Raw genomic sequence first — 60,948 nt, 5'->3', positions numbered from 1 at the left:
GGAAACACGTAACTGAATTATTGTTTGTAGATATGCAGCACTTCTGAAGTTAAATCAAAGTATCATGTTCGCTGTAGTTAAAGTAGTTAATATTTGCCAGATTAGCTTGAGGCGTTTGATGTAATGTGAAGATAACAGTGGCACAGCGTGCTTACACAGATAAAATGAGACATACTCACATCCAACCCTTTTCACAGAAACACACCATCAGCACAGTTCCTCTTCAACCTGCAAAACCTTATTTTACTAATACCTTCAACGGATTATGTTGTAACAGTGCAGGAAGTGATTCATTTTAGACATGAAAATGTAGTTATACTTCAAAGTACTTTATCACTTTTTTGTTTCAACTTTATGTACAGCAAGTGGGTAAAACTTCTAAAGCATTTAGCTGTATGAATTTGCCTCATGTACTCTACCCACCGTGGCAGGAGAACTATTTGTCAGCAGAATTTCTTCCCACAGCCTACTCTTATCAATAAGACACATGTGATTACTAAGCTAAAATGGTATGTGAAAACATATGGTGTTTTGGAGCTGCTTGGTTACTGTGGAGGATAAATAGCTCCTGACCCCAACCAGGATCTTTTCGTGAAAAAAGAGCGGGGTTCCCATGCCTTATAAAGGCATGGGCAGGCTTATTCCAGCGCTCAAGAAGGGGCGGTAGCGGGTTCGTGCTGCTGAGTTTTTTCCAGCAGCGGTCGCAGGCGAATGAAGAAGTTGAGCTGAAACTGCCAACACTTCATCCCGGCACAGCGGCAAAACTCAGTCAAGGGAGGAGGAAGCAGGTGAAATTTAAAAAAAAAAAAAACAAAACCGAAATCCACTTGGTCATGGGAAAATCAGGTGAGCAAATGCCTTCGTGCAGTTGGCTGTGTGTTCGCACGAAGTCCGTGCCTGGTTTTGTGCTTGGAAAGCATTGCTAAAGCGTTCAGTGGCTTTCCTCGGAGAAAGCTGCTTTCATTTGTGCATGGTACAGCCTGGGAGGAGCTTTCTCTCTGACAAAGGGTTAGACTGGAAAAAAAGAAAAGAAAAGCGACCTCCCTCCTCAGCCTGCACAGTTTAGAGGTAGTTGTATTTCATATACAGTTTATATTTTGTAGCGTAAAGTACTTTTGATTTGCTGTAAAAAATGACTATGAGCCCTGTAGCTTTAAAGTTATTTCGTGTCTTGCTGTCTGATGAAATTTACCAGCCTTGCAGATAAACAGCAGGATGCTTCGAGGGGGGTAAGCTTTATCACCCTTCCTGTCGGAAGGATTTAGGTTTAAGATTTGGTAACCATTTAACTGAGGACAGCCTTGCTCAGCTCCTAAGTCTCTCCCCAGCTGTGCAAATATTCTTCAAGACTTTTCCTGCTGCTGCTGCCTGTGCTGTTGGTTCTTTCCCCCCTGCTGGTGGCTGTCTGTGTGCCCTGCTCAGTTTGGGTTGGGAAAGACTTCTCTGAAGCTGCCAAGGAGTCAGAGACCTTAAGAAGGGAATGCTCATGCGCCGGGTATTCTCCACTTTTGTCCTGTTAAAGCCATGAGTGAAAATCTGCCCCCAGTTTCTGAAACAGCTGTGAAACTGAATGGAATTTTTTGTTCTTGTGCTTAGGGCATAGTTTCTGTGACAAATCAGAGCCTGGTGGCACGTTGTCTGTCTGTCTTGTGTGTAAACAGCACATATGGGGATGTGCTCAGCAACACCTAGTACTTGATTGACTCAAAACTATAGGCCTCTTCAGAGAAACTTAGGGAACATCTTTGTGTGAGTAACACTTTAAAGGGCCTCAGCATGGGTGTATTGGGATTTTTTTCCTTTTTCTTTATTTTTAAAGGTCAGCTTCCTAGATGAGATCAGAGCTGTTTGCAAATGTGACCGTAAAGGGCTTACTGGTGACTGTAAAGGGCTTACTGGTATGATGCCCAGTCCAGGCAAACCACCTGCTTTTTTTTTTGCAAAGTCCAGCTGCCAGTGGGTGGGTTTGGCCTCATATCCTGGCAGCTGGATTGGGATAAATAACCTTATAACAATTTAAGTAAGTGTAGTTGCTGTGAAGTATCAAGTTCAGCACTTCCCATGCTAACAGCATAAAAAGTACAAATACCAAGTAAGTGTAGTGCCTGTACATTACATTAACAAAGCACATTGGGCAAAAGCAGTAGAGATACTTTATTGTGCACCTCCCAATCCCCAAAGGAATAAAAATCTCCTTTTGTTTTAATACATGCAAATTGCTAAAACAGTCATGAGGCAAGAACCATTTTGGGTTTTTGCCCTGCATATTTATTGCTGTGCATTAGTTGATTTTTACAGACTTAGGAACAATGACAGATCAGAAACTCCCTATGCCAAGGTTTGGGTAATGTTTGCACCCCTGAGTGGTTATGCAAATAGAGCTTGAGATCTAGGTACCTGTTAAAAATGTTTTGTCACTTGTGCTGCACTTTTAAAATCAATGTTAAACTGGGTCCAGATTACTGTCTTTGAGCTGTGTGCAATATTTTTAGATGAATCATAAAACTGAGATCCTGTCCTGAAAATTGGTTTATTGACTAAATCCCATCTGCTCTTTCTAGTGCACTGAAGTCTTCAAATTCCTGTCTGAGATCATTCAGTGTGGTTTGCCTTTGAATGGGGAGAGCAGCTGTTTTACAGAGTACTGCTTCCTCTGTGTTTTGTGTGCAATACCTCGTGTTCCCTCTGTAGTACTCTTAAGGTGTGATGCAGGGAAGTTTCTCTGTACTAGGGTACATGAACATGTAACAGGTTGTGATCTGTCTGACCTCAGAACAAGCTCATTTCTCCTCTCCTCAGTCAGAAAGATTAAGGCAGAGATTACCTGAAGGTTTAATTTAAGGATGTTCTAATTCATGACAAGTGGGGACACTATAATATAAATGAGCAGTTTCTTTAACTTTTTGTTTTTGCTAAATCTATCTTGAGGTCTAAATATCCCCACGCAAAGAAAACTTGCTGTTGAAAACGTCGGTTCTTCAATAAAAACTCTCCAACAATGTTGTATTACTAGTCGTTAGATTATATTTGAAGCAATGTTCATTCCAAGTGTCAGAGCTGGAGACTTACCATTGCTTTGCTTCGTTGAATAGAGCTGAGTGTCAAAAGCATCGGCACCTCTGACTCAGCTTTTTTCCTTGGAAGCTGCAGGCTGCTGAAACCAAATTCATACTGCAACTTCCTTGTCAGGATTAGAAAAATGCCTCCCGTGGTCGTAACTCCTGCAAATACTTAAGCCAAACACAGAGACCCCACCTGCCCTCCCCCAGGCCTTCTCTTTTCAGACTCCATTTGGATAGTGGGGGCTGCAGGCAGCCATTCTCACAGGTCCCAGAGCGCCCTAACCAAGAAGCCAGGGATAAGTATTTCTGCAGGAAAGGAGGGCTGGTGAGCTGGCAGCTCTCCGTTGCCCTGTTGCTGCGAGAGCCGTGCTGGCAGGGCTCTGACCGCGCTGCAGCTGTGCGCGGCCGGAGGCCGGGGTCCTGCGGGCAGCCCGCGCCCCACAGGGGATATCCATCCCTGCGAGCAGCTGCCGGCGATGCTCAGGAAAGCAGCTGGCTGCAAGCTCCACTCCTCCGCTTTGGAGCACGGGGATTTCTGCTGAGCAGTGGGAGTCTCTGAAAAGGCTGGGATGGTGGTAGGAAAAGGCTGCTAAAGGCCTCATTTCTTCCACTTCCCCCCGGGTTCAGCCTCGTGGGGGAAGGGAGCTCGCCCTGCGGGGGAATAGCCCTCTTTATTCTGGCAAGTGGATGCAGACGGTGTCAAAGACAAGGTCACGCTCAGTAAATACTGCTATTCTTTTACAGAGTTTGGCTTTCTTTTTATAGTTTAGTCTTATTTTTCTGCTGTTTTTTTCTCATTTTTTCTCCCTTTTACAAATGTGGGTGGGACTCCAGAGAAAGGGCAGGGAGTTACCCACTGCTCTGCATGTTGACTCAGTACAAAAAATAGAGAGGCTGAGAAAGGGTTTTGACAAAAGGAAAAGAGACAGGAACCAGACTCAATGCAGTTTTCCATGCTGGTTTTAATCTCATCTAGAAGCATGTGCTGTTTATTAACTCTTAAGATGCATCTTCAGAGTACAGTAAAAAGGATTGTTGTGTTTTCTGCAGAGCGAGCTACATCTTCAGCTGAAGTTCTGACTTGTACTTCAGCATCCCAGTAAGAGGCAGCTGTGGCAGGTCATGACAAAAGTACAGGCATACTAGAGAATGCTTTCTGAGAAATTAGATACTCCTAAACTGTCAAAATGACAAAAAGTTGTGCTGGCTGGTTTTACAGGACCAGCGGGGATTGGGAAGATGGATTGTGCTGAAGTGCTAGCAACTGAGCTTTTGCATTTGATAACACTGGGACATTTGCAGAACTTGTCAACACAAGTTACTGTCTTTTTCTTTACACCAGAACTGAACTGGAGGTGTGGTGGGAAAATGACCTTTCAAAACCAAAGTTAATTCAATTCATAACCCCACACCTCCAGTTTTTGTACGCAGAAGCCACTGATTGCTGGGTTCAAGTTCAATAAGTGGAAAATAAATAAAAGTTCTTTATGATTCCAAGAATGCGTCAGGCTTTGGCAAACAGTATTCTGGGCCAAATTTTTGCCTATCTGTTGAACCATCAGAGTTTTGTGGGAGAGAAGAGGAGAATGTGGCAGCCATCCCGTGCAACAGTGGTGGCTCCTGTTGGCTGTTAGATTATACCCTTAGCTCCTCATGTTCAAGGCAGATAAATACCAAAACAAGTGGGAAGGGCTCAGGAAGAATAAGATAGAATGTGATGGTCTGTAGTAGCCAAGACACCCACCAAGGTTTCCCATGCTATTGCTTTTACATTAGAAAAAAAAAAAGTTGGGCATGAAGAAAGCTTTTATTACTGGAAACATTCAAATCCTGCATTTTTTATCAGTACAGTTGGTAGTGTCTATCTTACCCAGGTTTGAATTTACTTCTCTTGCTGTCGTATGTGCAGGAACAAAAAGTATGAGAAAACAAATATTTTAGCTGTTTTGTTGTTTATTACTCATCCCAACAGGCCAGAAGGCTATGTCTGATCTCTCTGTGTAGAGGCTGTGCTGTTCTCTGGAAGATAAGTTGGGACATATCTCTGTTCTGTTTTTATAGGCAGATGTAGGCAAGTTCTGCCCAGTCTGTGAAGGTCTGAACAGCAGCCAGAGCTGGGCTGGGTGGCCCTGCAGAGGGGGATGAGGTGAGGCTGTACAGGTGCCCAGTCTCCCTGGTGCAGAGCTGGCCCCTGTGCAAGTAGGTGTGAGGAGGTGGTAGGAGTCTGGGGTGTTGTGTAGGAAGACAATATGGGCCTGTTTAGGCCACTGCAAACATCATTTAGTGTATCCCTGGAAATGTTCAAGGTCAGGTCGGATGGGGCTCTGAGCAACCCGGTATAGTTGAAGGTGTCCCTGCTCATTGCAGGAGGGTTGGACTAGATGACCTTCAAAGGTCCCTTTCAACACAAACCATTCTCTTATTCTATGATTTTATGAAATAAATATTTTTTTTCCTAGATTTTGAGTTGTGAGAACTGGAGTTTAACCTGTTGAACAGTGAGATGAGAAAGAGATGATGTAATTGATAGTAAATGTGAGTAAAGAAAGATTTCTGTGTCTCCCTGCCTGACTTTGGCTACTGTATACGTGAGTTCACACACATCAGTGATCAGAAGAAATGTGCATGGCCATATTTCCATGCTTCAGGGAGGTGCATAAGTAAACATACTTCGAGCATTGCCACAGCTATCTTGGATGTCCTTGGCAGAAAAGCAAGGTGGGAGGATATTGGAGCTGACGAGATTAAAGCTGGTTCAGGTATGCCTACCCCAAGCCATGACAGAACATGAATGGTAGGGGTGTAAAATGAAGGTGCATATCCCAGGAGACATGAGATAATTCTTCTGTCTCTCTTTGGTTCTTGTTTGCAAAATTCTTCACTTTGCAAAGACATTGGTTGGCACCAGACAACTAGAAGTGCTATGTCAAATGAACTTGGCACTGGCTAAAAACAAGGTTCTGTCTATTGCTGCCCATCCCCAGAGCATAAGAACATGCAGCATCCAAAATATGAATAGGTGACCACAAAAAATTTACTTGATTTCAATTCAATTACTTGTTTTCAATTACTCAAAACAACTGATTTCTCTTGTTACTCATTAGTGAATACAATTGTGCCTTATTTTCCTCTTAAATGACTGTAATTACAAAATCTAAGCAGATACGATGCTGGGGAGAGAAGATTGCTTGAATTACTTCTCCTGCAAAGTGTGGTTCTAACACATGCAGGTCATTTGTGGCTTTGTATTTGGAAGTGCATGTGCCTTAGGAATTCTGTGGCAGTTAGATTTAAGAATAGAAGGCCTTTCTGATGGGAGAGTCTCCTTAGTCTTTTTGAAAGGGATAGCAGCATACACATTAGCTGCCTACAAAGGTTGTCTCTGTGGGGGTGGTGCATGAGTACAATATTCAGGTGTCTTTCCTGGCAGAACAGTAATAAAAGCAATACTTTTGATTGCCTTTCATGCAAAGCCAGGACTGGCTGCTCTGGAGATGATGAGCAATCAGTTCCAACCTTATGTAAGATGAACACTCTGTGGAAGTGACTGCTTGCTGTTCTGATTGTTGGTCAGTTTGGAGGAGACAGGGGCTACAAGCCAAGGACTTCTCCTCACACCCTTGCCTCCATTGAAAGTGAAAACTTGGTTCTGTCAGTTCTCGAGACTTCAAGATTGCTGATTAGTGCTGCTTGGTGTTTAAATGTGTGTATCACAGAAGGCTCTGCTGCTTCTCAGAGCCTTCTGTGCAGCCTCCAGTTTGCCAGGTGTTCCTTTTTAATCAGGGCAGTCAATTGCCTTACTGTTTATAAAAGGCCTTAAGTGAGGAAGTAATCAGCACTGTCTATTATAGCAAGAATGGGATTTGCAATCACTAGTGACGTGACTAATGTCATTGAAATATTATTGCATTGGCAGCTTCATATTCTCAGGCTACATTCCTCAAACTGTGTATTGTGGAAAAGACTGTTACATCATGTGGCACAGGTAATGCAAGGTTATTAATTTCGCAGTTTGCCATAGAACAAGACCAGATACTAAAATAAGTGGGGTCTTTGTCCATCAGGTCCAGTTAACTCTGACATCTCACTTTTGTCCTGAAGCTCACCCCAGTGATAAGCAGATGTGTGAGCAAAGTTCCAGCAAAACTGGATGCTGAGAATCATCACAGAAACTCCTCCCTGAAGAAGGATCTCCTGAGCTGAAGGGAAAGCTATTTTGAGCAGCAAACATAAGAACGTTCCAGGAAATTACTCTAATTCAAACTAGTATCTAATTATAACTCCCAATTCCTTTCACTTCCATAAGCAATACTTTCTCTTCTAACTTTTTGTAAGGTTATAACATAATCCAGGTTGGAAGGGAAATAATGACCAACAGTTATGGTATCTCTCATAAATGCCTATTGTATGGGATGGAGACCTTGCCCCTTTATTGAATCCTTGATTGTGTAAAAGGAGACAAGGAAACCCCACCCAGGATACAATACTTTCTAAACATAGTATGATTTTATCTTTCCTTTCCTCCAGGATGTATACATGGTTTCATTTCTTCTGTGTATTTCCAAGCAATCAGCCAGTTTTGTTACAGAAAAGGGAAGTTTAATACTGAGGGAGACCAGCTTTTACAGCTGGAAGTGATTAATGAATTGGAGTATCAGATCCATGCTCCCAAATGATGTATTTAGGAATAGCATTAAGGGCCAGTCTTGGAAGATGTTACAGTCCTAAATGGGGGGCAAGAATTTCTCCATGCAGTTAAATGCACGGAGAAAGAAACATGGAACATTCACTCCCTGTGTTGCTGCAGACACCAGCCAGCATGAGACCACCCTGAAGCATTTATGACTTCAAACCAAAGTGCTGAGTCAAAGTGCAGTAGAACATAAATGTCTTCTTAAAATGTCTCATATCAATTAGACCTTCATCATTTCTTCATAAGAAGGAATGCTAGTCTCACAGTGTGAAAGGCTCAGCTAGGGCTGGTTTCCAGAGAGTTACATTTCAAGTGAGGAAAAAGATTAATAAGAAATATCAGTTCTCTTAGAAGAGTCTAGGTGCAAATGTGGTCTTTGGAAGCTGGGATGTCTTTTACTCAAGAATTTTGTTTGTTTCCAGTCTGTAAATATACTTTGTGAAGTTTGTCACAGCACAAATATCAGTTAGCTGGGACAGTAACAAAGGACTTTTTGTTGTAATTACAGTTTACAGTTCCCTAAAGCTTCTAATAATTTTTTTCCGCAAACCTGTTGGGCATACTAAAAGCTGTATTTGCTGCATTCTTATTCCCCAACCCACTTCTGCTTTCAGAGTAGAGCAATTCTGCAGAATCAAGGCAGACTGAAGCTGTTTCAGTTTTAAAGCAAAGCTTTAAACTCAGTGTTTAAACAGTTACTTGATTACCTTTTATGTGTTTGCTATCTACTTTGCATGTGTCTTCTCCATGTATTCTGGCACTTGGCTTCTGTTGTGGTTTAGCCATGGTATTCTCCAATTTCGTGTTCCCACTGAAACCACCCCAAATGACGCACTGCTCTCTGACTCCCCTCTCTCCCTCCCTGTGGGTGGCTGGAGTGGAGAATTGGAGAAACAAAAAGTAAAGATATGTTGAGATAAGAACAATTTACTGGAAACAGCGATGAGAAACAATTTACTGGAAACAGGAGGAAAACAAAGAGTAACAGCAACAATACTAATAGAAAAATGTACAAGACAGGCAAGCGATTCATATGCAAATGTTCACCACCACTTGGAGCCTACGATACCTGATGGTGCCACACTACCTTGACATGGAAGACACCCCTTTTCCCTCCTGGAAAATGATGTGAGGTGGTACAGAATAATCTCCAGGTCCTAGCCATGCTTCCTTCTGGCTACTGCAAAAATTAACCTTGTCCTGGCTGAAAGGAGGACAGTTTCTTTCTGCCCGGGTTCTGGGCCCAAAAGAGTAACATGGAAGTAACGTGCAGTGCCCTGTTATTATTTGACCACACTTCTAGTGATTTATTTTTAGGGGAAGATTGAAAAGTGGGGTTATTATCTCAATTTACCTCTAACGCACACCTTGGGTAGAGAGCTTGAGGCCTCTGTCATGGTTCAAAGAGAGATTGAGACAGACATAATGGTACCCTTCTGTGTAGGATTCTGAATAAGGTTTGGTTCATAGAAATAGGGCAATTTGAGTTGGAAGGGACTGTTGAAGGTCCTCTGATACAACCTCCAGAGCAGGTGTATCTTCAACTGCATCAGGTTGCTCAGAGCCCATCCAACCTGACCTTGGATATTTCCAGGGATGGGTTATTCACCACCTCTCTGGGCAGCCTGTGCCAGAGTTTCACTGCCCTCATCATAAAAAAAATTCTTCCTTACATCTAGCCTGAATTGGCTTTCTTTTATTTTAAACCTGTTACCCCTTGTCCTGTCACTACAGCCCCTAATAAATTGTCTGCCTCTGTCTTTCTTATAAGCCCCCTTTAAGCAGAGGTCACAATAAAGTCTCCCCAAAGCTTTGTCTTCTCCAGACTGAACACTCCCAACTCTCTCTTGTTGATTGCATTATATATTAATTATCTGAAGGCTAAATAGGAAAACATAGACTTTATGGAAAGTAAAACATTGCCGGTGAAGATTAATCCATGAACAACAGGGCAAAAAGCACTGAGAAGAAATGATACCTCTAGAGATTGATACAGGGCTCTTTCTTGAGTCACCGGCGTGGATAGTTAACCATAGAAAGGTATGCCTGTTTTGCTAGTCGTGTGTGCCTGGTGTAATGTTGTGTGTCCTGAGTGCTGAGGTGAAGGCTTCCCACAGCATTTCTGTTGTGTCGGGATTTGGTGCTTTGTGGAACAATTCACTGTTGCTGTGTTGCCACTTCATCTTGTGGCTCTGCACGACCAGTGGAGTAGGTGCAGTTGACAGCTGCAAAGGTGCTGCAGGGCAGCTCGTGTTGTGGAACATGTGTTTGGGTAACTCGCCTCTCTTTTGATGTCCAAACTAAGGGAGAAGTGGCAGGAGTAGGCAGGGCTCTAAGTGATGCCATGAAGATTTTTTGCCTTTTGTTTTATACCCCTGTTATACCTTTTTTACAACTTCTGTACCCTTAGTGCTTTTTGCCTACATTCTTGGACTTGTTTGTCAAGCTGGGAGACTAAACATTTTAGAAGCTTCGTAGTTAGGGATCAGTGTGCCCCAGACCCCAAGGTCCTCTCCAGAACACATTCTGTAAACTCAGATAGAACCATCCAGGGGAAGGCTCCTTGTGGAGTGGGGCTCACTCGAGCCTCTCACTGGGGAATCTTTGATAGATATGCTAATTAGTAAAACCTATAATGTTATACCCGATATTTTGGGGGGGCATTTTTGCAGGGTGCATTTCGATGCATATGACCTGGACATGTGCACCTAAGGATCCTTAAAATAAATACCGAGGTAAAATCCCTTTTCCCCTTCTAACCGTGTATGACTCTTGATTTTAAGACCAGGAAAAGGCATCATAAGAAGAGGCAGTATGGATTCAGGCATGAAGAGCTCTTCACTCAAGAAAGACTGAGTAGATCAGCACTGTTTAGAGACAATAAAAGTAGAGAAATAGAATACTCTGAAAAACAAATGTGATGGGAAAAGGCAACCTAGATTCCTCTGCTTATTTTTCCCTAGTCACACAAAGTTGATCAATGGAAGTCCAAGAGCGTAACAGCTGTAAGGTGTGCTCTGTACCACATCATAGCCTAGAAATTAATTGTCACATGCTGCCATTATCTTAGCCAATGTTCCAGAAGAATACAAAATAGAGGTAAATAATTGATACTGAGGAGCAAGCAACTGTATCTAATACCTTTAGTTGTTTTACTTATTAAGCTGTGTAATGATTCATGACCAAACTTAACTTCCTGGCAGTAGAAAATAATTTTTTGTCTAGCAGCTTAAGCAGCTTACATGAAGGGAAAGAAGTACGTCTCCACAGCTGTTTGGGAAGCTGTTCCCATTTGGGTGGGAGCCTGAAAACTCCCATTAACTCTCACTTTTAATGTCTGGCTTCTCGGTGTATGGAACACTGGTAAAATGGAAAAACTTAACATGCCTTCTGAAACAAATCCGAAATATATCTGGCAGTTGGGCGTCCCTCTCCACACATCATCAGGCACGGGAGAAGCTGTACAGAGGGAGGTGGTTAGCACATGAGCTTGAGTCACAGGAGATAAGCATTTCTATAGCAGCCACCTTTGAGGGAAGGGGAGGATGGAGCTTCTCCAGAGACAGCATAGCAGTGCCTGCTGTAGCTAGAAGCAGTTCAGTTTTGTCCATGACTTGTTACTCTTTGTAAGTCAGAAGGTTGGTACAGAGCTGCATTATGCAGTATTTCTGTCAGTGGATGGACTGAGCACTGACAAAATCTGTATTTCAGTTGGCTCCTTTTTTTTTTCTATTAGAATTTCAATTTGCTGTTGTCATTGAGAGCAAATAATTTGAATGCAAACTTCCATTCTTGCAGGTCAGACTGATTATCTCCTATTCAGTGCTGAGCAGATGGGATATTAAGTCCAGGTGATAACAGCCACAAGTTTAGCATGGTCTCAAGCAAAAAACCCGTAGCCTGGAGTATGTGATGCAACTTTCAAAACCGTGTTTTTCAATGTCTTTAATTTGTAGGTTGTTTTAACATTTCCTTGCTGTAAGCTTGGATCCCTGCATCAGGGAAGGTGGTGAATTGGCTGCAGGCTTGCTTTCCTCAGTGGCTTGTGATAGATGCTGTAGAAATCAGGTACCCCTATGACACAGTAGGTCAGAGGTTTAGGACTCTGGCCTGGCAGGATCAGTGAGCTGTGAGCAATGGTAACAAGAGTGAGGGGACAGGTTCATTAGCAAAAAGGTGTTTGTGTGCTCGAATACCAGAATGAAGGTGCCTGTTTTGTTTGATGATGTGCAACTTGTGATACACAAAATTGAGGGTGAACTGAAGAGGAGGAAGATGGTGGGCAGATGTCACCTTGCTCAACAGGGTTGCTGTGTTATGCCAGCAAATTGATACCAAAAAAGAGAGCCTGAAAGCATGTTTTGGAGAATATATTAGATATATGTCCATAATGACACTGTAGTCAGGAAAGAGTCAACCCAACTTCAAACGGTGTTCAAAAGGTTTGAGGTACTGCATGAAACTGTAAGGGCTTTCTTATGTGCATTGGATACTGAGATTATTTTAGGCTGCTGTATTATCCCAGCACTGTTGAGGAAACTGGAGAGAAGTCCAAGAACACCTTAAAGCATGGGAGTGAGCTGGGTAATGACCTTAGGAAAAATTTCTGAGAGCAGCGCATGCAAACTGTCAGCTCTGTTGAGGGAAAAGTGCATCATTACAAACAGCAGAAGAGAATAATGCTAATACAGCAGAGAATGATTGATTTTAATTGTTAGGATTGAGTAGTGAGAGGAAGATGAGAAATCTAAGGTTAATAACAGGAAATACTTTCTAGTCATGAGACCTGTTTGGGTTTCCGAAGTGTCTTACAAGGAAAATTATGGTAGTCGTGCTAGTTGGGATATTCAGAAATGAAGCTGATGCATCATTAATAAATATAAAAACCTGTGTCACAGTAAAGGCAGAGTTAAATTCTTAAAGATTTCTCTTGCCCTGTTCAGATGCTTCAGGAAGATAAAGTGAAAATTGTCTTTCTGTTTTGAAGATGCTATTTATACCACTCTAACTGTCCCAATGCCCCGTTTCAGGTTCCAAATTTCTCATTAAGTAGCAAATTCCACAAGGTGACCAATGGAAAGACTTTTTCCCCTCTGTGAATCTTGGGGAAAATGAACAAAGTCATAAGAGGAGGTAACATGAAATTGCTGTCAAAGTGAACTGCACTGTGACTGATAGCTTGTCCTCTGTCTTGTGGTGCTTAAAGCCCCAAGTTCACCGGAGTACAAACATGAGCTCTTTTAAAGCTTTGCAGTAATTTTGCAACTCAGATGTTTACTGAATACACTCTAGCACAGGGGAAGAAGTCATCCCCAGTAGTCATTTCTTTCCTTACTACTTGCTGTTTGTGAACATTTATTTGTCTTGAGCCAAATAAAGGTGCATTTTGAGATGTCTATGAATTTGTACTATGAAATGAATAAGAAGAATGGTGCATGTTTCAAAGTACTTGCAGAGATCTAAACATTTTATTATATTCATTCTCTTTAGGTGGTGCCCTAACTAATACAGATAATTCTTGCATACATGGACAATCATTTGCATTTTTAATGCATCTCCTTGAAGGACTTACTTGTTGCTTACACTGAGATTGGAATGGTGATGCAGTGCAGTGATAGATTAAAACGAAAGTCAGTCAAACTGACTTCTGTTTTAAACTGACAAACTGATTCACTAACCTTAAATCACCTTGCTATTGAGGAAAGCAATCACAGTTTTCTTCAGAAAGGATCACAGTTTTCTTCAACCTTTGGTGAGTCTGTAGCTTCCCGATGGGAGTGTCTGTTAGATTTTGTTTCTGGATGGAAGTCATTAGTGGTTCATTTGATCCTGCTCCCAGGTAATGTGGGTGGTACTCTTGTGTTCTTCTGTCCAGCCTGCATCAGTGTCTTTAGGCACAGGGAATGCTTTTTCTCTCTTCACTAATGTCTGTATTTGACAGACCTTTCAATTTTTTTTAATGTGATTTCAGCTTCCAAACAATTTGCTGAAGAAGTCTTGAAAGCACACAATGACTACAGGAAGAAACATGGAGTCCCTCCTTTAAAACTCTGCAAGAAGTTAAACAGAGGAGCCCAACTGTGAGTTCAGTCCTTTCTTTTCTCTAATGAGATTTGTGACACTTTTGTCTGTTAGGTTTGACTGTGTTTACTGTAAAAATATTTGCCTTTTGACATGCTGTTAACCCAATGAAGACTTACTGAGTAGAAAGTGAGGGACTCCACTCTTTTGTCCCCTCTTTCTCCATCACATAGCATTAGCTGGTCACATGGACACTTCTGTGGTCACAACAGTATAAATCTTTCTTGGAGCCTTTTTCACATGTGGGCTACATCTGTCTGCACTGGTAGGTGTCCTCTGCAGAGGGTAGTTGTCTAAAACATGCTTCACCATGAAGTGCTAAAACAGCACTTCTGTCAGATAAGGGATTGTCATCTGCAGAATAGCCAGTGCTGCTGAAATAGTGAGAAAATAACTTTTTCATGTAAGAAGTGGTGACTGGTCTAAGATCAGTGGAATCAGGAGGAAGTAATTTCAGATCAAATTATCTATCTCCTGGCCCGAAAAGCAAAAGCATTAAATGTTCTCTATTCTGTCAGGAAGGAAACATCTTGTCTCTTCTCCAGTGTTGAAGACTGCACAACTTCTTCTCAGTCTAACATACAGTGAATCTATCTTCCTGCTCTCTAACTTGAGTCTTCTTTACAGAAATTTGAGTCCAATACTGCTTGTCATCTTTACTGTGCTTACAATGACCAGATTAACTTCCTTCCCTTTACAGCAACCTTTTTCAAAAAGTAGATTTAAAATTCTTCTCTTTTTTTTATGCTGATCCTCACAGTACAAAAGAGATAACTGAAGGAGTAAATGCTGATTAAACTCTTAAGAAGATAAATAATACTAAATGGTGGCCAGTTTGATCCCTACTCTAGTCATAAGATCTCCTGCCATTAGGCTTTCTACCATAACCATGCAGATTTCTCTGTACCAGGTAACTGGGAGACAGGGATCCTGTAGTCTTTCCAGAATGTGATTTACTGTCCCAGCATAATGGGACACAGATGTCACACAGATGTGCTGGCTCCTGACTCCTAGATCTCTTCCAGCTGTTGTGCTGTACAGCACACCATGTACATGGCACGTGGACATGACCTCTGGCAGCAAAAAAAAACTTGGTGTTGCTACTTTTTTTATTTTTCTTTTGAGACATCACTATAACTGGACACAGTATCTCTAGGAGATGGAATGCCAGTGACTCATTCACCAGCCTTTGTAATCTGCTGGGGCTTTCCTTCAGTTCTTCTAAGGGGATTTTTTGTTTCTGTTTTTCATGCTCACAGTGAGGAAGAGATTTCATTGACTTGTCAGTAGCACTTGTTGTGTCTCCAAAGTGCAACACTTGGTTTGAACAAGTTGGCTTTTATGAATAGTTTAGATTATTCTATCAAATATGCATTGCTCCACATTTATCTCTAAGTGTGCTGTTGCCCTTGCTGGGTATTTTTAGATCCTTCAGAAATTCCTCACAGCCATCTCTGGACTCAGCTGACGCCCTGCTATGATGAATAACAATAGGAAACCTTTATTTGGTTATGGTCTGTAACTTAACTTGTAAGAATTAAGAGACACATGTACAGAGACTGGTAAAACTGGTTGATAGCAAGAACCAGAAATGTTCTGATCTGAATAAAAGATATGAAATTAAAGAAATCTCATATTTGTCACAACAGGTTCTGTATATTCTTAAATTCAAAGAAGAACTTCACCTTTTCTTTGGGTATATCCTACATACATACCTTTGGTATGTATTTGGTGTACCTCTGGGTACTTTTCTGTGCTTTTCTATCTGTGTTGAAAAAGGTATATTTCCTACTATTTTCAGGTCCAATTATTGTGACAGGTGAACTGACTATTGGATCCCTGCTTTAACATGAGATGAGTCAGCCTCAGCAGGTGTCTGTTTATCTCTGACTGTAATGAAGCATAGGGTGATGATCTCAGATGAAAATCTCATGCTTTCAACTTCCTGAGCTGGAGTGGATAAATCACCCTTTGTCTGAAATCCCTGGCAGCTTCATCCATCTGCAATGTGTACTTTCTCCCAGTCTTGCCTCTAACTTGGGATACGAGGATCCTGAGAAAAATTACAGGACTGTAGTGATAGCATCTAAAGATCCTCTAGTCCAGGATCTAGCAAACTGACAACACACAAGTTTTCATTATTTCTAAATTAATGGATGTAGCTAAATACTCCCTTTTTTTGTTTTGGTGGGAAGATTAGGGCAGAAGGAAATTAGAACCTAATGACTGAAGTACTAGCTTGGGTCAAAATGTTCAGCTGGACAAAATTTGTGTCTCTGGAGATGCCAGTAGCTCATGATTAGGGAAGGAGTAAGAGAACAAAACAAATGTGATCCTTCCCCCTTTATCTTCTCCTGGAAATTACAGATTTATCCTGGAAATTATGGTTTTCCTAAGAAGTAAGTTGTATCCTCATTTATTTGTTGCTCTTGTTTAATATGCCGTGAAGATTCCTCCCCACATCCATCCAGTGTGAATTTGCCTCTCTCTTTTTCAACCCAACATGTGCTTTGGTGTCTGCATTGTCCTGTGGCGCTGACTTCTGCTGCACAGTGTGGAATAAGTGCTTTGTCTCACTTGAGTTGTAAATCTACAACCTGATGACTCTCTGTGATGTCACTGTAAGAAATAACAAATGGTCTTTGCAATTTCCCTGTCTCTGCACTGAAGCCTTTCCAGTGTTGAATAAAGGGAGTAATTGTTTTACCCATTATGTTCTTCTTAACCCTATTGTTCTAAGAAAATAAAATACATCCCACACTCACACACGTCAACTTCTATAGAAACAGTGCTGCTTATGCCTGTGTTGGTTTACACAGTTGTTGCCTCAGAGTGTCCATGTGGTCCCCTTCTCTTCCATCCTGTTGCCTGGTACATTGCTCTTTTTTTGCATTTGACTTTTTTTTTCATTTGTAAACGTAGGGGGTTTATGCTTGCTTTAACTGAATCCCCACTTCTGGTTTTTTCCAGTCTCACTGAGAACATTTAATTTACTCCTGTGAGGGACCTAGAAATGCCAGGAGGTGACACCTGTAACAATTGCTGTAGGTGCTTCCCTTTCCACCACCAGCTGTGGCTAAGGATGGCCAGCGGATTTCCAGGTGCTAGTCACAATGTGGTGGAAGGGGATCTACCCTTTGATTTCTTCTAGGCTCTTCTCAGAAGTGATACAGATGCTCATGAAAAATAGAGAAAATATATTTTCCCTTTGCCTAACTTGTAGATCTATGTAAGCTTAAAGCATCTCTGGCTTCAGGGCTTTGCAACTTGACTTAAACCCATCATCTTCCAGCACAATTCCTTGTTTGCATATCCTTCTCTTCCTCTCTGCTCATTGCAACTGTGGTCCCTGACCCAGTGTGTGGATTCCTTTGCTAGGTATGCAGAAGAACTGGCTACCACAAGGGTCCTCAAGCACAGCTCCGAGTCTGCTAATGGGAAATGTGGAGAAAACCTAGCATGGGCATCCTATGACCAATCAGGTGAGCTCTCTTCTCTTGTTGTCTCACGGACACCTGATAAATGCCTTTGGGCTCAGAGCATTTGGTTGCAAGAGTGCTGGAGTTTCCTCTACTTCAGAAATGTATCCACCATAGCCCAGCCCATGCTCCCTGGAGACAGGATGGTGGTTTGCAGTCACCTGTGTGTCCTGAGAGCAAGAAGCATATGTAGGTACAGAGGGAGTAGGGTTTGTGGTGGTGTGTTCTGTCCCTTTGGAGGCAGGGCTTGGCAGCTAGGCTGCTCCGTATGTCCCTGCTGTGGGGCTGTCTTTAGCGTGCATCCATGGCAGGAGAGAAGGAAGCTGTCAATGCCCCGTACTTCACCTTTATCCTTAGTTTGTCCCAGCCAAGGAGAGGTCTGCCCACAGCCCAGCTGTGGTGAGGGAAGTGGAAAAATGTGTCTTGCACACTGCACAGCAGTTCCTGTTTGTGGGGGCTAAAGCGGAGGACAGGACACCAAAGTGGCAGTGGCTGATGTCCTTCCACAAGTATCTTCCACTCTGTCAGCAAAGAGGCTTTAAGCCCTTTTCTGTGCTTTCATTTCTGAAGACAAATTACTCCATGTATTTTCTGACTGTAAATGTAACTGGAAGCCTCTGGTTTGGGTGCCCCAGGAACTGCATTTTGGTCAGGCTGATGGCCTGTACTGAGCCCTCAGCTGGAGAGAGATTCAGCAGGCTCTTCCCTCCTGCCTCCTCCAGTGAGCAGGGCTCATGCCTCAGCCTGCTGGGACAGCAGGTGGGATGTATTAAAAGCAGCCACTTGCTTTCTTTATTCCAATCTACCCCTGGAATTTGCAGCACAGCCCCAAGGAAACAGAAGCTCATTTCTACAGGCTGGAGGCTCTATTTGAAGGACCTGCAAATTTTAGTGAGTTTTAGTCTCAGGGACGCTGTTTGATTCAAGTGCCAGCTCTAGTCCCAAGTTGGGTATATTTTCATGTTGAAAAAGAAACCTATGGTGGAAAAACACAATTTGATTTGCTCATATTTGGCATTCTGTCCTTTGCAAGGGTGTGAGGAAGGGATTTGGAGCAGTATGGGAAAACACAGATGTACAGCAGAGTTTGCATAGTTGCTATGACTCACTGACTGAGCTTAGTTCTTCTTTGTGTTAATGGCCTGTGCTCCTTCCCCCGAGGTTAAAGCCACGGAATTCCCATTTAGAGAGCTGGAAACATAACACACAAATCCTTCTATATAATGTCTGCCTTTTCTCTGGATCCAGTCTGTTTTCTTCAGTGAACTGTTTCCATACATAACTTTCCAGTTTTGAGAAGTTTTGCTGGTTTTTATCCCCATGATTAAATGCCATGTTGAGAAAATTAAGCTACATCCTCTTTTGTTCTGTGAAACATTTCTATATTTCCAATGCAGCAGGATTACTCGAAGTACCAGAATGAGAAAGCTAGTTCTTCAAAGGAACTTATTTTCTCATCTAGGCTTAGTCTTCATCTCCGTGGAGTTGGTTCATTCTTTCTCTTTTTCTCATATAGTTCCCTCTGGATGGTTAATTTGTACCCTGCTCAATGAGGCTGCAATTTGGATTAAGACATCCATTCAGGGGCTTAACAAAGGCAGGCAGTGTCTTCTGGTTTCTTTCCCAGATAAAGCAAGACTCAATAAACCTCTAGAATACTCTGTATTCTCTCTCAAAAAGTGATGCTGTTGTTTATTTTGGCTCTTACTGAGTTCTGTAATGATGCCAGAAGATGCATTTCTTGTTTCAGAGAAGATTTAAGCTTTCAACTGTAAAGCCTTCTAATATTACTCATCTCCTGGTAAAGAATACCTTGAATTCTATTCAGGATTTCAGAGTTACATAGCCTAAAGCTGTTGCTAGAAATATGTTTATCCCTGTAATCCAAGAAATAGTTGACAGCTGTTTCCTCCCTCTAGTCCTGCAGGAACTGCTCCGTGGCAGACTTTTCTTTGTCTGTGTTCAAATAAGTGAGCTGTCATCTGCCACTGATGCAAGAGACTGCAGCCTGCCTTGGCAGCTGTGCTGTGTCAGGCTTCTCAGGATGCCTCGTCTCACTTCTCATGTGTCGGGAGGCTGAAGGCAAGCACTGGATGTCTGAATTCTGTTTGGGATGGCCAGTGTGCCTGTGAAGAACATGCTGTGTTGCTGGTGGAAACACTGCATCTTATGAACTCTCTAGAGAGTCTGTAAGAGAAGTCCATGTTGTGCTATTACCCACATCTGTTGTGGGAGAAATCTGGGTCTCCTAAGGTTGGGGCTAGTGGGCAGAACAGCACAAGCATTGTCTGCCCAAGCCCTGGAGGGGTGTGCTCTGACTGAGGGCCTGCCTTGATGTATCTCTTGCTGTCTAAAACCAGGCTCATACAGTACTGTTAATTAAAGTCAAATAAAATAAGGACCTGCATGAGGGATGTTGAAAGTAGAGAATTACTTCCAAAAGCCATTGGTATGACTTTAGTCCAGGTAGATATTTTATTTTGGCGGCAATGTTAAATCTACCCCCTTTCCCCTCAGACTGGTGGGAGGAATGTTGTGAAAACGTAGTTTTTAAGTAGATCACCAAGGTGCTGCCCATTTGCAGAGGAATATACTCTGTGTGAGTCTATTAGAATGTTTTTAGCAACTTACTTGAAGATTTAAGCACTCTTTGTTTTGAGGAGAAACTGTAAGGCTGCGCCCAGAGAAATTAAATGTTGAGGCGAGCTGAATAGAGGAATAGGGCTGCCACAGCATTGTGTTGCCAATGGTGAGGCTGGGAATGTGTGTCCAGTCTTGCACAGGCTGGAAATGTGTTTCCAATCTTACACACATAAGCACACATATACAGTGTGGACACATGTACATGTGCAGAGCAGCACAAACAGGTGCAGTCAGCATTAAAATGAAGAGCACCAGTGGCTCTTCCTCTTTCCTTTTTCAGCTGATTCCAATGATATATGTTACTGGAGTATATAAATTAATATAGTATATAAATAGTATATATAGTAAATTAATATAGTATATAAAAATACAAACATACTTCTCAGTAAATGATTTAGAAGTAGAGATAATGTATATTTTATATTGTTAAAATATATAGAATTATATATATGTATGAAAATAATAGAATAGAAATAGAATTCCAGAGTGAATCCCAGCAGTAACTAAGCTCAGACATGCAGTCTGCCCAGTAGCTGTCCCTGGATCCCAATCTCACCAGTAGCTTGCACCTGGACATACCAGTTCCTGAGGCTGCAGTTCCACTCCAGTTGCCAGTACAGTGCATCTCACACACATGGGTCCCTGGCTGCTGACCAGAACTCACCCTGCAATGGTCATACTGTTGTGTAGCAACTCCTGCCAGAGCACTTCACCTGCTCACCACCACGTCCCCCTTGTGCTTTGCTGGTGCTCCGGTTGCTGGCACTGCAGACACAGAGGTCTCTGCAACCCTTGGTCTGGTACCAGCTGTTGGCACTCTCCTCCCCCACATCCACAGAACAGAGCTCCTCACCCAGGAGAATAACTAGAAATGACATTTAATGAGACAACTGCACAACTGATGAGGTGCAGAGCACAGCCAGGCAGGAGTGATGGCACCTGTTTACATGCAGTGGCCCCTTGATAGTAAGGGGGACATAATTTACACTGTTAGTCCTACATATGGACGGACCCCACATGGTCACACCTCTGACCCTGTGAGGAAGCTTGAGGCACAGTCAGTGTGGCCACATTGCAGGCTTGTATCTCATGTAAATGAAATCAAATTACTGTGCTGGTTCTGGTCCTAGTCTTGGGCAAAACTATAACTGGATGCTAGTTCAAGGATTGTTGCACTAAGTTTTCATGTGAGGAAGATTGTCCATCATAACTGAAACTCATTAGAGTGAGATTCAGCCTGTTCTGCAATGAACATCTAGTAAGCCTAGCTGAGCAGGTCATCAGTGAACTCTCACTGGGAGAAGGGTGGAGTCAAACTGTGTTTCTATAGTGAAAGTGTTTGTTGGAACTCTGAGTATGGTTTACAGCAGTGCAAACAGGAAGGGTATTAAAAACGCTCAGCAGAATATTTATTAATCAGTTCTGCAAGCAGAGCAATGGAAGAGAAGCTGCAGCTCTGACTGCAGGGCAGATCCACGTGCTTTTTGAGAGGAGTAAACTTTATCATTTCTGCTCTGATCAGGAATGAGGGATGTGAGCAATTTCTTTTCTGTGTTTTTTTCCTTCTGACCGAAAAGCATTTTGAACATCAACCAACTTCCCCTGTTTTGTGGGAACTTTGGGAGCAGGGGGAGCTGTTTCCCATGAAACATTGAAAAGCAATCAAAACAGACCCTAAATATGACTGCATAATTTATTCCATAATAAATTTAAATGGAAATATTGTGGTCAGTTTTCTGAACCAGTAACTCTGAGGATACAAGCTGCTGCTAAAGCAGGTAGGCTCAGTGCACTCCTGATTCTTGTGCTGTTTTCTCTCTGGAAGTCTGGGGGTCACTGGGCTCAAAACAGGGGTTTTCCTTAGTCCCCTGTGTGCCAGCTGTCACTTTCAACACTGGTTTGGCTTGTGTCCCACCAGGGCATTGTTTACTGCTCCACAAAGGGCAAAGAATTAGAAGAAAAGTATTTCAGAAGAAAGAGAGACTGTTTAATCACTAGGTACCTACCTACCTGTCTTCTTACATGGCAATAACTTCCACATTGGAGTCCCCCCTCATTTCCTGTGCCATGTGACAGATACAATCCATTCCCTTCACTTACAGGACACTGCTTTAACATGATTTCAAGATGGAGTTTGTCAAAAGTTGCCTAGTCCTTTGGTCAACTTCTCTTTTGCTGGAAAAAAGTCAGTCTTTATTTTCCCACAGCTTATGAGGCCATGACTCTTTTAATTCAAGGATGATGACAGCAATGCCATATAAGGAAAACTTGATCCTGCATGTGAAAAATGGAGAACAGTGATCAGCTTCTAAGCTTTAACTTCCTGGCCTCAGTCTGTTGAAAGCTTTCATCCTTGAAATCTGGGAATTAATACATGATAGACTGTGCTGCCCAACTATGCTCATTGTCTTTCAGGTACAGGATTGAGGGAGTTTTACCTGATGCCATTGCTATCTCCCTTGAATTAAAAAGTAAACATTTTTTCGCATTATAGTATTCTTTAAATTAAAAGCAAATTAATTATGAAGAGATGTTGTGTTTGTCAAAGCTTCCATGTGCCCTGCAATACTGCTATTATGGAGATTTTAAGTTCTGTCACATGCAGCCTAGGCACACTTCTTAGAGCTCCAGTAAGCAGAGTGGAGGTGACTTTCTCTTCAAATACTCTTTATACTGTTTCATACCAATACATTAACAGAAGGAATAAAATGCTGGCAGCAGTGAGAATGCAGTCCTACATCTGCTAAAATCCAACTTATGTACTATAGTCACTTCAGCACTTGTACACATAAAATACATGGGCTTCATAAGGCCTGATACGTCAGCAGTCATATTCTGTACTTCTGTTACACCCAGCTTACCACAAACACATCTAAATCCTTCATCGATATGAAAGTGAGTGGGACAGGATGATCTGATTGGTTTGTTGTGTGGTTTTTTACTATGTGCTTTTTCTTTTCCCCTTGTATTGCATAAAGGTCACTATTTGCACCTTTTTTCAGTTTTCATTTCCACTTTAGTAAGAAATGAACAAATAAATATGTGTTACATACTTCAACCATGCTACAGGTCTACTGCATTTGTTTTTTTGGTGCAAGGAGAGCAGGAAAAGAAGAAACCAATAGTTATTCCTGAAACTTTTACTTTGGGAGACAAGAGAGGTTTTGCTCCCTTTTTATGTAGAAAAAAATTATTTGACTCTACTAAGAACTCTTCCCAACAAGCAGTGTGGCATAAAAGTTCATAGTACTTTCAGTTCACAAACCTCTCTAGAGATGGCATTTCATTGAATATTTGCTTATCAATTATGGCTCTGATAACCAGCTTGCCAGGCTAACAGCATCATCCTTTTAGCCAACTTCAGTCATAACAAACTGAAGTTTAAGTTAAGTTTAAAGCAGCGAATGCAGTGTCTGACTTCTAGAAGTGTGCAAGTTTAAGACTTTTTGCTGCAAAATAGCAAAGCATGAGTCATTGCTCTTCTGCAGCCAACAGTCCACCAGGGACCTGCATTCTTCATGATGGCAGGCTTAACAGCTTTGGCAACTTGCTTTGAAATCTCCTGGCCTTGCGTCGATGATACATCCTGGAATGTGAAGCAGAAATTTCATTATCGATGTTGCTCAGGGAAAAACCTGACCCCTCTCATCCCCCTGGTGTTTGACACAAGATTTTCCTAACAACCAGTAATGGAAAACAAGTAACATTTGGCATTTTTCTGCATAGCATCTGCAGATTCTGGTCTGTGCTACATCCCTGGCTGTAGTCATAGTCCTTATACAGCTGTTGTCAGTGAAGGCCTTGGATGGGATGAAACAGTGCTAGACATGCAGACTTCCACATGGAAGCAGCTCCTAAGTATGAGTATTTGAGGTTTCTGTAGTACCCTGGATTAGAGTGCCTCAAAATGGACCTTCACAATGGCTTTAGTGGTAGGTAGAAACCATTAAAAATAAATGCACTGAGAAATCTGAAATATTGAATGCTGATGAGAACATGGGAAACTAAAAGACGTCAGAAATGTAATTTTTCTTTGGTTTAGCTGGAGCTGGAAGGTGTGGCTTTTTGCCTAGAAAACCTGGCACAGGTAGGCATTTCCAAACACATTCCAAGAGGAAGGAGCTGGTGAAAGCTGTGTGTATGAGCCTGATGACAGGAGCACTTATCCAAGATGAGGGAGATGTGTCTTCGTTATCTTCCAAGCTGAAAGTTACAGAAGATCTTGCTGGGCAGGCTGTGAGCTACACTTTTGTGTTTATGTCACAATTTTGCAGCACATTTCTTTTGTCTTCCAGGAAAAGATGTGGCTGACAGATGGTACAGTGAAATAAAAAATTACAGCTTTCAAAACCCAGGGTTTTCTTCTGGGACAGGTAAGTTCAGACTGGGAACTGTCTCTTCAAAAACACATCTTCTATTATTATGCTAAAAACTGACAACAGTGTAAAACAACCTCAGAAATGAGAAACTAAGCAAAATCTGTAGGGGTTTTTTAGTACTGCATTTTCCCTCCAACTCCAAAATTTTGAACAGGCAACTTTTTATTTAAGGCAAATTAATTTGTAAGAAATACTAAATTGGAATCATATAGAAGTCTTACTAAATTACTCTGTTGTTGTTTACGTTGAGATGTGACTTCTGCTGAATTGTATCACTCCACTCACAGAGATCACTTCAGCTAAAATTTGGAGATTGGGAACAGGTCATTGGCTGCATATTGACAAGCTAGTGCAGAATGAACTTAAGAACATTGTTCCTCAAATAATGCTCAGCAAGAGAGGTACCTGACCTTGTTTCAGATTAAGAAAATCACGCTTTTCTCCCTGATTTGGGGATTTGTCTATGCACAGAGGGAACAACTGATGGAGCAGCACAATGCAGGGGTGGCTATTAAACTAGGCAGAAGAAGCCACAAAAACAGTGGTTTTTTTGAACAGTGGCACATGCAAACACATGGGGGAGTATGAAATGGTTAAAGCAAATGAATAATAGTCACTCTCAGAACTGCTGTTCTCACTGCAGGGAGTAAAAGCTGTGATGTCTTTGTCAAATTTTACGTCAGATACTTATCAAACTACTTCTTTCATGACTCTCCTGCTACGTATTCTTATTTGGATATAGGACATGGAAATGGGAATAGTAGTATGAAAACAGATCAGATTATGGTTTTTCAAGCAAAATGCTGGACATAGGGTTCTTTTTCATGTCCTTAGTTTGTTCTCATGTTAGACAAAGAAGCAGCTTCCTATTGTTCTTTCTTTCCCCAGCACCTCACGTGTTAAAGGGAATGTTACAGATTTAGTATCTAAAGTGCTTTTGTATGTTTCTCTCTCTTTCTTTAGGTCACTTCACAGCCATGGTTTGGAAGAACACAAAAAAGATGGGAGTTGGAAAAGCATCTGCTAGTGATGGCTCAACGTTTGTGGTGGCTAGATATGATCCAGCGGGAAATGTAGTAAACCCAGGCTATTATGAAGAAAATGTTCTTCCTCCAAGAAAATAACTTTTTTTTTCTTAAGGTAGTCTTAATGCTTAATGACAAATGAACCTGGATTTGGACCTAACAGTGTTTGAAACGAAGCACGATTCAATGAAATTTCCTGTTTGATACTGCTGTTCACTTCTCATTGTGGAGGAAGCAATTACATCTTGCTGAAGTCAATCTGCACATTAGGCCCCTGTTGCTTCTGAGGGGTCCTCAGTTTATTTGAGGATGAACTATATGCAGCATTTCTGAAGGGTAAAATGGGTAAGATTTATTTTAATCGTTTGCATGAGCTCTGTGTCAGCATGTGAGTAAGCACATGTTGAACGTCTTTTTTTTTTTTAAAGCACAAAACTTTATAGCTTTCTGTAAACTGAAGATACCAGCTTGTAATTATATTATGTACTCCCAGTTGTCCAGTACTTTTTAATAACTGTACCTTTGTTGCTCTGTCGCTACCTCCTGCTGTTGTGGGACCTCCTCGCTGCAAATGGAACATATGCAAAACTTCCTGTATGAAAGGTACATGTGTAAAATGTAGTGGCATTCAGACCTGTGTGTTTTTATTAAGAGGATCTCACAGAACACTAAAAGGCTGCTGGCAAAACTGTGTCCATCAAGCAAGCCATAACTAATGCATGATCTGAAAAAAACACCTAAAATTGTTTAAATCCTATTTTAGGTGCTAATATATAAAATATGTTTGAGATGAATGTATTTCAAGTTCAAAGTGCATCCTACAGTTTACAGTATGTACCTTGTATTATAATCAAATTATTTACTTCTGTTACAGAAAAATAAGATTCTTTTTGATATTTATGCACAAAAATGTTTCTTTGGTGGTGCACTTTGGATTTTATTTCTCAGTAACTTATTTTTTTTTCTAAGGAATACCTTTTAAAGGTGGTGTGCTATACAGACAATAACATTCCCAAATCATCTCGTCTCCTTTAATAATGTAACAGTAGGGATATTCACATTGTCATAATTAAGAGATGTTTGCTCTTTATTCATATTATTCAATAATAGTAATATTTCACATGCTGGATTGATGTCTTGAAAACAATGAAGATTTAAATTCCTTAAGAACAAGCCAAGAAAAAATTTGAGGGCACTCTTTTCTCTGAAACGTGGATTGGGCCATTTTGTACAGGTTCATATACTGTGTTTCAATTTGGGGTTTTGTTTTCTTTGTAAACGTGTCTTTTGAGTTTTGCTGAGATTCTGTATGCCATAATTTGGTTTATGAACAGTGCCATTACAGAAAAACTTCTTTTTGTTTACACGGTTGTAATAAACTGCACTCTTATGGCTTGATTATATGTCACTGTGATGCTGTTTGTTACAATTTTTTGCTGTAACCAAGAATTTGACACGTACCATGAACAACTGAAAAATAAATATTTTTGAATATGAACTCAAGCCTTTGCTGTTACCTGATTCTTTGTTGAATAATCCTCAAATTTTATTTCCAGGACATTAACATATGACATTATTACTTTTGTAACTCAGGGGGAAATAAAAGCAGTAAGTATTCTAGTCCAGGAAAGAAAGAAGAGACCTTCCAAGAGAGGCTAAATCATACAGCAGATCATAAATCCTCACTGATTTATTTATTTATTTAAAGGCTGAGCTAAGAGTTGAAGCTGAAGAGGCATACCTCTTTCTCTCTCGAGCTCCTGCTTTGTATCTCATTTCATTCTGCTGCTCCCTCTCTCGGCTGACGTGTTGTCAGTAGAGGAAACCCACTCGACTCCCACTCAGGTGTGTGTGTTTCAGGAACTGCAGCCTCAGGGCCTTCCTCCCCTCAATCCTCAGCTGACAAGTGAGATGGGAATGAAAGCAGGACTTTCTAAAAAAAAAAATAACAGGCTTGCTGCAACTGAGAAAAAGTTAAAAGCTGATGTTAAATAAACAGGCAGTATTAAAATACTCTGGTTTTTTCCTAATGACTTTCATGTTATTGGCCCTGTAATTCCTTGAATGGTTGATGCAAAACTGTACATATTTTAGTTGAGTGAGTCAAGTCAGAATCTTTCTCTGCTGCCACCTAGGATTTATATTTTAAGTTCAGAGAGAACTGGGAAGGTAGGTAAAGAGAGGACAAAACAAAACAAAGCTTGCAGTTATCTTTATTTAAAATGATAATGGCAAGTGAACTTCTGGAGGTTTTTAGACAGAGCATTTTCAGGGGGCATCAGAGGTAGCTGGACATGAAAGAAGCACAAAGCCATTCAATTGGCCTCAATGCTTGCTTCATGCACTCCACAAAGACAATTAACAATTAAAAAATGCCAAACTGTTAATTTAATTCTTCATGACCCAAGATTATGCTGCTGATATCTTCTGCAAATGAACTCTGGCTGTGCAGCAAACCATGGTGTATGTAGGAGTCCAAATGCAGAGGAAAGGGTAACATTGCTGATGTGACTCACTCAAAAGCCACATGATTTTGGGGAATTGTACACTGAAACTTGACTTACCAACCATCAGTATTAAAAGGCTCTGTGTTGGTGTATTGCCCCACTCTCTACTACATCTTGGAGAGTTGTGGAGATTGGGAGGTGGCAAAGAAAGGTTATCTCCTGTCTTGTTAGAACAAAACAAGATGTTTAAGAGCTTCCTCAGACAGAGTTTTAGAGGTAGAATTAACATTTGCCCTGGGAACAAAGAACAGACTAAACTGAGAAACATACTGTTTTTTAGAGGCCTGCTGATAATTTTTAAGGTCTTTTTGCAGGAGAAGGAGGAGAAAGAGGAGGAGGAAGAGGAGGAATTCTTGCTAGTCTGAGGCTTCATTTCTAGTCTTCTATAGTCTTCTGGGTTCAATAATAACAGAGCATTTGGGGAAGAACTGGGATTGTTCTTAACAAGGTGCTGAAAAAGGAAGTCTGCATAAAGCATTGCCAACTGCCAGTTTCCCTTCTTTGTCTTCCCAAAAGGACAAAACCTGTTCCCAAGGAGACTTCAGGGTTTTGTTTGACTAGAGGTTCAGCATGACCTGATAATGTGCACTTGCAATCCAGAAAGCCAGCGGTGTCCTGGGCTGCATCAAAACCAGCGTAGGCAGTAGGGCAAGGGAGGGGATTCGGCTCTCTACTCTGCTCTGGTGAGACCCTCTCCCTGCTCCAGACTACTGCATCCCTGGAGCATCTGGGGGCCCTGGTGCAAAAAGGATGTGGACCTGTTGGAGTAAGTTCAGAGGAGGCCATGAGGATGATCAGGGGGTTGGAGCACCTCTCCTATGAAGACAGGCTGGGAGGGATGGGGCTGATCAGCCTGGAGAAGATTCCTGAAGGGAGACTTTGCAGCATTCTTCCAGTGTGTAAAAGGGATCTGCATGAGAGCTGCACAGGGACTTTCTACAACGGCACGTAGTGGTAGGGGAACGGCTTAAAACTGACAAGAGAGTAGGTTTAGATTAGATAGTAGGAAGAGATTCTTCACTGTGGGGATGCTGAGGCACTGGAACAGGCTGTCCAGAGAAACTGTGGACCCCATCCCTGGAAGTTGTTCAAAGCCAGGCTGGATGGGGGTGGCAAGGAGGATTGTAGCTAGGTGATCTTTAAGGTCCCTCCCAGCCCAAACGGTCCCGTGATTCTGTGATCAAACATCCCCTTAGTCTAGTACGTAGTTGGCCTTTTTTGACCGCTGACCTTTCCCGCCACCCCGGTCCCGCGGAACACCAGCCCCGCCCCGCCCGCTCCGGCGGTGTCCCGGCGGTGTCCCGGCGGTGTCCCGGCGGTGTTCCGGCGGTGTTCCGGCGGTGTCCCGGCGGTGTTCCGGCGGTGTCCCGGCGGGGTCCCGGCAGGCTCCCGGCAGGCTCCCGGCGGTGTCCCGGCGGTGTCCCGGCGGTGTCCCGGCGGTGTCCCGGCGGTGTCCCGGCGGGGTCCCGGCGGTGTCCCGGCGGTGTTCCGGCGGTGTCCCGGCAGGCTCCCGGCGGTGTCCCGGCGGTGTCCCGGCGGTGTCCCGGCGGGGTCCCGGCGGGGTCCCGGCAGTGTCCCGGCGGTGTTCCGGCGGTGTTCCGGCGGTGTCCCGGCAGGCTCCCGGCGGTGTCCCGGCGGGGTCCCGGCAGGCTCCCGGCGGTGTCCCGGCGGGGTCCCGGCAGGCTCCCGGCAGGCTCCCGGCGGTGTCCCGGCGGTGTCCCGGCGGGGTCCCGGCGGGGTCCCGGCAGGCTCCCGGCAGTGTCCCGGCGGGGTCCCGGCGGTGTCCCGGCGGTGTCCCGGCGGTGTCCCGGCAGGCTCCCGGCGCGGCCCGCAGGGGGCAGCCGAGCCCCGCGGATCCCGCCCGGCCCCGCCCGGCCCGGCGCTCCCGCGGCCCCTCCGGGAAGCTCCAGCCCTCATCCCAGCGTTCCTAATCCCGCGGCACCCCGTGGAATAACGCAGGCTGGGGGTTGGGGCTCTGCTGCACGGATTTGACTGAAAATGCAATTTGGAAAGGGTTTAGCTGAGCCCGCCCAAATATACAGTGAGATAAAGTGATGGGAACAGGGAGTGGATTTATATTCTGTCCTTTTTTGGTGAGCCCAGTGTCTGCACCTGTGGCTGTGGCTCAGGGGCTGCAGCTCCACCCACATCTGCGTCCAAAATTCACATTAAACTGGCAGAAAACAAAGCAATAATATAGAAACTCGCAAAAACCTTGGCTTTATTAAAGTGTCCTGGCTGACACAGTTCTCAGTGTTGTTTTGTAGTCCTGACTCAATAGTTAAACGTCCTCTATGGCCTTGGGCACAGGGAGAAGAAGGTGCTGGATACCTGTACGTGTAATGATGGGTGTCTGTCAATGTGTTGGGAGTGGCAGAACACCGAGGAGGGAATCAGTGCCAGGAACACTGCTTCAGAGCAGCTTGGCTGGACCTGTAGTGCTTCCAGGCTGCAATAGAAGGATGTAGATGGCTTCCCCACTCCTCCTGCCGCCTCTTTTCTTCATTACCTCCCATTTAGTTAGGCCTTCTGCAAAGCAGAGAAGAAACCCCTTGCAACAGAGAGTTGACTGTTTTTAGGGTATTGCCAAGAAGGCTTAATTTGCCTTATGACCGTGGCAAACTCCTGCCTATCCCATAGGTTTCTTACCCAAAGCAAATAGCTTAGAGTGCCTGGCATGCTTTGTGTCCATGCTGTGCACAGGCCAAGCCCTCTCTTAGAAGCCTCAATACAAAAGCTAGGCCAGTGTGAGGAGCATGAAGGGATTTCCCCCTGTCCTTCCATCACAGATACCTTACGAAATTACTTGCTCCAGACATTGTGTTGAAAATGTGTTGAGTCACCATCTCTGGAGATATTTTAGAGATTTGGGGCTTAGGGACATAGTTTAGTGCTGGAATTGGCAGTGCTGGATTCATGGCTGGATTTGATAGTCTTAAAGGTGTTTCCCATTGTAAAAGGTACTATGTTTCTCTGTTTCTGTGAATTGTTTCTCCAATAAGCCGGCTATTTCTCTCCTATATTTGATAATTAGTGACATATTGTGTCCCTTTTGGCTGCTTGCCCACTTCCCCTGACAAGTGCAGAGCTTGCATGCAAAGCTCAAAGAGTCTCATGCAATTATTTTGGTTTGTGTTGTCTCTCTTTTCCTTGGTTGGGAATTGCTAGTGAACACAATGCCTTCAGGCTGTAATTTCCTGTTGCATATTTTCTGAAACCATGTGAGGGATTGCTCTTGATGAGCTTTCCAGGAGCCTGCTACAATTGAACTTGCCTAATTATCAGCCAGTTATAGCCTTCAGCTTCTTGCCACCCTTTTTCTCTTGTCGTTCAGGATTGTTTTATTTTCTCCTCCTGGGATTTGAATGCTAGTATGGATCATGGAGTCTCTGACAGTAGGTGTCACAAGTTTGTCTGGGTTAGCACACAAAAATGTCAGGAAGAGAGGGCTCTGAGCAGTAGGGATGCTTCATAAAGGGCTTATATGGTGCCCGTATCCTGGACCAGGGCTTACCAAAGCATGTCCCCTGGACAGCAATGACTGTTCATGGGAGTGTATCATCCTTGTGCTACTCTTCAGTAAAGACATGACCTGCTGGGCAGAGGTCATTGTGACATTCCTAGGGCTGAAAGTGGCAGGTGGCTCAGAGAATGTGGGTGGATTGAGAGCAATGTCAGCAGGACTTCAAAGGATCGTTTTGTGCACGTCTGGTTCATGGAGCAGAGCAGACTGAGGGGATGCCCCGGCTGTGCCTGAACTGAGTCGAGGACTCTCACAGCTAGAAAGATCAGCAACACAGAGCTGATTTTGACCTGTGTAGCAATACACCCTGCCTGCCACACAGTCAGCTACAGGTACATCGTTTCAAGGAACATGATCATGATTTCTGGAGGCTGCTTTATCCCTGAACAAAGCAGCGTTCACTGCCATGGATGCAGATGTGTTTCTGTGAGCTTTATCCTTAGCTCAGCTGCCTGTTCTGCCACTCCCCTGGCTGCAGTGCTTCTGGTCTTTGTGGGGCCATGCTCTAGCCTGCAGAAACCTCACTAGGAAGAGTCAGATTGAAGGTCATGTTTCCTTCGTTTCTGAGGACTTAGGGAGAAAAAGGCAATTTGTGACTGTGTTTGTGGAGCTGGGAGTCTATCCAAAGGAGGATGTCAGGATTCTTGCCCTGGTCTTTATGTGGTGTAAATGGCCAGGAGTGGTCTGTAAGAGCTTTCAATTCCCCTCTTCTGACTGCTGAGAGATTTTCTCCCCAAAATTTCGATTGGCCCTGTGGCACATTCAGGGTCTGCAGCCGCTCTGGGTAAAGAGAGGTATTGTCCTGAATTCCCACAAGTGCCACGGTCTCCTGGATGCTCTGAAGGAGGCAGTAATATTCACACCTTTCAAAGATCAGAGGCATCATGGAAGATCATGGTTCTTTTCCTCAGCCCCTGCACTGCTAGCTTTGTGCTGTCACAGGGCTCTGCTTAATATTGCTGTGCCTTTATAAGCTAAAACAGGGTCTGCTCGCTGGCACAGTACCTTTCACACAGCATCTCTGTCCCTCTCCTCCTTTAAATAATAGGATTTAATGAGCAGAACTGAGTATTTGTGTTTACATACAAAACCTTCCATGTATTTATCAAGGATGTGTCCAAAAGCTTTAGAAGGAGAAGAAAAAAATTTCTCTTCTTTCTCTGTCTTGTAAGCTTCTATAAAATTGAATGCAAGAAAAACTCAGTGATTGTTTCTCCCTCACTGTAACTGGTTTCAGTGTGCCACTGTACTCAGCAAAATGTATTATATATGTTAGCAATTGTTTCTCTATGCCCATCACAATAGCCAAGGAGTTAAAATTGCTAATGATCTTTCCAGCAGCCGAGCTATTTTTCATCTGCTCACTGAGGCCATTAATCAACAAACAACATTTGCTAGCAATTAACCTATGGGTATGGGATTTTTCTTTTTTCTGCTATTACATTTCTATTCTAGTCTGCACATCAAATAGAAGATGTACCCTAACACCACTTTTGCTAATTGAAGAATCTAGAAAACAAAAGTTCTCAGGCCTACATGGACCAGCTTGATAGGAGAAAAGAGGGCATCCAGTATGCTGGGAAAACATCACATTCAATACTTCCTCAGATTGCTGAACATTAACTGCCCTCTTGCTCTCCACTTGTTCTTCCTAATGTTCTATAGACGATAGAACGGACATCCGAGATGTGTTGCTCTAGTTACTATGTATTTTAAAATACTTACTGAAATACTCCCTTGGGAAGAAAAGGAGCTGTGCATGTGTTCCCCTGACCTTTACACTGCCTTTACACTCAGTGCTGCCACTGAGTAGTGGTATCACCTCATTTTTCACTAGCAAGATTCAGGACGAAAATATTTCTAGTATTACTTCAGTGATGTCGGCAAAGTTACACCTGGGGAAATCCCCACCTCTAATATATTCTACTCTCTGCAAAATTTATTTGACTGGAAAGTGTTACTGCGTGACTTAATAGAGTTTCTTTATGTCACAGAAGAAAGGAAACAGGAAAGTTAGTGAGAAATTGAAGAAACAGTTTGCCTCCAAAATTGTTGCAGGGGACTTTTCTGGTTCTCAGGACTTTGTGAGATGGCAAATTAAAGATGTCCAAAAGAACAAACACACACCATGAGCAGAGCTGGTGCAGTATCCTGCCTGCATTGGTATGACTGCAGAGAACCAGTATCTCCCATCCTAGCATCCACTGGCAGTTCTATATGGAGATGGTCTAGAAGCCTTAAGTTGCCTAAAGCTGGAGTAATGTCAAGTCGTGTAACTGTGATCAGAAGCAGCTTAGATAAGGTAGCACATGCATGGATGGCTGGGTTGCACCAGCACAGCCACTTCTGTTAGCCTTGGTGAGCAGTGGAGGGAGGCTTTTCTACCTGGAAAGGAGTATTTTTCCTGTGTACATCCTTCTGCTGGTGGCATTTCAGAAGTGCAGGAGGAAATAGCCCAGTCCTCTAGCACAGCCAGTAGTAACTTTGGATCCTGGCAGCAGAGGAAGGGCTAGTAAAAGTATTAAATTACCTGCCATGCTTCAGAGCCTGTTTGCATCACTACTTTTTGGTTAATAATAAAGACAGGAGGGTAGTAATAAACTTATTACTAAAGTATCCACATCAGAATTACTTAATTTTCTTGTCAACCCAAAGTTCCATGTTTATTGTTCATTTTCCTTCACCCCAGGCCCTGCAGGCAATATGTTCATGCTTCGTCTCAAGTTAGACTGAAATCCAGCATCACCAATTTTGGCAGCATTTGTCATCCAGCCATGCAATTCTAATAGGCAGGACTGTAAGAGAAGCCTAAATATAGTGATTCTCTTGGCCCTTGTTTATGTCAGAGACAATGCCAGTTTCTAGCCCACATCATTATGGGGGAAGGAGGCCTCAACATGTGACACAAAAGCAAACAAAAAAATGTCTCCCAACACATTTAACATCACTCTCTTGCTTTCTTTTGGAGTATGACTCATGAGTTTTAAATGATTAGAAGAGCCTCAACTTCAATTCTCACTCAAAATAGCCCTGTTACCTCTGATAAGAGAGGAGGATGTCACTTTACTGAGTGTGGCGGCCCTTCTTATCTGCACTGGAATGAAAAAGCAGGCAAAAAGTGGGCAGGCCACATGCCTGAAAAAGAGACACTTTAGTTCCCCTGAGCTCATTTAATATCTTCAACTCTGGCGAGTGTGAGATTTTGGGCTGAGGGACAGACCTTTCCGAGAGAGCAGTACAAGCTGAGTTAAAGAAACAGGAGCTGACATCAGGCCTGAGTGTAATGCAACCTAATTAAAATTAAGAGTGGTTGGAAATGTGTTTGGTTATGTTCTGCAGGCAATGAAAGGCCATTTTCCTAAAAATGCTGTCTTAATGATTTGCCCAATTTATATTCTTGTCTTTTCATTTATTAGTTACCTAAACCTTATAAAGCAGAGCTTTCCCCATCCTCATGAGGCAGGTATGTATACAGATGGCAGGTACTGATGAAATGTTTACTGAAAAGATTAGCTTGTCAATGAGGCAAAGGATGGATATTGATCCCCCTTCTATGTTTGTCAACCTGTAACCTGTTTAAGAAATGGCCTACAGCAATGAAATCCAATCAAGCACTCTCTGCAGCTCCAGTTTTCTTGTAATATAGGGAGGGGATTCAATCACAATAAAGGAAATGAACCACTTATCATATAAATGAGGGTAAGGCAATTAACAGGTTACAGGTTCCAAGTAAAGAGGGTTCCTCCCGCAGTACAGGATTAAACAATGGCTGTTCTGTACACCGGAGCTTTCCTGTGGTCTTTCTACGAGGAAGGGTTGTTATGTGGCAAAATATGTTGCAGTGTTAACAGGTTTAACAGAGCAGAGCACGCTGTGTGCCTCCCCTCCCTAAACCCCTGCTTGATAACTTCGTAATGGAAATGTTTTCAGAGGTGGTCAAAGCAGTCTTCTAAGTAATTAATACCACCATAGGGCCACCTGGAAACCAATTTTTTAGCTTTATGAGAGACATGAGAGATTGCAGAGCTTTTATTTTATTCAACATCAGAAGAAAATTTTCTAATATGATCCTCCCACCCTCACCTCCCCCCAGTAAAATGTGTCCGGTCCAAGTAGACGAGCGTTGGAACCACCAGGCTGCAGATACAGCCTTCAATAGCTTGTCTTTATTTATTTGCATGAATAAGAGGGCAGCATGATCTACAGATAGGCTGATGTGGACCCTCTCTTCCCTCCAGCAGAGTGGATACCCTCGTACAACACCTAATTTGCAGGTTCAGATCCCTGCCCTGAAGTAGAGAACAGCAGCTGATACTGAAGCACTTGCCATTTGAGACAAACCATCAAACCTGTTTGCATTCCGAGAGTTTCCTTCTCCAGAAATACAATCCCAGACCTTGTTGGGAAAAGAAGAGATCAAGTAATTTTTCCATTAAAGATTTAGGTCTTGGTACTTGCAGTGGGTTGAATTTGGCTGGATATCAGGTGCCCACCAAGCTGCTCTCTCACTCCCCCTCCTCAGCAAGACAAGAGGGGAAAATAAGACAGAAAGCTCATGGGTCAAGACAAGGACAGGAAGAGATTATGCTATCCAGAACCTTGACATGTAAATCAAATACAGTACTCCAGCCTTTTCCCGCTAAAATAGTATGTCACTGCAAGCATCTGATCAGTGCTCAGCCTAGAGAAAGTTTTCTTTCTAATCTTCTATATCCGGTGCATTTTTTTTTTCTTTTCTAAATAATAGTCTTCCTAATGGATACCTTTATTGCTTCAAATGTTCACTGAAATAGACTTCATTAGATAAGCAGCCTTCAGAGAGGAGATCAGTGGAAGATTATGAATGGCAGTCAGCAAAATGTGAGAATTTGGTGAACTCATGGACTAGGGGAAGGTGAGGAGATACACAGTCCTCAATCCCCACTCCCAGTGTCGGGAGACCATGGCAGCCTCTCCAGTCTGACCCAAGAGTCTCTAAGTTCAACCAAGTCTGCTGAAGGTGCAGAGAAGCCACAGTTGATCTAAAAGCCTTTCTGAAAAAGTAGCTTGCATTGACCTGCTGGTGCGACCCCTGGCCAGGAAGAAGAACAAGCTCGCAGGGCAGTCTGCCAGCGGTGGAGGGTTAGCTTAAATTTTCCAGCAATTCAGCTTGCTGAAGTAAATTGTGCTTTAAGTATTAGGAGCTGTTGTAGGTGAACAGTTACTGTGTTCCTTAAACACATCAACCCTTCCAGTGATGAATACTGCCATGTTTACCCCCTTCCAGTTCCATCCTCAAAGATGTCTTGCCAGTGGTGTAGAGAGTCCTTGAACATTGTCTCTTCTTTCATAGAATCAGAGAATAGAATCACAGAATGGTTAGGGTTGGAAGGGACCTTAGAGATCATCTAGTTCCAACCCCCCTGCCATGGGCAGGGACATATTCAACTAGACCAGGTTGCTTAAAGCCCCATCCAGCCTGGACCTGAACACTTCCAGGGATCGGGAATCCACAACTTCTCTGGGCAACCTGTTCCAATGTTTCACTGCCCTGAAAGCACAGAATTTCTTCCTAATATCTAATCTAAACCCACGCTCCTTCAATTTAAAGCCATTCCCCCATGTCCTATCTCTACATGCCCTTTTAAAAACTCACTATTAAAAGCAAAATAATAAGTTAATTATTAGAATTAATAAAATCAATGACTGGAGCTATTTCTTGTGAGCTTGAAACCTTAGTTTTGTGACTTGGACTAACTCAGACAGCAGGAATAGGATCTCAATTAAATTAAATTTTAAAAGTTTGAAATAAAGGGCTAAATCTTTCATATGCACTGATGCTAAATTTTTCATATGTAAGAAATCTCATGTGAAATAAAATGCTGAAATAAAGCTGTGACATGATGGTTCATCTTCCTAAGTACAATAACTATGCCCAGAAATTAGTGTAGATATTGGAATACTCAGGATAGAGTCAAACCCTTTAAGGTTCTTATGGCATTATCTTGCTATGCAGACACCTTGCTGTTACCAGAACCATCTGGTCCAGCATTCCCAGGTGGAGGTGTCTGCCACTCATTTGCAGGAGAGAGGAGAATCCTACATCTGGTTCCTTCTCTTCTCCCGATACCATGTCCCCCAGAGATTTGCTGTCTGCTTTGTTAATGATTAAGAGCTAACTACAGAAGGGCACGTATCAAGTATGGACATATTATATTGTGTCAGAATTGAGGAGGAAGCCTCAGGCTTGTGTCCCATGTGCCTGTTTCCAGTATTAATCTTCTCAGTACATGAAATATTTTTTCACCAATACATAACCTCACTTATTACTTCCTGCCATTAAGTGCAGCAAATACTCAGACACTCTTCTGGAACATCTCCAAATGAAATCTCAGAGTCATTACATTAACCTTTTCCATTATAGAGCAGAAGGAAATTAGCTATTCGCACACACAGAAATACTTAGAAAGTGGCACGATATTTCGCATAATTATATTTTTATACTTTCCAACAATGCAAAGAGTTAAACAAAAGCGGTAAAAATCCTGCATGCTTCATTAAAAACTCTCAATTTCTCTATTTTCAGCAAAATAAGCCATCAGTGTTAGATTCTATAATTGACACCATTGCTTAGGGAACAAACCTATGAATCTTATTAGAGACAAATTCATTACTTTAAGTCCACCCTTAGGATGCAGAGCTCATAAAAGAAACCTCTGGAGGGTTCAGCTTAGGGGATGAGATTATTTCAGGCTGCAAATCTACAGATTTGCTGTAATTAACCTGAACTAATTATTGTCAGGCGATGGGTCAGACATCCTGGATAAAAGCCTGTGACTGGTTTTGTGGTCTACTGGGTTTTCAGCAAGTGAGCTGCTTGTTAAACAAAGAAAAAGTACTGAAAGCACAGCCCTATATATTCTTAAAGTAAAATAAATCTTTCCACTTGGAGAGAATACCAGAGCCTATTTAAAATGCGCAGTCAATTGGCACACTGAAATGTATCAATGTTTAATACTTTTGTTAGCTATCTCACTGCAGGCAGCCATCAGAAGCAGTGGTCACAAACAGCTCCTGGGTGGGCTATGCTGCTCTCCCTCCACATGAAGAGAATGCCTGCCTGCCTCCTTTTGCAAATATCTTGAGAAGGGACCCATTAAACAATTCTTCGTACACTGGAGGTACATGTTACAGTCCTGTAATGGATGCTGCCCTGTCCTTATTCTGCTGCTGCTTTCAAGGGGCAAGACAGATGCACAGGTGCACCTACAGAAGCTTCTGTGGCTGGCAGAGGGCAGAAGGAGCTGGCTGGGCTCTACAAGATATGCTGATAACCCTGTAATACAGATGACCCAGATTTACTTATCACAGCTTCAAAAAGCAGTGACTATTTTTACCAACAGTGGAAAACCTGTTTAGTCTTATTGTTTCAAACACAGGTTTTTGTGTGTATTTAAGTTTCTAAATTCTGTTGAAATCAGTGGCCATGATGTGAAAATATTTTGAGGTCTCTCTGTCCTTTGAAGTTTTCAAGACTTGGCTGGGCAAAGCTGACATGATCAAGTTCCACCTTAAGTGGGACATGACCTTCAGAAGTCCCTTCTGGCCAGTGTTTCTATGACCCAGTGTGGTTAAGACATGGCTACAAGGAGAACCCTGTGCTCAGGTGCTGTACTTTCTCAGAAGGAGATGCTTATTGGCTGCCCCTTGCTGAGGAGTTCTTTTCCCTTCAGTCCAAAGGTCCAGTACCATTGCTTTTTCTCTCATAAATATGTATCCTACCTTCACTCTCACTGATGATGTTTCTTGGCAGATGGTCACATATTTTTACTGTATGTTTCACTGATACTGGGAAATTTGTTTTCCATTTCCTCTGTGTGTCTCTGATGCTGTGAGACTGTGTTTCTAAGAAAGGACTCCCAACAAGGGAAGCCTGTGTATGAGTGCAGCACAGCTAGGGCTGATCTTTGCAGTGATCACCTACAGACCCTGGCATACACTGGTGAGAGAACATAGGGTCGAGCTGTGGGGATAGTCAGTGGCTCTTGTCATGTGAGTGACTTAAAATATCTTCAGTGACATTTTAACTCACTTGAATGTGACTTAAATGACTTTAAATTTTGAGCCTCTGTGACTCTCTAGGGAAAAAAATTTCTGTGTCAGTGCCACCTGATAAATCCTAGGTCCCTCCTCTGCTGCACGGCTGTGGAGTTTCTTCCAGTTCCTCATGCACTCAGGTGTTCCCAAATAAAACTTTCTGCCTCACAGGAGTTTTGTCAGTGTAAGGTAGGCTCACATCTGCTAACCTAATGGAATTCATCGAGCTTCAGCTGTTTTGAAACTGAAAGAAATTATGACTAGAGCCTTTTTTTAATCTTCTGTGTATTACATTGATGGGTTTGTTATTGGTTTTCACTATTTATATTTCATTATATTTTTCCCATCATTTACAGTTTTCCTACTGGTATAAAGACATTCCCTACCAAGCAGAGGATTGAAAATTACTGGTAAAAATAGCTGGAAATCTGAACAGTTGAACTGAATCAAAGTATGGAAGAGATGCTGAGCATAACACTACTTTTAAGTGGAGGCAGCACACAAGCTCCTATGTGGATCTGAATGGTCTAGGTGAATGGATCCTTGTAATCAAAGTCAGAAGTTATTCATTACCTGAAACAGATTTTAAAATGTACAAGTAACAGCATTCAAATCCTACTAACACTCTGCAAGAGGCAGTTCTTGAAGTACATCAAATTCTCACATTTTGTGTTTTGTGAGGACATCCTGCAAACTAGGATCATTAAAATATCCTCCTTCAAATGATTATGAGTTTGGGGGTTTTTTTGCTAGCCTACTTTTTTAGCTAAACTGTTTTCATTTTGCTACCAAATATACAAATCTCTCCTAGATTTTACTCACTCAGGCCTGCACAAAAGCAGTGAGATGCACATGTCCTCAAAATGTGGGCAGAGGTCCCTCTGTGTGACCTGGAGGATGAGGGGCTCTGGCTGCAGAGTCCTCACTGCATTTCTGGGGCTGGCAGGGCCTGGTTGTCATGAAAGGCTTTGTTGAATGGGTCTGTCTGAGCTCCTAAGGATCAGTACTTAGTGTAAGATAAACTTTTGCTTCTGACCATTTCTTGTTTAACCCTCTGACCCTGCAGATATTCATCATTAGTTTACTATGCATTGTTTCTGTTTCCTGGTTTGGGCATCCCTGTAATAACGATGCACCTTCCTGTTGGGAGAGCAGGAAGAGCAATGCCAGGTAAAAAGTGCCTTTTTGCCATCCTTCCATCCAGGTGGTAGCTGACCCAGCTGTACTTCAGCTTTACTGAAGCACAGGCCTTTTAATCTTGATGTAAACAACACTTTCTTCAATGTTAGCAAGATTGCCCGCTGTTGACTGCCCCTGTTTACAGATAAAACCTGATCCTCTAGCAACAGGAGGAAAGCCTCCCAAACCCTCCCTTCACTGCCCTGGTCAGCTGTGACTGGGGCACACACAGCTTCAGGTATGACTTTTTGAGAACTGGTCTCTCCCTAATCAGCATCAACTTAGGGCAAGAAGAATTACAAGATTTCTCCGTGAGTGTTTATGATGATACTGCAAAGAAAAACTATTTGCTAGTGAATGGAAAATCCTATCTGTGGCAGGAAAAGCTGCAGTTATCATGTATCACCACTGTATGCCACTACAGACTAATTACTGTAGTGGATCCCAGAGATGAGGCACTGCTACAGCAAACCCTCAAGAAACACTTAGTTAATATTAAATTGTAATCCTATTACCTTTAGATGTTCCCAGTGCTATTAATCTCACAGTTTCCAAGTCAGTAGTTTAAAAACAGATTATCTGAAAATCACAGTGCCATTAACCTCTTTGTGTGTATACCTTTTTTAAGCACAGGAGCCAAGAGGAGTAAAACTAATAATAAATTTATATTTTCAGTATCTTTCTGCTTAAGAATATTCCACATATTATTTAAAATTCATCAAAAAAGCATCAACTGTGGAAAAGATTATTTTCATAATCTGTTTATGCTAAAGATAAAATGAACATGAATAATCAGAAATGAATTATCTCTCTTTCCTAAGTCCTCTCTTGGACTGGTACAAAATTACCCTCATATTTATATCCTTGCACTAAAAAGCGTAAATAAAATCACTACAGAAGGATTATTGGTTTGATATCTTGCAATATCAGGTTTCTAGAGTTAATTTACAACCTAATAAAATTTTTGTTGAAAATTCACTAATGGCTTTGCAAAAAAGTCTTTGAAACACAAACTACTGTGCCAAAGTAAAAATTAACTTCTATAAATGCTTAAGGAAGATTCTAAGTGCATAAATTAGCACTTACACGCTTTTTGAACCGTATCCTAAGTTTGGTCTCTGTTTCTATTGTTTTTCTACAGGGTTGAAATCTTAAAAAGTATTTTCCTTTTTGGTCATTCATTGTTTCCGTATCTGGTTATTAACAGTTTCAAGCAACTGCTAGTTTCTGTCTCTTTAAACTTCTGTTCTGCTTTCCTCAGTTTTTATTCTTCTGTGGTTTAAACTATTCTTTGGTCTATAAAAATCCCTGTAAGATGGGTAGAAGGGGAGGGGGAGAAGGTCCACGGCAAGGAAATTAGTAATTATAGAAATTGTCAGTTTGACAAAATAAACTATTCCTAGAAATTTTAGTATCTCTTACAGAAATTGTAGGGAATGTCTCCTTCATCTTTAGCACAAAAGCCAAATAATGTGGAATTGTAGTCTCACTGAGAGCTGGGATGTTTAAATTCAAAACTTCACAACAAATTACTCTTGTACAGGCTGCTACATCACTTATCCCAGGGAAATTAGAGACCCTCTTGGACTGCATCCTTTCCATTCCCTGGTCAGTGAGGAAGAGGGGTGGTGCAACCCTTGGAAGGTGTTTCCTTTTATGGCTGGGATATTTGCTCACCTTTGAGACATCTTTCTTTTGCCTGTGCAAAGGAGCTGTGTGACATTAAGTTACCTACTTACAAAACGGATTAATATAAAAGGCTGTGTTAAAGAGATCAAATGGCTGGAAAAAAATAAAACAAGGAAATGAAATCTTCTCTCTTGAAAGTGTACTGTTAGAAGGCTGAGAGCTGCACTTTGTCACTAAAGTAACATCTGTGAATTGTTTCGGTGATCTTTTCAGCTGATTTTACAAGAGCTACTGCTAGAGCTTGATGATGCTACTTCTGCTGCAATGCCGCAGCAGTTTCATGGAGATGGTACAAATTGATGTATTATTTCTAAGAGCTCTTCCTTGTCCTCTGGGATTTCTCTGGGCATTGTGACCCATGATTGCTACCAGGAAACTGGATCCGACCCAAATATTTAAATCTAGATGTGACTTCAATCATCTACTGAGTTTTGTCTGTCCAGTAATTAGTAACTACTTGTATTTTGACATTATAGTTTACAGTTCTGTAATCACTCCCTTTTCTGGTTGCAGTATGATATTTGAGCTCTGAAAAGGATTATTCCAATCCCAGAAGTGAATTAATCCCTTCCACATGAGTTAGCCTCTTAAAATAATTATTGGGAAAAATGAAAGTGTAATCATTAGTCCAATAATGGCTCTAATGGAAGGAAACCTAAATTAAGTCATATTGGATCTCTGAAACATTAAATTAGGCAAATTAGGGATCTCAGTTTTCTTTAAAAAACCTACATCTATAGTAGTACTAAAGGAGGGCAGGGCTGGATGGGAGAGGAAAATAACTACCAGTTGTGAAATATCTTTGGACTGTTTAGCAACATTACCATTCACAGCCACGGAATACATTACATTTTATTGTAAACTTTGTTCCTTAGAGAAGTATAAATCTTGAAAGTGTGTCAATACTTGGCAAAGTAAGCAGTCTCTGGAGGCAAAAAATGTTTAAGACCATCTATCAAGTATAAGAAGTTGATAGCAATTAAAATCAGAGCTGTTTATGTATAAACATAAATTGCAGAGGTAGCTTAAAACTGGGCCGTAAAAATCTTGGCTGGGTGGAAATTCCAATAGCAAAAGACTGCAAAAAGCAACATCTGAATTTTAAGAACTGTTTTTGTAGCATATACTTTTTCTTTAGCAACAATATTGTCTAAGAAATTTTATTACATTGAGGAAAATTTATCTATTTATTTATTTTCACATCCGGGTATTCTTTAAAAAACCACCACAAACAACAAAACCCAACCACTGAACAGTGGGTAAAAAGAAGATAGCTTAGATAAAATATTACTTATATTAGATAAGCACTAAACCAGGTTATATTTCAATGCTCACTTTTACCCCAAAGAGATACAGAGAAGAATGGGGACTGATTTAATGTTAATTACTATAGTAATCAGGATGATTTTTAAAATTATTGTGTATTTAAAGGGGATTATTAATTGTGTCCTTTAATGTGTGAGGTTCTCAGGAAATAGATCATTGTGGGTAGCCTGCACAATTTTATTGGTTTTCTCAACAGTTGCAACACTAAAAACTTGAGTGGAATGAGAGCCCACAGAAATAGTACTGGGGGATGTCTTCCTCTCCTGAAGAGGAAAGGGACTACCCTGTTAACCCAGACACTGGGTACCCAGCTGCTGGTTTGAAAGGAGTGTGTTCCAGGTTTCTGGTCCAGTGGTGAGTCTTAGATCACTGTGTTTGGGTAAATCCTCACGGAGATGCAAGGAGCACAGCCAGAGCACCGATTAATGCCGTGCTGGAGAGGATATGTTGGGCTGTAAGTGGACCCTGCCTCTTCTACCAAGGCTTCTATGACTTTAGGGATGGTAAATAAAGTCAGAGAGGCTGTTTCCTTCTTTAAAACAGGGGAAGGTGTGAAGTAGACACCAATTTCAAGTGTGACAGTCCTGAGGAAGCTTGAAGAGGTGCTGTGCCCACAGTGAGTTTTGTTGCAGCAGGAAATGAGGAACGTGCCCATGCCATGGACACAGGGAAATTTGCTGGCAGCAGGAACATTGCCAGGCTGCTGGGTGGGAGAGACCAGCTACAAAAAGTGGGATAGAATGCTGTTAAACAGAGCATAATGTACAATGTTTATTTGAAATTAATGAGGCTTGCATGTCTTCAAAATGCATTTTAATATTTAAATTGCTGCAAAAGTAAATTATTAAAATAAAGTGTCCATGAATTATCACCCCTGATCTCCCAAGCTGCAGTGCTAGAAAATGAGAGACAAAGAGTGCCCAGGTCAGTGAGGTAAAGGAAAGGCTGTCCCCTTCTCATGTTGAACATCTTCCACTGTAAGAGTACATCTTTTCACTTCTGTTCAGCTGTGGGAAAGATGTCTCAGGAAGGAAGTCTTAACATGGGACCCAAATGAGGAATTTAATTGAGAGACTTTGGTGTTCCAGACACCAATGTCCACCACTGAGGGAGCAGAGCATATCCACCCACTTAAGTGGATTAATTCTGGCTTTAGACAGAGAAGAAACAGTTATGTCAGGACCTTCCTCTCATCTTCCTTACTTCCAGAGGAAGATCAGTCCAGCACCTATTTCTACATCTCCTCCAGAACAGTGCAAGAGAAGAGAGTTTTGTTAAGTGCTCCCAGATTTCTAGAGGAAAAGATTCTGAGCTTCCTCCCAGATTTGCAGGGCTCCTGCTGTATGCACACACTGTGAAGAAACCACAACACAAGTGAGATGGTGAGACAGCATTTCATTGCAGATAGCTGCTAGACCTTGGATCTCTCCCCTCCTTTGGTGGAAGAGCCCTTGGACAAGGGAGTAGTCTTCTTTCTTTTGCTTGCAAGAGCAGGGCTACTGATGGGTCCCTTATTGACACAAGGAGTAAAGGGAAGCCCTAGCAAATAACAAAAGTATTCTGGTATTTTTAAACTTAGGCTTTGTCTTACACCCTGTCCACCAAGAATTTGTGAGAATTTCATAGAACAAGACGTGAACAAATCAATACAGGAAACAGCATCTGAACCACAATGCAGGCATTTAATGTCTCCTTGTGCATTAAATTACCCAATTAATGTTTCCTGTTGCCTTAGCCTGTTCTAATAAGGCTTGACTGTCGCTTATCAGCCCCTAATCTTCTAAATGATGAACAAGAACTGCAGCTGGATTTACAAGAGCCTTTGGGGCACAATACCAAACTCCCAGAGTGCCAAAGATCCATCCTTGGAATTATGCTTATTAAGGTTTCTCATTCATTATAATTTACTTCACACAGATATCTACTAATAAGATCAGATTGACTTTATTATTTATTATTTATTAAGTACTATTAAAATAGATACACTGGACAACCAATTTCTGTGTATAAATAATTTCTCAAAAAATAAGCATTTTTGTTGCATAAAAATGTCATTTCAGATACCAATACTCCTTTGAGTTAACTGAGTTTGCCTGCTGTGTGGGCTTATTTTTCCTGAAAGGCTGATCTATAATTTAGAATGTTTTGGGTGTAAGAAAAATTTTTCCAGTGTAACTGAAAGTATGGGGTGTGTCCACAAGTTAGCTAATTAGAATAGAGATGTTGGGAAAGAGTTGTAGGTAATGAGTAACTAATAGGGATAAATGATTTTTAATAGACAATGGCCGTGTCTCCAGAATGATAAATACTTTCCTGTTGTATTATAAAAAATAAATAAATCTGTTTTACAAAGAGAGACTTCTTATGAACTGTGAGGCCAGTTGGGGGGAGGAATAGATTCATTTAGATAAAATGCTATTAAATTGCCTGCATAGTGTCCTGTCAGACAACTATTGATCCCATCCCATGGGAGAAATTGATTTCTGTGCAGAGAGCTATGTGCTCTCTGCAGTGTCTTGCTCCAGTGCTATTGCGCTGGTAATCACACGCTGCTGCCTCTTTTCCTTTCTCTCCCTTTCCATCTATTTGTTGTGCAAAGATTGATTGAGAGATGTGAAGGATTCAAATTGCCATATTTGTTGTTATTTGACCTTTCCAGTTATATTCTGTTAAATATGTAAATAGTTCATTTGTAGTTCTGTGCATATGAGTTTGCTGAAGCAGTGTGTGAGGAGGGTTCCAGGGGGATGCTTGTACTATGGTTCTCCTGTAGATCTGTTAGAGCTGACTCAGTGAAGGGATTTCAAATGCAGTTGAGAATTCCCCCTGCTTTGGCAAAAATATCTAGGCTAGTTCTCAACACAAGATCTAAAGATGGGAAAATAATTCAAACTTTTAACACCAGAATCACATAAAAGCTGAAAAGAGAAACGATAAGTGATTAAGGATCCTTGCTTTGGTTTCCTTCTTTTAGGCCTAAGTACCTTTTGTCAGCTCCCATTAATGTGAGTCATTTTTTAATAAGACAAATATACCTGAGGTGAAGTAATGACAACATTGAAGTTGCAACCCACTTCTAAATCTCCCCCCTTGGAATAAGAATAAGAAACAAGGTCTTTAATTGCCATGAAATGGTCACACATTGTTTCTCAGATAATACAGCTTCAGTTTACAAATTGTTTGTCTGATGACAAACAATTCTTGCATTGGTTTCATTCTTATGACTCATCTATAATCATCAGTGCTGAGCAGGTGTTTGAATGTCAGCTTGTGGGGATCAAGGCCCTTGCTGTTCTCTGGGACCATAACTTGGCATTTGCACATGGGGAATACCTTCTGAATGGGAAAAAGCCAGGGCAGACCTTCTGGCTTCAACTCATGCCAGTGCTAAGAGCATAGAGGGGAGTAAAGATCTGTTGGTATCACAGCCATATTTTAGTAGTCCCAGGCTTCTGCATTAGGCCTAGGAAGGAAAGTGTAGGATGGTTCCTCCTGGAAGATTTCCAAAATCTGACTGGACAAAGTCCTAAGCAAACAAGTACAACATTAAGGCTAACCCTTCTTTAGCAGAAGTTTAGATTAGACAACTTCCCTCATTCTCCTCACACCAAGGTCTCTTTGAAATTAAAGCTTTCTATGATATTATGAATTCAAGTCCTGGTTACCTTTAAGCATTTGCCCAAGATAGCTCCTTGCTAGGACATCAGCTCTAGCCTATGAAATGAAGCCCTTGTTTTTCAATTGCCTTTTAATGCTTTGGATAGCACAGCAAGTGAAGATACATCTCTTCTCTTCGTTAGTCTCTCCTCCATTTCGCCACTCATCATATAATTCAATTTAACTTTGCTGCAACTGGAGGCAAACACTGACTTCTCATGTGCGTTCTGGAAGGTGCCTAGGCAGCAGGGAGAAGACCATATCTGACAGCATAAGGTGCATGGGGGCAAACACATTTCCCAGCTGTGGAGAAATGCAGCTGAGATGGGAATGCTCAACCAGGGTGACAGGAGTCATTGGAGAAAATCGCTGACTGCAGCTCCTCAAATCCAGCACCTCTTAACTTCTGGCCTGAAGGTGTGAGATTTTCTCCCTCCATCTTGGAGTGGGGAAAGGGAAGATGAAGCTGTGCTGTGTGGTTTTGTTAGAAATACAGAAGGAGGGAGGTGATAGGGTAGGGAGAATGAGGAGCCAGAAAGACAGAAGGGAGATGAAAGTGTGCGGTAGTATGTATGTGGGAATTTGCATAGGGAATGCACAATGTTATGTGTATTTGGGGAAACATCATTGTATGAGCACACATGAAGGAAAGGAGTCAGGTGTGGGGAACAGCAAAAAGTACCAACAATGAGACCAGTATCAGAGAAAATGGGCTCTCTTCCTTATCTATTCTCACGTATCATAAATTTACAGGGGTAGTTTCACTCTGATTGGGACAAAGCTGACAGCTCGCTGCAAGCAAACAGGGACTAGAAATTATAGTGAAAGGCACCTTAGAAACTCTAGAGGCATACAAAAATCAGTCCTGGGACCTGTTTTCACTTGCTTATGTGTCTCCTTTATTAAGTAGAATTTAATTTGATAGCCTATTAGAAGTACATCTAGAAGGAACTGCTGGACGCCCCTTGCTGAGTGTTTCTATGATTCTCTCTCACAGCAGGGTGACTTTTGCACTGTACTTACTTTTTGTAAAATAAACAAAGCAAGCTAATTGCAATTGAAGAGCACAGTGTTGCTAAACCCAGGGTTTTCCTAAGAGAGCCTTGAAGCCTTAGCTTCAATTGGCTGTTTGTATGTGTTTCAGAGAAAATTTAATCAAGAAAAGAATTGCCCCTCATCTCTGTCCCCATTAATTTAATGTGAGAATCCATCATTTTAACAGAAACTTTATTTGTGCATGGGGATTGCCTTTCATAACAGGGAGATCAGTGAAGGGGAGAAGTTGTCAAAGCCGATGGTGAAGGCTGAACTGCTTGCAGAGCTTACTTCTGGGCTGATGTTTTTCTTCTGTTCAGCGTCTTCCTCCCTTTCCACCCATGGCTAAGGACAAATACAGAGACACAATTGTGAGGACAATATAAAGCAAAGTTGCTGCGCAGGAAAACATGTAGACTGTACAAGCATTGGCTACAAACGTTCTCAGGTCAGAAATCAAAGGTCTGTGTCATTATTTGAAGGACACTTTTTGCAATAAAGGACTTCAATCCTGTCTCCAATTCTCTTCCTAACCCCACAGGATCCTACTAACACAATTAGCATCCTTACTGATGCATTCAGGTATAGACTAGGCTCTCTCATAATTTGGTTTGTTTTATCTAGGTGTGGGTTGCATTAACCTGGCAGAGTGATGGGGAAGATTTCTGTTCTCTGCTTTGAGCTGGTAAGTGCAGGCAGATTCCTCTGGTTTTGACAAAATGAATTCCTTTAAAGGAAAGAAAGCTAAGCTGTTCTAAAAGGCCACAAGTAGATTAATGATTCCTGTCTGTCAGTCTGATAACTCCATTCTCACGCTTCACTGTTTTTTCCTACTACACCTGCTTTATATGTTCAAGTGTGGAGCTCTTGGTTTGATCCTGAATTTGTGACTGAAAAAGAATTATTGAACTTCTGCTGTGGTGCTGATGAAAGCATAACCTAAAAGTCCATTGGGCTTTTTTATTCTGTCACTGTGCTTCAGATTTCCATCTCTGCTGTCCACTCATACCTTTGCAATTCTGTGGCATAGTTATCTCCAATAATTCCCCAGTTTCCTCTTCCCACCAAGTTTAAAGAAACAAACAGTAGAAATATTGCTTCAAGTACAAAGCAGCCACTTCTGTAACTTGCATCCTTTCATCTGGTAAATGTACAGTAAATGAGCTGAAATATTGTTGACTGTTCAGAAATCATTTGTTAATTCATCTTATCAAGGGAACTCTCACTTACAGATGGACTGGACAGTGGAAGTTGTGCCACCTCTGGGAACTCCACCTCCGTAAGATGTGGCCTCCTTGGACATCATGCTGGAGGCCTTGGATCCACCAGAGATCCCACTGCTGGTAAAACCTGATGAATGGGTCGTGCCCTTGGCACCTAGAACAGTTATAAAGGAGACGTTACTGACAAAAAAAGGAAGGAACTTTCCAGGTCAATTGTGAACTACTTAAAACTACTAATTTAAAACTGTGTTTTAAAAAAATTCAAGGCTAGCAAATGTATCAAAAGACAAGGTGACTTCTGATTACTTGACTTGTTCTGTCAGTATGCTGCTTTTTAGCTGCTACCTTGGGGAAAGGATATTATCAGTGCTGCTGTGGATGCTCCCAGAACACAAAGAACATCTATGGCTCTTGCACAGACTGTTTTTGATAAGCAAAATTGGATCTCCAAAATTGTTTCAGCACTATTTGCCTCTGCTGAAACTGCACTTTTCTGTGGAACTGCCTGAAGACTGTGGAACAAACTTCTGTAGAAACTAGAAACTGTTGCACTTTCTGTTGCAGGTGAGGAACATGTTCCATTCACTTCACTTTCCCTTACACAAGCCTGTAATAGATACCTGTAAAATTCAAGTACCACAAGTTGAGGTAGCCAGTGGCCAGTTTATATGTATATCTTCAACTCAGTCTAAATAAGCCCTGAGCAAAACACTCCATTGCAAACTCTTCTTCTCCTGGGAGAGGAGTAAAGCATTAGTAACGACAAATGTTACTGATAATGCTTAAAGCATTCCTGGAGGATGCTCAAATATTTTGGTGATGAGCTTGTTATAACATCTTCTGTAAAGTGATACTGAACAATACTCATGTCCCACTGCAGAATCAGCCGCTCCTTCGAGCGTGTTTGTTCTGGGGGGAGGAAGGGTTACAGTCTGAATGAAAAGGTTAAGAAGATGTGTTTGGAGAGATTTCAGTGAGCACCTGCGGAAATGAAATCAGGCCCTTTTAGCTCTCAATCAGGCAAAGAATGTGTGGCAAGCTCTCCTGCTGCAGGGAGCCAAAGCTCACACCTGTCTTGGCAATGTTACAGAGCTAGCATTTTCCACATGGATAAAAGCTCTTTTGGAGTATCTCCTGTCGGCATGGCTAAGGTTTCCTTGAGTCATGCAGACTTCTCTTCACCAAAATGGTGGTTTTCATAAAAGTCCATCGTTAACACAGAGGTTGCAAGATTTTGCTTCTGTTTCTTATAAAAATTCTCAGCACACAGACAGATAGAAGTCTTAGAACTGACAGCTTCATGCTCTCTGTAGGGCATCTCCACTGAAGAGTTTGCCACTGGTTATGAGTGTACTGAGGTCAGCTGTACCACTGTGATCTGTAACAGAAGGCAGCCGTCTAACATATGACTAGAGTGAGCCACTGGCATCTCCTGCATACCAGGATTTCTGCTGCTAAGGCAGCATGGTGCCTGAGAGCAGCTCTCCTCTTTTCACTCTCTCTGTCCCCCTCCTCTCCCGACTTTCTCTCATATTCTGTCCCTCGGCTGCTACTATCCCTTAAGCTCTTTCCTGCTGAATATTCAATAAACACTGTATTTAGCAACCTAAACTCACTGATCGAATCATACAAAGTAAAAATTAAAAAATGCCTCACAGGAGTCACATGCAGTATGTCTCTGAATGACCCTTCTGTCACTTATTCCCTCACTGTCTAGAGAGTCTCACTCTATGAATAATATTGGCAGCAATGTAAATCACATCTTAAAAAAAAATCCAACTTATTTCCTCTCAGTCAAGCTTAACATATTTTTTGCTATTAAGAGATGCCCTGAATCTGAACCCTGGCCAACTCACCTGGTCAACCACCCATTTTATGGCTGGAGAAGTCATGTTCAGCTCCATCCTTCAGATTTCTACCTGCTGATTATGGAAGTAGTAGACCAGTGGTAGGCCAACATGTCAGAGATGCCCGCTTATAATCAGCCTGCTGGTTGGCATACCCTTGAAACATGGGACATGCGGGTCCAAGACCCTGAAGCCAGAAAGGGTTTTGGAGCCTCTATCCAAGGTCAGAGAGCTAATTACTGTGCTGCTGGGTGAAGTGTGATTGCATGGGGCACTCTGTTCTGTGCAGTCATGCCTGCTCAGAGGATGCCTGCTGAACCAGGTCACACAGGCAGGTCTGGCAGGGAGAATACCTTGTGCACAGATCCCACGGGATCTGGGGTTAAACAAGTGCCACGCTGCTGGGATTCATCCGGTCAGGGAGTGCTCCATGCAAGCAGCAAAACAGCAAACATCTGCAGGGTTAGCTCATGTGAAAGGCAGCTCTGCCTCATTTTAGTACTTAGATAGGGGCTGTCAAGGATGTGTATACATTCCCTTCATGAATTCGCCTCTTGGACTGCAACTAATTTCTGTCCTCTACAGAGTTTGCATAAGGTTTTAGTTCTCCCTGTATGGATGAATGTGAGTAAAGAGCAAAGGAAATCTGGTAATTTATATTAAATGTAGGTACACAGATCACGTCCTTGTATAAGTGCATCATTGCTTGTTGCTACCATGACTCTTCATATTATTGATGATTCCTGGCAGAATGGAGAGATAGCACAAACTTCAAATAAACACTGTCCAAAATCTCATGAATACCATGTATGTATGTGTTCATTCATGCATAGTCTGTACATACACAGAAAACACCCTCAATAATATCCCACTCACAGCACACAGTTAAACAGAGGAATCTTTTTTCTTAAGTGAAATACAGGTATGTAGGAGAGAAGAGATTATTTGGCAAGCTTTATTTTCAAGGAGAATAAGTTGTCTGATCCTATGCACTATCCACAAAACCACACACACACACACAGAATTGCTCATACCCATTCCCTGGAGAGTAGAAGTGGGGCCTCCAGAAGGCACACCTCCCCCAGAGGATCTCGCTTCGTGGGACATCATTGATGAAGCAAAGGATCCTGCTGCGATCCCAGAAGGAGTGAATCCAGCGTTGCGGACGTTCTGGTCAGACATGGTGCTGTCTGCTGGTGAGAATTCCAGTGGAGCACTCAGGGAATGCTCAATCCATCCTTTTATACACTTTCCAGCTGACAGTGAAGAAATGAAACTGCTGCCAAGATAAGGAAGAATAGAAACTGAAACTTATCCTCAGCCAGGAAACGAAACTGAACTTTGTCAATAGGCTTTTTTATTGCTGTTGTCATGTTGGAATTTAGGCAAACCAAGTAATTTCCCCTTTTGATACTAAAATCATGAGAGCATGTGTGGCACCTGATGTGGCTGAAAGCTTTGCTTCTTCACTCTTTTCCATTGCACCCTATTGAATTGCACCTGTAGAAGATACTGCCTTGTTTTAAGAATTCATACAACTCTGAGTAAAGACAAGAGCCAAAAATGCAGTAAAGTGGTGGCATGCAGAGACTTCAGATGGGCTGGTTATCGTACCCAGAATTCAGCTGTGATACAACTACCCCTGAAAACACAGAGCTGGAAATCAGAACCCAACAAACAATGGATGGTTGGAATTAATTTCTATATGGAAGGAACTGTGAGAGGACCTTGTGTAGTATGAGCAGATTGACACAGATGTTTTGTTCTTCCTCACACAAGTCCCACTAAAGCAGAACCTCTGTCTTTAATGAACAGGCCTTTGCAAATGGCACACATGCCTTTATCACAGCTTTTCTTAGCCGGGAGTTTAAATAAGGCTCATTAAAAATCCATGGACCTGCCTAAGGTAAAGAAGAATATTTGATTAGGTCACACTACCACAGGAATGGCTCTCAAAGAGGAAATATACAGAATAAAACTATAGCATTTTCACAATAGTGTAATATCTATGTCTTGTACAGGGTGGGTTATAGAACAAAGGATATGAAATCTGTTCCTCTCTTCTTATATGTGCTATTTATCTGAGCAGTGGAATATCTGGCCCATGTACCCCTAAGCAGCAGTGATCTTTTAACTCTTTTCTTTCATTCAACTTTTCTTTAGTTCATATATGCTAGTTTTCTTTAATCCTAATGTCAGTTATTATGTATCTTTAACTCCATAATTTCTCAGGTTCCTCATTTATCATTTTGAATTACTTAATGTTATAAAATATCTAAAGTTGAGGCTTAAATGCAGATAAATTCTATGTAAGAATAGGACAATGAATGCTAGAGGTCTTCTTCAAAGTCACAAAAAACCCAGAAATTTCACTTTCTTTGTACATACTGCTACAGATTCTTCCTTCAAAAATGGTAAAATGTTTCAGTTCTTTGTTAATACAATTTATTTAATATTCCATACAGCCCATTAGGAAATAATGGTAAAGTCTGACAAAGCCATGGAAAATCAAGGCTTTACAAGCTGCAGAAACTCTATAAGAGGTGACATTTTACTCAGTCCTAAAACTCAAAACATAATGGATACACACAAAAAATAACTAAAAATTTTAACTAAAAATAATTAAAACTAGATATAATAAAAGTTTTATTGCAAGAAAAGTGCCTCAAGGCAATTCAGATCGGCAGAGACACCAGAAAATAAGCAGGAAAAGAAGAAATTACTAGAAGTCTCATAAAAATAGGATGAAGAAACTCAGTGTAATAAGGAAAGGGAAGCCACTGGAAGGATTCAAGGGAAGCCTTGGACTTGCCTCTACCAACTTGCCCAATGATTTGGACTGTTGGTTCAATCTTTCTATCATCTCTGGATCTGCTGTGCTCAGCTCCCTCGGTGGGACAGCGCCTTGCTGTGCCCTGACAACGTGTGACATTGACATCACGGTCTCCAATTTAGAAAGACTCAGTGTCACTGCTGAAGTGGGATTGGGAACAAGGACACAGTCCTTGAGCCTGCAGCTTCCAGGGGTCCTCCCTCTCCGTTAATTCTTCCAGAAAGAGGTGCTTCTCCTTTCACTCCACAGCTTTGTGTGAGACATTTCCTAAATGGTTCTCTACTTTTACATATATATTTTTTTATATATATATATTTGTGTGAGTGTGTGTGCTTTGTTTTACTGGCATTTGTAGTTAGAAAGGATAACTTCCAAGATGTTAGGCAAGTGTAGTTAAAGCTCAGCTGTGTTTTCAAGGAGACTGCACAGTAGCAGTCAGGTAGTTTTAAGTTTTTGTGGACTGTTTGCCAAAATCCAAGCAGTGATAATTTAAGAGCTAAATGGATGCAACTTTTAGTTAAAGTATGGAAAGAAAAAAAAACGAACTAATTTTTATTGTACCTGTGAGAATATCTGGGTAAGTTAGTTTCCCTGTACCAGAAACTAAAAATCTTAGAGGAGGTGGGTGGTGTGAGCTGACCTGAAAACATCCCGTGGCACTCCTAAGCCTGAGAGAACAGAGAATCAAAGCTATGAATACCAAGAGTATGACTGTCCTTGTTTTCAGTGTCACTACAATTTCAGTAGCCTTAGGTGCTGAAGCACTTAAACACAGAACTGACAGTTTAACTCTCTGAGTTTCAACTTCAAATGAAACCCTTCGGTGTCAAAAATCCTCTTTGAAAGGAATTGGAAAGCCAGAGGCTTGGTTGGAAGTAGTTTGAAAATTTGAGTGGTGGGCATTCTTCTCTTCTTAAATTAAAAAGGAAAAAAAAAAAAAGAAAAGAAGGAAAATTAGGCTAAGCTGAAAACATCAAACAAACCAATGCGATCAGATGTGCAGGCAACTCTTCTATATTTTGCTTGGAAGGACCTTAATCACTTGTGTCTCTGCATATAAACTGCTGTGTCTCTTTGGTATGTTTTCCTTGCAGTCCCCACTAGCGTGCCACTTAGAAATATTTACCTCATAGTGAAGCTGGGCAGCTGATCAGAGACATTAATCTCTGCTTTTGGTAGTCACCTTTTTTATTTCAATAACATGTTCATTGAAGTCACTTTTTCATAAACATTTTCCCATAAACCTCTGTTTCAAAAGAGATTATTCAAACAGCTTTTAAACAATTAATCTTTTGAAGGGTCTAATTGAAGGATATAAACCTGTAGAGAATCTGACTGAACCAAAGATCTTCAGCATCCAAGATTATCTATCTGTCACCCTCTGACCTATTTCCTTTACACTACTTTTTAATTTTTGTAGCAATTATAGTGTATATGGATAATACCTATTAGCATATTTATGGTCATTGCTTCATATTTATTGTCTGCACAACTCATTAATCTTCATCCAGTGTGTGAGGCTGACAGCTCAATCTATTTTGCAATCTCTGGGCAGCAGCCATATCCAAAAAGCTTTTGTTTCCCTGTAAATAAACTGTGTTCAGGACCAGAGGACAATGGTACATCATGCAGTGATTGACACAAGCCATGGCTGCTAATCAAAAGTAGATTTTATTACCAGCTGAGTCAAGTGCATTATGGGGCCATTGTTCTAGTGCTGTCAGGGCAAGAGCATACGTAGTCCGTCACCTTCTCAAGATGGGTTGATTGTTCTCCAAGATTAGACAGAGTTGCCTTATTATCCGTCCCAGACAACAAGGCATCTCACCCAAACAGACGCCTTTACAGAAACTGCCTGTACATTGAATTGATTTGAATTGCTAATGCATAATCTGTCCAGCACAGATGTGCAATGAATATTTGGATGTTGTTTTGCATGTCAGTTGAGAAGACTGAATGATGAGGTGATGATCGTTCAGTGATGGGTACTGGACATTTGCCAACAATTGAGTTTGAGCACTTTCCCTGACAGTAATCAGATCAGCTTCCAAAACGTCTTTTCTTCAATTCACTGACAATTTATGTTAGAAGATAATGCAACTCTCTCACAGTTAACACAGTTGGCAGCAATTTGCATTTTTTTCGTATAATTAAATTTTTCATTTCACCCAAGAAGAAATACATAGAAGCCGCTTATAACTGATACAGATATTCCAAGATGCTTCCAAAGTAACTCCACTAGAATAAGGGGCCATCTAGATAGGTCAAAAATGGCAAAACTCTTCACAATACAGGTAGCACTAGTTTTATTAGTTATAAAGCCACATTTGCTGTGAAAAAATAGGGATCTTGCTATCAAGCCATATTAGGTAAAGTCTCCCAAAAAACCAGTCAATGAAATTGCATTTAACATATGACCATTGTCATGCTTAGGGTAGGTCAGCAAACACAATTATCTGATTTAAAAATTTCCAGTGTCTGTGAGGATTGATACAGTGTAAAATAAGAACAGAAAAGAACCCCAAAAGACTGATATTATGATATCAAGGGACCGATACGAGCTCACACAGTGACATCACATGATTCATGTGAATGAAAGACATCTGTATGTAGTCATAATCACAGAATCACACAGAAATTTAGGTTGGAAGGAAGCTCTGGAGATCATCCAGTTCAGCCAGGGAATTACCCTGTTACTTGCTCAGAGACACACTTGGTTGAGTTCTAAGTATCTCCACAGATGGTGATTACACGTCTTCTCTGTGGAACTTGGTCCATTATTTGACTATCACTAAAGTGATTTTTTATTCCTGTATATCTAGTCAGAATTCTGCAAGTTATGTCATTGTTGTTGTCCTTTATCTGTGCACCTCCAAGGAGATGCTCCATCTTCTTCATATTCCTCCTTATTAAAACCCTACCTTTAGGATATAAGTAGCTAAAAAGCTATTGTTAGCTTACAAAATCAGAGGATTGTAGGGCCACTTCTCTGATACCTAAGAAATTTATCTTCTAACTTAATTTAGGTATGTGTCTAGTGAATCTCTAATCATATAATGAATCAATTTTCCTCAGAAATAAATAATAATGTTTCTCAAGAACTTCTGGATCTCTTTTTAGAATATATTAATTATTGCATGGTCTTTATCTGTCTTTCAAAGGTAGAGATGAGTACTCATGAGTGTGTAACAGAGTAAAGAATCACATCCTTTAACTTGCCAGTCTTTCTACTAGCCAAATTTACTATAGCTAGGGAAAGACTGGGAAGTGATTGACCCAGAAGTTTTATAGCCAAGGTCAAAAAGACGTTTACAGGTAAGTCATACAATATTTTCATATGTCATCCTTTTTCAGGATTAGGTTATGTGTGTGTCATTTGGATTTTTATTATCATTTTCATCTGCTGAAAGCAAGACACCATCATCTCTGCGTTACAGATGAAACAAATCACAAAGTTGCACTGGTGGCTTTTTGGGAGAAGAAAATTCCAGCTTTGGAAGTTTTAATTTTGTGCGCTATTAGAAGGATAACTACAGACGTGTAACATCTATATGCACTGCACACTTATATCAGCTGAAATTCCACAGAATTTCCAGCTAGAAATCCAGAAAAAAGCCTTTGAATAAGTATCCTGAGAAGATTAAGTTTAGACCTTAAATGGAGTTAGGTGGCAAAAATCTTATTAATGTCCACTTTGCGCATCCAAATTCCAGCCTGTTCTCCTCAAAGCTCCCTCTGACAGGATCGTACCTCACAGTGGCACCTCTGCTTTTGACCTTAATATTATGTTGGAGAGCATAGTCACTCTTGATGTTGTAGTTTATGCCAGGACTTTACTCCATAGTCCAAGCATATGAAATGAGACCCTGCTCAAAACAGACTCTGCAAAAGAGGGAGCAGCTCTGCCTTGCATGCTCAAGCTCAGAGGATTCACCCAGATCAGGACTCGGCCCTTCAAGAGCAGCACCATAGGAACCAGGAGCAGAAGCACCACTCAGACATGGAGTCACGTCCCATTTGTTCTCTGCCTTCAAGGAAGTCTTCATTAGTACATTGGGCTTCCTGCTGACTCTTTAATTTCCTATCCTGACCTGCCACATGCCTTTGACAGACTGAAATGGACATCTAGGCATCATTCTCAAGGCTCTAAGGACAGCGGTACTTGAAAGATGTCATGGAATAGCCAGTGCCAGTGTTCTGAGGGAAGCAATATTTTTATTCCAAAGACATTTAACACAAGCCATTATTCCTGCACTGCAGATCCTTTCCTTAAGCTTACAAGGCTTGTTTTACAAAATAAGGAAAGTTACTTCAGTTAACAAATAAATGTCAACAGCAGGGTCTTTGATTTTTTAAGCCTGAAAACAGAGGTAAAGATGAATTGTTCCCTTATATATTATTCTGTAAAACAAAATGCATACATAAATGACGAAACTGTGTTATCTGCCAAGTCAGAATTCTGTTTGACCTTGAGGCTGCAGTCTTTCCATGCCCAGTTACACAAACAAAACCTCAGAGTACAGGAATACAGGTTATTCTAGCCTCTGGGAAGGAGAAGAGTCTCAATCAGTTCATACAGTCTTCAAGATGTCTAGACTTGAGGGAAAGCTCTAAGTCTTTCTGAAATCTAGGAAGCAGGTTCATGAAGATAATAGATCAAGTACACAAGCAACTAATAAGCTATACCCCTATCTTAAAGAAATGTAAGATGATATGTTTTTCTGGAAGAAGTATGTTGAAAACAAAAATAAAATGTGAAGCAATAGAATTCATGGTCGAAGTACTATTATTAACAACACTGAGTTCTCACTGCTATTCAAATGTAATGACAATTGGTGCCTTAATAAAGCCATTTCAAAACGCAATCTGCAAACACTGAGTAAGTGTATGGAAGTATGGGCACCTTTTCTAGTTCACGGATCCCACATGGATAAGCAGAGTTTGTGCTCCAGGGAAAGTGCTGAGCAGTTCAGAATGGCTCAGGTCCCTCAGGGCAGCTGCTTCCTCAGCCAGGGAACCTGATCCAGCAGATCCTAGGGCAGGCCTGGTGGGCTCAGTCCACATAGAAGCTGCTGCCAGAGGAAGGAGGAGGAAAAGGAGTCTGTGGTGCCTAGCATCTATAGTCCAAGCCAGAGGACATGAGTTCATGATGGTATCAGCTATGTGACTTGCCAGATCGCTTCCTGATCTCCCAGACTGCAGCTTCTGCATCCAAGGAGTGCACTCCAACTATGTGTGTCTGTGGTCAGCATTGTAGGGTCCAAGGGACCAAAACAAAGTCCTGTTTTCAGAAATGAAAGGGCAAGACTTGTCAGAAGACAGAAGCTGAGCACAGAGAGTTTAAAATATATGGACTTCTCCTTGCCTGTAAGTTGAAGGGACTACTACTTTCCTGTTTTCAGGACATTTCTGAGGCCATATGTAGTATGCTACTCAGGCATTATGTTAATAAGCATAGTATAAGCATTTAATATAGATAAAGAGGTTTCAGACACTAATACAAGTAAGTACCTATGCAAGCATAAGTACTGGAAATGCTTTTATGGGTGCTTTGAAAAGCAATTATTGACAAAATCTCTTACATGGGCAAAGGGCCTGAGTTACTTCTCAGTTCCAGCTGCAAGATACATGGATAGGTTTCAGACCACACTTGAAAGGACTGAGAGGCTTTCTTGGAGGAGCAATGAGTGGCTGCTTCTTTTAGATTCTTCTAGGCCTTAACAGCCTGTTTCAATTAGGAGAAATCTCTTATTTTATGTTTATTGGAATTTTTTTGCATCTGAAGGATGTTTGGATTTGGCATTAATCTTCTGGTTTGAGAATGGAGGCTACAAATAAATGCAGTACAGAATCTGAGGTATTGTAAAGGGTAAAGCAGCATGAATAAGGATGAAGGACAGTAAGAAAACCACACAGTAAAAGCCCTCTCTGGAAAAACCATGGAGCACATCCTCTCGGCAGCCATACCTAAGCACGTGAAGTATAAGAAAGCAATCAGCACTACTCAACATGGATTTGCCAAGAGCATGTTGACTGTGGCCTACCTGACTGCTCCCTGTGTAAAAAATGCCTGGTATCCTAAGTGCCATGGAAGCTTTTGTAACAGAAAAAAAAAATGTCAAAAAACCCTGTCAAAAAACTGTTTGTAATGAGGTTTACAACTTTAAACAAAAGAAAAAACTTCCTAATCTCTACAGTATTTAGGGAAACATGTCTGCCCATGGATAAATGCCTTGAAGCAATAGTGCCTTCAGCAATTAAGCAACTTTTCTCATAACAGAGAAGCCTGAAATCTGAACATCACCCATTTATGACAACATGATGCAAGCCTTATGGAAAGATTCATCAAACAGATCTAAATCCTTGTGGCTAGTCCTTAAATGGGAAAGAAAGTGCTTCCCTATTTATAATGCTAAAGCTGCTGGGCAAGACACAGTGAAAGACTTAAATTAAATGTCAAATCACGAGGTACTAACAATAAATAATGAAGAGATTTCTGTTGCTTGTGGTGGCTGCAGATAAGACACTGGAAAAACTATTTACTGCAGGTAAGTTGAACAGTCCTAGATGGATCATTCTGTCCTAGATGGATTTTCTATGTGTTTTGTTACTTGTTTGATTGAGCAGACTGGCGTGAGCCTGTGCTGCCCACATCACAGGGCTTTTATGGTTCCAGACCTTGTCTGTACTG

At 41.7% G+C, this 60,948-nt stretch overlaps 2 protein-coding genes and 1 long non-coding RNA gene across 4 annotated transcripts; 1 reads left to right on the top strand and 2 right to left on the bottom strand.

Annotated features, from left to right (window-relative positions):
- Positions 1 to 439: 439 nt before the first annotated feature.
- On the top strand, positions 440 to 26,865 carry GLIPR2 (GLI pathogenesis related 2). The gene is made up of 5 exons (XM_010393851.4): positions 440 to 846; positions 13,727 to 13,835; positions 17,215 to 17,318; positions 24,254 to 24,331; positions 25,301 to 26,865. Exons 1-5 carry the CDS (start codon positions 834 to 836, stop codon positions 25,459 to 25,461), a joined length of 465 nt encoding a protein of 154 aa, XP_010392153.1. The 5' UTR covers positions 440 to 833; the 3' UTR covers positions 25,462 to 26,865.
- LOC109143859 lies at positions 20,899 to 29,201 on the bottom strand. Of its 2 annotated transcripts, XR_002044236.3 has the most exons (3): positions 27,927 to 29,201; positions 27,104 to 27,295; positions 20,899 to 23,544 (listed from the first exon to the last, which is right to left on the bottom strand). It is a non-coding gene; the product is annotated as an uncharacterized LOC109143859 (long non-coding RNA). The 2 variants fall into 2 exon arrangements; XR_005601401.1 differs by lacking the exon at positions 20,899 to 23,544 and having other exon boundaries at positions 25,775 to 27,295.
- Positions 29,202 to 48,529: 19,328 nt separating this feature from the next.
- LOC104685815 (interferon alpha-inducible protein 6-like) lies at positions 48,530 to 52,690 on the bottom strand. Its single transcript, XM_010393852.3, has 3 exons — positions 52,459 to 52,690; positions 49,585 to 49,731; positions 48,530 to 48,699 (listed from the first exon to the last, which is right to left on the bottom strand). Exons 1-3 carry the CDS (start codon positions 52,604 to 52,606, stop codon positions 48,671 to 48,673), a joined length of 324 nt encoding a protein of 107 aa, XP_010392154.1. The 5' UTR covers positions 52,607 to 52,690; the 3' UTR covers positions 48,530 to 48,670.
- Between the last annotated feature and the right edge of the window lie 8,258 nt (positions 52,691 to 60,948).

This window comes from Corvus cornix, chromosome 2, assembly GCF_000738735.6.
Source record: "Corvus cornix cornix isolate S_Up_H32 chromosome 2, ASM73873v5, whole genome shotgun sequence".
In the NCBI taxonomy this organism is placed as follows: Eukaryota; Metazoa; Chordata; class Aves; order Passeriformes; family Corvidae; genus Corvus; species Corvus cornix.
This window is presented reverse-complemented; position numbering and strand designations above follow the sequence as displayed.

Excerpts from the sequence above, each read along its gene's own strand:
- GLIPR2 (XM_010393851.4), top strand. Across the intron at positions 13,836-17,214 it reads TTAAACAGAGGAGCCCAACT|GTATGCAGAAGAACTGGCTA; the intron begins GTGAGTTCAGTC and ends TTCCTTTGCTAG. Across the intron at positions 24,332-25,300 it reads AGGGTTTTCTTCTGGGACAG|GTCACTTCACAGCCATGGTT; the intron begins GTAAGTTCAGAC and ends CTCTTTCTTTAG.
- LOC104685815 (XM_010393852.3), bottom strand. The coding sequence starts at position 52,606 with ATGTCTGACCAGAACGTCCGCAACGCTGGATTCACTCCTTCTGGGATC. Across the intron at positions 49,732-52,458 it reads TTCTACTCTCCAGGGAATGG|GTGCCAAGGGCACGACCCAT; the intron begins GTATGAGCAATT and ends TAACTGTTCTAG. Across the intron at positions 48,700-49,584 it reads TTCCACTGTCCAGTCCATCT|CCATGGGTGGAAAGGGAGGA; the intron begins GTAAGTGAGAGT and ends ATTTGTCCTTAG.